Source organism: Choristoneura fumiferana, chromosome 18, assembly GCF_025370935.1.
Source record: "Choristoneura fumiferana chromosome 18, NRCan_CFum_1, whole genome shotgun sequence".
Lineage (NCBI taxonomy): Eukaryota > Metazoa > Arthropoda > Insecta > Lepidoptera > Tortricidae > Choristoneura > Choristoneura fumiferana.
This window is the reverse complement of record NC_133489.1, coordinates 16,772,268-16,833,688: the sequence shown is the minus strand read 5'-3', so window position 1 is coordinate 16,833,688 and position 61,421 is coordinate 16,772,268. Positions and strand designations below refer to the sequence as shown.

The window sequence follows — 61,421 nt, the reverse complement described above, 5'->3', positions numbered from 1 at the left end:
ATAAAACGACACGTCAAGACGCTTATCTATCTGCTTTCTAATGCTAAAAAAAACTAAGTATAGACAATATGGTCTCAGAGGCCGTATCGTCTAACGCGTGGGAGTTCGCGATCGCATTTACTATCTCTTTCTACCCTCGCCCTAAACTACGTGACAGAACAAAGTGGTGAAAACGATTGCCATTTCGAGTCTGTTGGACAAGTCCTCAGGATTTGAAAAAACACAGAAAGTTTTTTTTTAATTCAAAAGAGCGTTTATACCTGCTGAGCTGGCAACGTTGCATTTTTGTTAGTTTTTCTCGATTATTCCATAAAAATGAATGAAATTTTAAAATGTGGTCTGATTAAACTCTTCTTAATATATAAGTTAATGTGTCTACTCCAATAACTATTCGTGATGGACTTTGATATTCTTTAAAAAACGAAGAATGTTTATTAACGGTTTTAAAAGAAAATAAAAAGTCTATCAAGAATAATTATTGGAGAGACACATTAACTAATATATTAAGAAGAGTTATCAGACCACATTTTTAATTTTCATTAAATTTATGGAATTATCGAGAAAACTAACAAAATGCAACATTGCCAGCTCAGTAGGTATAAACGCTCTTAAGACTACTTTAAAATTAACTCACCTTTAAGTGCTTTGCCCAATTTACTAGTACTTCAATTAGATATCCACTATAATACTTCATTACAATTCCAGTGAAACAATAATGTCCGAGTTCGCATCAGCATTCCTGTGTAACCCATACCAGAGCCTGTGGAAATGTATGTGATTCCGCGCTGGCTAACGAAAGCAGCGGGAGTTCCATACCTGGCGCTTTCTGCAATGCTTGCATGACCAGAGTCTATTCACTAGCAAAAAGCTGATCAACGACTCATGGTTACTACATTCTGTTCTTTCACTAGAACCTCATGGGTTCGGTAAGTACATACAACAAAATAAAATCCTGTACGATGACGTCGTTTCGTGGTTCTCGTCCGTTCTATGCTCTCAAGTCCCAAGTAATAAAGGATTCTTTCGCGACTGACCAAGTAGCCACGTGGTTCGAGGTCGATTTGGCTTCCTATTACCATAAGGTTGCCACTTCAAGCACAAAGCATGTATAGTAGTCACAAAATTACGTTGCTTGCGATTCTCAATTCGTGTGTATGTTTTTTTTTTATGTTTGTTACGCGATAACTCCGCCAATTGTGGGCCGAATTTCAAAATTATTTTTTTGTTCCAAATGACATACTTCCGAGGTGTGGTCCCATAGTCACCAAGTCAGGATCTGATGATGGGATCTTAGAGAAATTGAGGGCAACTCTCAAATTTTTAAAGCACCTATAGCGATTTTGGCATCTTGTGTTAACAAGTCACTTTTTACATTCTGAAAGTATCATTTGGTGAACTGAACCTGATGAAGAAAGACCGTATATATAAAATAATATAACTATGCCGTGTCTAGGCTTAATGGAATTGCTGTGAGATGCACTTTGGCTACAAATCACTAAAAACCATGAAAAAAAAACTTTAACAGAAAATGAAATCAACTACAAAAATCTGAAAATAATTTTCTACTAGCTTGAAGTCGGTGCCTCAGCACGAGCCAGCAGGAGTGATTGAAGCCCAATATACTATAGTAGGTATGTATATAGGTGAGGTAGAAGACTTTAGGTCCCCTCCTACTGGCTCGTGCTGCTGAGGCACCAACTTTAAACTAATAGATTTTTTTTTCAAGGTTTTTGAAGTAGGTTTCTTTTTTTGTTAAATTTTTTTTCTTTTAATCATTTGTAAGTCCGGTGAATATTGTGCTTTGAATATCTCATAAAAATTTTTCTTAGAGCTGTTTCCCGGATTTTTCGCCTGCGTTCCTTGAGAACTTTGTACTTTTCCAGGATATAAAAAAGCTAATTTAGCTTTAAGTGTCAATGAAGTAATTTTTAGAACCAATTTAGTAGTTCCAGAAATTACCCACTTACTATTATAATGTAGATCTAACGTGTCTGTGCGCGTATTAACTTTTTTTTATCTTTTACAGCTAACGAAATTCGTAACATAAACAACTCGAGACTGCCAAACAACCCAATCGTCCTAGACTACCTTAAAATAATTGCTAAGCTCACTGTCAATGTCTGTAATAAGCAAATCACTTACGAATACGAGGACTCACTCTACAGTCAGGAGACCGCGGCCGACAAGGATGACGATAGTGACAGCGAGAGCGAACCTAATCCCACTCAGTGCGAGAACAGATGATCCTTACGCGTTGTATAGAAATATTGAATGAGCCAGACAGATGTGTCATGACCACATGCTCGCAGATCACGGAGAATGACTTGAGTGAAGACTTCCTAGATTGTTTGTCGAGGATCTGCCATAATTTGTTGCTTAGTCATAGGATGGCTTTGCATAAATACAGGTAATGCCAACAACTCACTAACATTGACAGAGAAGCTATATCCTTAAAAGCCGGTTGGAGTAGTTGGAAAATAGTCTTGTTTATCTTTCTTATTATTACGTAGTGGGCGTATTGAAAACTGCATCATACTTAATCTTACGCTCTACATTCACGCTAGTCGATTATGTTCACAAATTATGGCATACCCTTCTAAATTTTATACAACATCCTGTAATCACGTGGACGTGCCTTCACGAGAGTAGATCTGTAGTCTGTTAATTCTTTTTCAGGTTGTTGTACACGCTGGCATTCAAGCCTATATTCCTGCGAGGCCTCTGGCGCTGGCTTAGCCACATGAGCCACGAGTCTTCGTTCGGGGGCTCCGCCACGCCGCTCCTCTCCGCGCTGTCCCTGGTATGGGCGCCGACTCACCGTGATCGGTGTCCATAGACTACTAGCGCCGCTGGCAGTCTTCTGTGCATTGTTCTCACTGCTAATCGGGACTTTGCACGACACGGAGTTCTGTAGAGACTTGAGTGACAATGATAAAATGAGCCACGAGATGATCCTCAATAATGGTTCGTGTTGTTTTATTGTTGTGCTTATATCAAGCAGGATTACTTACCGAGTAGAATGATCTTGAATGTAACTAAAATTCGGTTCTCCTTGATGCTTGTATTTAGATCCAACGTAACGCAAGCTTGACAAAGACAATCAATAGACGTATATTCTATGAATTGTAGACTAGAAATACCTACTTTTAATAACCTTTCGATATAATGAAAATAATCGTTAATCATTAAATAATGTTATTTGTTAAATTTGTGGTGAAATAACAGGGCTTCCTCTCGACTTCTCCCAAATTATTTACATTAATTCCTCAATTAATATTTCAGATATTAGCGTATCCAGTGTGCAATCTGGAGGCGGCGGTCGGATACACGCAATTCGAGTTCTCCGAGCTAGGCGGGTATGTCGCACCCTGCGGCAAGTCTGCTTGGGTTTAGTGGAATTGGCATAACCGGAGTCGCGGCCAACGCCGACGACGCAGTACAAAGACGCCGTCGCGCGGCGGGCAGATAGAACTCGGGGAGGGAAGAATCAGACGCCCGCGTGGTCACATCTTTTCAAGGTATCAAATCAGCCCACATCCCACTGCTGGGTAAAGGCCTCTTCATTTTCACGCCACTTTGCCCGGTCCTGTGCTAGTCTCATCCACAAGCTAAGTTTAGTTTTATTACTGAGCAGTTTGGATATTGTTGAGCGGAACACTAACGTGTCAACTTTTCATTAGACTTGAGGCTCGAGCTATAGACGCCTATTTTTGTAAATGTTATTCATGCTAGTTTAAAGCAGCGTTTCCACCAGAGATGTGCTGTGCGAGGATGTGTAAATGGAGTGTTTCTTTTGGTTAATGAAAAACACATCCCTCGCAACACATCCTCGCACATTATTGGTGGAAACGCTACTTTAAGGCGAAAGGTGGAGACTAAATTTCGGCTCACACAGTTTTGCAAAAGCTTGTAGATATCCAGGCGAATTTTAATTCAAGTGTCTTGCTATTGTGCGACTATACATGCAAGATAAAAAAGCACACAAGAGAAAAATGTGTGTCTGGTTCCATTAATTTTAGGCATCTTGTCTTCGAAAAGACGAAAGGGGTCATCTATAGAGGGGCGGGGACGGGACTAAAAATGGCCAAAATTTATGTGACATACTTTACGGATGGCCCCCAGTGTTCGATGCACATTCTGTTACTGTTACGGCTGTTAGTTATCTATGTATTTTTAGGACGCGATTATGTATTCGTGTCGCAGGTTTGCACGCACCTGTTGCGCGCGCTGTACGTGCGCGACTCGCGGCTGGGGTTCTGCGGCGGCGGCGACGACTGGCCGGTGCGCGGCGCCGTGCCGGAGGGGCCGCCGCCGTGCTGGTCGTGGCCGGCACGCACGTGCGGCCCAACCCGCGCCAGCTGCGTCGGCCGCCGCACCTCGCCGCCGCCTTGCAGCGCGCCGCGGGTGAGTCACACTGGTTGCCCAGCGGCAGGCCGGCATATAGTTTTTACAGATCTGTTCACTCACGAAGGCACGCCCTCCACAGCAACAGCAATGTGCACTAGTAAACCTCGTACTTACAGGTTGTCTTAGTCTCAGTGTGCGTGACTGACGGTACGCTTGCGACTGAGGACAAGTTCGAGCCATGCACACATTGACTTACTTGTACAGACACGTTTAAGGCGCGCTTATAGAGGAATTTTCGGTATTTGAGGGGGTGAAGCAGACGACGCGGCGGAGGCGAATGCGGGGCGTCCAGCGCAACGCACCGCGCGTCTGTCACGCAGCCCGTTGACGGCCTTATTCTGTTCGTATCCGTATTCTGGTTAATGTGAGTTCCGGATTTTTCGTTAAAATTATAATTACACAATTTTCGGTTTAATTAAGTAATTCTTCGTTTAATGTAAATAGTCTTGGTAATAAAGAAATAATTTATGCCTCTTCACGCCCACAGTTTAATTTGTAATGTAGGTAATGGATAGACATTAAGACTGAATAGGTAGACAGACGAAATAAAAATACATAGGTAAATCAATACAAATAAAAAAAAACAATTTTATTTTAATCTGAAAATCTAGATTACAAGCTAGGCAAATCTATACATATAATAAAACAGTAAAGAAAAAGTTGTCTGTTCACTTTTAACAAATCAAATCAAATCGTTTATTCAGTAAATAGGCCGCAATGGGCACTTTTACACGTCATTTTTTAAACTACTAGCGCTTTCGGTAAGACCATCATTGCCAGGAAAAATGCGCAGCAAGAAACTTGGCAGAGAGTCACTTTTTCAAAATGTAATACTTTAAAACTACAGTATACAACCCTTACCCAAACCATACAGTCAAAAAAATGAATGTAGGAACCATGTTCTTAGTACCCATAACACAAGCTTTGCTAAGCTTACTTTGGGACTAGGTCAATAGGTGTGAAATTTCCCGTGATATTTATTTTATTTTATTTTATTTATTTTATGTTCTAAGAAACATGTGCGAGCTGTAGCCAAAGATAAAAAATATGTCTTAGCGCACAGAACAACTTTGACAGATATAAAGATTATGAGTATGCGTAAAGTAGTTATTGCATCAATACAAAAATACAAGTCAAAACACCAGAAACCAGAAGCAATAAGAGGTTGCATGAAAAACATTTTTTGCAACTCACACGTAGCTGTTTTCCACGACTTGGCCTCACTAATTCGCGGAGGAGCAAGACAGATATTCCATTTTTTTTTTTTTTTTTTCAATTTAGGTTAGGTTTTAGAAACGAAGTTAAAAACTCCGAAGTTCAGAACTACATCAGAACTGCGTAAGAACTGCACTCCGATTGCCTAAAATGGCAGTCCTCTGACAGTCGGGTGCAGTGCTGATGCAGTTGCACTAACTGCGCAATAACTCCCATTTTGCAGCCGGATTCCAGTTGGAGTGCATGTTTTTGACAATAATTTACTAGTGCAACCAAATGCGACCATCTTATTTTATTAAAATAATTTATGTTAAATAACTTGGCTGAATGCAAGATATTAACCTTTGCCTGCAATTAAATGAGAAAATTGAAACTGTTGTGTCACTATCAGAAATGTCAGTGAATCTGCCAAAGGGATCAAGCAAGGCTACTACGAAACTTGAAACTCGAAGTTCGTGTCGTGCGGTCCCTCTGACACTTATACTATTTAATACGAGAGCGAGAGGGACGGTACGATACGAACTTCGAGTTTCGTAGTAGCCGCAAGGTTCGCCGCATGTTCGCCGTGAGTAGTATAGGTTATGCAACGTGCCTACAATTTGTACCTATGGCAGTCGCGGTAGAATCTGGACGAAGCCGTCCGCATCGTGAGCGCCAACCAGCTTGCGGTCGTAGTACGAATGTGAAATCCGCTCAGCAGGGCTACTACGAAACTCGAAGTTCGTGGGTTGCGGTCCCTCTGATACTTATACTATTTACAGTGGCGTAGCTACCAAGGGGCTAGGCGGCGCAGTGCCCCGGGGCCCTCAAGCTCAGGGGCCCTCGAAATTCTGCTTTATAGCTGATGATAAAGTTGCTTAGAAAGTATTTGTATATATAATGATTTTACTTCAAAAAACCTTACCAGTTTTGATAGCAGTGGCCCCATTTTTTTATTTGTCCCAGGGCCCTAGGTTACCTAGCTACGCCACTGACTATTTAGTACGAGAGCGAGAGGAACGCACGACACGAACTTCGAGTTTGGAGTTTCGTAGTAGCCCTGCTGACTCGGCCCGACTCCGGCCGGTCGATTAGTGTGTGGTAGGTACTTACCGTTTAGGTACTCTAATGCTTCTCATATGTGCTCTGAGTTCACTGATGCGTTTCCTCTTTCGCTTAACTTTTTTAATACTGCGATTACCCATATTATTTGCTCTCAAAAGTAGTACTAGCGCGTTAGAAAAATGTGCACAGGTCCGTCGTCGACTACGTACACGCGTGTACTGGCGACTGGGCAATACTTGGCCGCGCCGCGCGCTAGAACCGTTTTATTTTGCCAAAGACGAAATAAATTGGTATGATTGATGTACTCAACCTATTGAAAATCTATGAAGCATAAATCTAAATCTACTAAAAAACTATTTAATAAAGCAAATTTTGTGTTGATATTCATAATATTTTTCATAATATTTGGTTTAACGTGTAAATGAAGCTCTTTTTCAAAAAAATAATCTATCGAGGTTTTTGTCAGCAATCGTGTTTTTGATGAAGTCAAAAACTAGCTAATAGACTGAAAATACACATATAAAAAAATTGCAGTTGTAAGTATTGTGTAAGTATATTTTAAATATTTTCTAAATTGTAGTTTTCACTACGTACAGCGCCTTAAAACTACAATTTTAAAATATGGATTAAGGAGGGGCGCGCCTTCGTGAGCGAACAGATCGGTATTGCACGCGGAAGTTAAATGGGACAGGTATTGCTAAAAATTGTCGCCTTATGTGCCGGGTGTAATAATATGTACCTAAATATGTATGTATGTATGTAGAGTCTACATTATAGACTCTTTATTGCACATAAAAATAAAAAGAATACAGATACACAGAGAGAGGTACAAAACTATGAATGAAAATCGCATAAGCTTAAAACCTTAAAGTACAGCACAACAGAATCGTTGAGCCGCTTGACATTGTTCGTAATTTGGTCGTGTATTGCTAGTCGGGTTTATTAATGACAATATTTACTACAAGTAAACATTATTTAGCTAAATTATGAACGGTGGCAATAAGCTCGACAATCTCGTGTGGTGACCGTATTATCAAACCATTTGGTTCTTTGTCCACCGTAGAACGTTCTACCGGTATATGATTCATAATCATACATAATAAACACCCTTTTCCAGCTATGCGACTTCACTATGACTTTTTCTATGAATAGGTTCCACTCCACAGTGTGTCACGATTCATTTGGTGGTTTGATTGTACATTACAATCAAATATATTTTTTTTATAAAAGTAACTATTAAATGCGCTTCAGAATTTAACGGACTTTCTTAATTTATTTTATTAGTGTCGCAAAAGTCACTACCAAATTTTAAATATCATTCTATGTTTGTAAAGCAATTTCTCAGTGGATCAGTACTTACATGCAAACCTTTGTTCTATAGACGAAGGACCGCCGCTGACTATCAAGGAACTGCGGACAGTCACTATTTTAAGAGAAATCCCATTCGTTGTTCCGTTTTCAACGAGAATACTAATTTTTCAAGGACTCCTTGTTAGGTAAGTTGAACCTAGAGTAAAAGGATTTTGAAAAAAAAAAAGCTTTTTATGCTGACTGAACTTTTTGTTGACTGTACTTGCATTGTGATCCAACGACTTGACTGGAAGTGGATCAAAATTAACTTGCATGTGAAACAAACAAACCAGCAAACTAGGTGTAGATAAAAGTTTGTAATTTTTTTTTTAACAAAAAATGGAACCGGCTTCAGAAACCTTGAAAATAATATTCTACTAGTTTGAAGTTGGTGCCTCATCACGAGCCAGCAGGAGTGGAACTATAGTCGTCTACCTCACCTACACATGTATTTGGCTTTAATTTGTAGCCAAAGTGCATCTCACAACGATTCCATAGTTATATACACGGCATAGTTATATTATTTTATAACAGAGTACCGGTACCTACGGTCTTCTTCATCAGGTCCAGTTCACCAAATTATACTTTCTGAAAGTAAAGGACTTGGTGTTAAAAATGCCAAAATCGCTATAGGTGTACTTTAAAAATTCGAGGGTTGCCCTCGATTTCTCTAGGATTCCATCATCAGATCCTGACTTGGTGTTAATGGGACCACCTCGGAAGTAGGTCCCTTAGAACTAAAAAGAATTTTGAAATTCGGCACACAATTGGCGGAGTTATCGCGTATCAAACATACAAAAAAAAACATACACCCGAATTGAAAACCTCCTCCTTTTTTGAAGTCGGTTGAAAATAGTAATAATGGACAGGGTAAGTTTGCGCGTTTGTTTGTTTGTTTTCATCTCTAAGAACTACTGGATCGATTAAAAAAACTAATGCATGTCAAGTAATTTAAAGCAAGCAATTCTATCGCAGAATAACAGAATTTCTTTATTGTTTTCATGCGTTAGGAAATTTTATATGTTGTTATTTTTAGAGAAAAGCACGACCACTGGTATGAAATGTCAAACTTCAACGAGGGACCGTCAATAAACATCAGTGTCCGGCGGACGCATCTCTACGAAGACGCCTTCGACAAACTAAGCCCTGACAATGGTAAACCAAATCACACTGTGCCTAAGAGCGTGAGGGCGAGTCTGAAAGCGAAGCGAGCGCGCAATGAGTTAGCTGCGTGTAACATTCAGGAGACGCCATTATATCTGTTGTACACTCGCGGCGAAATCGTTGCGCGCTCGCTTCACTTTCAACTCGACTACGAATCGCCAGTGTGATAACGCTCTAATATTTACAACTTTGTTTTGTGCAACATACATATTGATTTACTTACTGCAATATGAAGGTACCATTTCATAGCTGACTGCAAGCAGCAATAGCAGGTGACATGTCTCAGCAACACTTCTATTTTCCATCTATTTATCTTCCGCAATTTGCGACACGTAATCTTCATAGAAATACATAAATAGAAATAATTTGTGTCACCGCGTCACTACTGGTGTCCACGTATTTCAATGAAATACCTTGCAGTACCATCGTTACATGTTCCATCTTTTTTTTAATATGCCTGTGTATGTTTTTATTATTCTTAGAGCCAGATTTAAAGCTGAAGCTACGAGTGCAATTAGTGAACCAAGCCGGCGCCGAAGAGGCGGGGGTGGACGGCGGCGGACTGTTTAGAGAATTCCTTTCAGAATTATTAAAGTGAGTAGACTTATAATAATAATTATTATTTGACAAGTTCACGCTAAGCAAAGGGTAGCCGTGAATACATATTTACGATTAAAATACAACTTTTTATATTTAAGTAGTAGGATATCTTCAAACGGTCCAGTTAGGTAGGTCCAACTTCGAGAAAGAGATCACTCGTCGAATCCGACTCGGCTGGGCAGCGTTCGGGAGGCTTCGCAGTGTCTTTTCATCCAAATTACCGCAGTGTTTGAAGTCAAAAGTCTGACCAGTGTGTGTTGCCAGTGATGACATACGGATCTGAGACGTGGGCGCTAACGATGGGCCTCATGAGGAAGCTCAAAGTCACTCATAGGGCTATGGAGTGGGCTATGTTCGGGGTTTCTCTGCGGGATAGAATCAGAAAAGATGATATCCACAGTAGAACTAAGGTTACCGACATAGCCCGAAGAATTGCGAAACTGAAGTGGCAGTGGGCGGGGCACATTGCTCGCAGGACTGATGGCCGATGGGGTCAAAAGGTTCTCGAATGGCGTCCGCGGACCGGGAGACGAGCTGTCGGTTGGCCTCCAACAAGATGGAGCGACAACCTGGTTAAGATCGCGGGATCGCGGTGGATGCGAAAAGCACAAGACTGGTCTGAGTGGAGAGCCTTGGGGGAGGCCTATGTCCAGCAGTGGACGTCTTTCGGCTGACATGATGATGATGATGATGAGGAGGATATCTTTACATATTGCCTTTGCGTATCGTTGTGGTTTCGTTATTCATTCATTACCGGGCACCAAGATCATTTTAATTATGCGTCTTATCCACATAATGACATAAACTACAGGTTAAACCTTTCACATCATTTTAATTTAAATTAAAGCATAATTTAGTTCGTACCTACTTATTTGCACTCGGGACTTCTCCTCATTGTAGAACTCTGTGTACCGTAGGAATTCCATAAATTCCATCATTATTCCTTTTTTTTTTTAATTAAAATCACAAGAGTTTGGGCGGGGCATTGATTAATCAGTTAGGACTTTTTACATGCATATAAATTTTGTAGATATCTAGTAAGTTTTTTTTAATAATGTCATTATTTGCTTTTCTTCAGATCGGCATTTGATCCCAACCGAGGGTTGTTCCGGTTAACGAAGGATAACATGCTGTACCCCAATCCCGGGGTACATTTATTGTACGACGACTTCCCTATGCATTACTACTTCGTTGGACGGATGCTAGGAAAGGTAAACTTTATTAATGGTTGCTTAGGCATTGTAATTGACCCAGTAACGCACGCCACTGTTAAATATCCGCCCGTCTGTCACAGCTTCTCTACCATAATACATAGGCACTTGTAAGTAATTTCAGAGTCTGTATTAAAATTAAATTAGATCCAAATCCAATATTTTCCAGCAATGTGATTTCAATAACCTGTCCAACTTTGAAAAGTTAAATTATGTAATTCAAATTTCATTTCAAAGGTAATTTCATAAACATTTCTCATTTCAGGCGCTATACGAGAACCTATTAGTGGAGCTACCTCTGGCGGAGTTCTTCCTGGGCAAGCTGTGTTCGTCGCGCGAGCCGGACGTGCACGCGCTGGCGTCGCTGGACCCGGCGCTGTACCGCGGGCTGCTGCTGCTGCGCGCGCACCGCCGCCAGGACGTGCCCGACCTGGGGCTGGACTTCACCATCGTCAGCGACGAGCTGGGCGAGCAGCGGGTGAGCTCGGGGTTGTTATGCCGCATTTACACACGACGGACACGGCGTACGAGTCGCGAGACGAGGCGCGAGGCGAGGCAAGAGTTTAAATCCCGCATTAGGATGGCGTGCTGTCTTCAGTGTTGGCATCAAGACTATTTTCGACGAACTGGGGGAGCAACGGGTATAGCGCGGGTTTTATAAGATAGCATGGTGCCTTCAGTGTTTCTAGCAAGACTATTGCAGAATGTCGTCTGCGACGAACTCGAGGAGCACCGGGTAAAGCTCGGGTTTGTTAGGATAGCGTTGTCTTCAGTGTTGCCAACAAGACTAATTGGAGAATTTCGTCAGCGACGAGCTGGGCGAGCAGCGGATAAGGTTTATAGTTAACTAGGATAGCGGCGCTGTCTTCTGTGTTATCAACAAGACTTCAAGAATGTTTTCAGCGACGAACAGGGGGAACAGAGGGAGCTCGGGTTTTATAAAATAGCGGCGCTGACTTTTGTGTCGCCAACAGAACTTGCAGAATGTGCCAACTTCTTTAAATATTATGTGAATATTTTGCCAATTGGTATAACATGCTACTTTTTTTTGCGATTATCATCTTGATTTATCTAATATGAATGTATCTATCATAACGCAGAATTGGGGTGACTTTTATAAGTCTTAGTGAAAATAAAGCGGCGCGAGCTAGAGGAAGGCACAGACAATAATGCACATTAAGAGCGGCCGTAAAACAGCGGTAAATACCGTCACTAGAACTTTGTCTATGTAAACAATTTGGCACGGGTTCCCAAAGAGCGGGTTACTCCGCTCGGCTCTCCAAGAAACCAGAGTTTACGAATGAGATGACCCACAATTTAATGATCTTAGTTATTTTTAAGAATTATTTCGTGATGTTTAAGTCATAAAGTTTTGCTTTTGTTGCAGATAGAAGAATTAAAACCAGGCGGTACCAACATTCCGGTGACGTCTGAAAATAGAATAGAATATATCCATCTAGTCGCAGATTATAAACTAAACAGGTATTCAATAATATTGATTCTTCTTTTTTGAAGCTTTTTACAAGCAAAGCTACTAGTTTGTAAATTTGACACGCGACAACCAGGCCTACCACCACCACCACCTAATTCGTTGAAGCGAGGAGAGGACACTTTACTTTCTTATAATTGTAACAGATCGTTCGTCTGAGAGTAAAAATAAGCTTGATCTAGACCAGACTTAATCTGTAAAATAATTAAGTACAAAAAATGCAGTAAAGATGAGGAAAGAAAGGAATGAATGCGAACACGAGCGCCCGCGTATCAGTCAATACAGCCTTTCGCGCACGGGCTTTCTCGCGCTGCTAGGCAGACTTGACACCCCACACTTCAATCTACTCGTGACCACGGCCACTGTAATGTTGCCGAAACGTCGTGGTAAATATTACTCGTGTGTGTTAGCGTGATAGGTCCTGTGCGTGGTATTTTGACTATAAGTGAAACTCACGAAAGTTTAAGACATTATAATACAGCCTTTGCTCAAAACTGACTGTTTTCTCCCATCACCAGGCAGATTAGGTCGCAGTGCAACGCATTCAAGCGCGGGCTGACGTCGGTGGTGAACGCGGAGTGGTTGCGGATGTTCTCGTGCCGCGAGCTGCAGCTGCTGGTGTCCGGCGCGGAGGTGCCCATAGACCTGGACGATCTGAGGACGCACACGCAGTATGCCGGTCAGTGTGTGACGCCGTGTGAACAAGGAGTCGCCGCGGATGTACTTGTGTTATTTTTTTTCTATTAGCCTAATTCATGTCTAGGCGTAATGATGATTTTATTTTGCATTTTGCTTACGTTAACTAGAGCTCTAAGCTGAATATATTTTGATACAGCTCGTGTCTTTAGCTTTGCTTGTCGTATTTTGTACTGTACTTTATGTTTATCTACTGCGAAATTTTTCTTATAATATTCTGATGATAAAACATTTACCATCTTTAAATGCCTATAAAACGAGCATCTATTTTTTTTTTCACCAGAACACGTCAAAGCTCTACAATATGAAAAGAAGGCTTACTTAAAATTTAAATAATAATAAAAAACTACAATTAAAACAAATGTAAAAAACTGGCGACACTTACTGAGATAATTTTACGTTTGGAATGTGTCTGCCTTCTAATATTATAAATGCGAAAGTTTGTAAGTACGTTGTTTGTTTATTTGTTTGTTACCTTATCACGTCTAAACCGCTAAACCGATTGAGATAAAATTCACGATGCAGATAGTTTGAATCTCGGGGAAGGACATAGGATAGTTTTTATCCCGGAATTCCGTAGTACCCGCGGGATAGCGATTGTATTAATTCGCGTTGTTGAGCGCGGCAGTCTCATGCTATGGTGTTGCAGGCGGGTTCTCGGCGACGCACCCGACGGTGCAGTGGTTCTGGAAGGTGGTGGAGAACTTCGACGACGCGCAGCGCCGCCAGCTGTTAAAGTTCGTTACTTCCTGCTCGCGCCCGCCTCTGCTCGGCTTCAAGGTACGCTTCAAGGGACATTTCTTTTAACTCTCATCTCAAATGTGTATGTCGTAATGAAAGGTTTTTTTTTTGTAAATAAAAGCGTTTCAAAAGTCTAAATGGGTGTGAAGAAAAATGCTGAAGTGCAGTGCGGCACTAAAAGAAAAGGAAAACTGCAAGATTAACGATGACGATTGCTATGGGTTGTTTCCAGTTACTAAATATCGCGCGATTTCGACAACCAAATCCTTCAATTTCATGAAATTCGATTATTTTGTCTGCCTTTATGTCGTAAAACAGATTTGTCGTAAACTCATTGCGTCGAACTAGTATTGAGCAGTTTTTTTCCTGTTCCGACATGCTTTTAACTTTAGTTTTAAGTGTTAATATTACTCGTTCATTTATTTCGGTTGTGACCGGAATATAATATTCACTTAGTGTGCTTGGACATGGCAAACACAATGCACTTCGTAGACAACGGTACGCTTGTGGACTAGTGTAGAATAAATTCAAGCAAAATAGAATGTAATCCTGGTGATATCTATTTCCCGTATTATGAAACTTCAAATGAGTTTGTGTTTTTACTAACGTAGCTAGATGTTTTTTGGACGTTGCCACTTTAAACGCCAATTTCGTTTAATTTTATTTTTATTTGATGTATCTACTGCCTATTACTTGTATGTATGTATGTAAATATTTTGTTGTACATAAAACACAAAAATAATACAAAAAGAAAACAACAAAACAAAAGAGTACAAAGGCGAACTTATCCCTAAAAGGGATCTTTTCAAGCTAACCTAAACAGGAAAGGAAAACTTAAAGATCTGCGAACAGTAAAAACACAGTCACAGTCAGTACTTGTATGTATGTATGTATGTAAACTCTTTATTTTACAAAAGAAAATAAACAAAACACAATTGACTTGTACTCGTATTGTGGCAAAAGTGTAATTTTGAAAGTGTGACCAAAGCGTGTGTGTTATGTGCAGGACTTGCAACCGCCGTTCTGCATCCAGTCGGCGGGCGCGGCGGACCGGCTCCCGTCGTCCTCCACCTGTATGAACCTGCTGAAGCTGCCGGAGTTCGCGTCCGAGCAGCAGCTCTCTGAAAAACTGCTCTACGCCATCCAGGCCGGCGCCGGCTTCGAGCTCAGCTAAGGTTGGACTGGGGGATGTATTGGGCGTTTTTCCATTAGCCGGCCCGGCACCGGCACGGTGGGGAAGCAAAAATGTATGAAAAATTATGACTCGCTTGTTCACTTACCGGCGCAGGCCCGGCGTGGAGCCCCGCCGGGGTAACAAGCTTCCCACTCGGTGTCGGCCCGGCAAAACTGCATGTTGTATATGAATTGTGTTGAAATCCGTGTCAGTACTGTACCACTCACCGGGCGTAAACAGGCATCGACGGCGGCGCAGTGGAAAAACGAAGCCCCGGCGCCGGTGTCGGTGCACGGCCATGCCGGTGCCGGGCCGGCTAATGGAAAAACAGCCATTGTCTAACGCTCTGACGCTTCTGATCGCATGCACCATCTCTTTCTACCCTTATTCTATAACGTGTGAGCGAAAGAAATGGTGAAAGCTATTGTGATTCCAAGTGCGTTAGACAACAAGGCCTCTGGCATATACTTGCCACGTATACAATTTGTGGATCTATATCGATCCCATAGAGCTTATGGGAACAGAAGCAATACCATGCCCTCGGTACCGCTCTGCTTTCAGAGCATGACATGAGTGCGTGTGAGCTAACTTTGGGGGCGGCAGACGTGAACTTGCCTTCGAAATCCAAAAGCTTAAAGGTTACTTTACCTGAAATGTATATTTCAGAACTAAATTATTGTTATTATTATTTTAAAATTTATGACGGTGGAAGCATTCTACACTTCCACTGAACGTAGATATAGTTTAGATATAGTTAGTATTTAGTATTGTAACTAAGGGACCCCATACATCCCTGTATTTTTATTACTATTATTTTTTCTTTTTTTTTCTTTAATTGTAGAATATAATTTTTAAGTATTTTATTTGTAATTACTTTATTATGAAAAAATGACTTCCTGCCAAGTTTCTTGCGGCGCATACTTCTTTGTAATGATGGTCTTTCCGAAAGCGCCGGTAGTTTAAAAAATGACGTGTAAAAGTGCCCATTTGCGGCCTATTTACTGAATAAATCATTTGAATTTTGAATTTGAATTTGAATTTGAATTTGAAAACATGTTAAAACTTGACTAGTCAAGTCATCAATTCATTGGCAATTTGAACATTGTGAGTTGGAAGATTGACATGACAATTTAATTTTTTCTTTTACAGGTTCCAGAACAAAATGTCGTATGCTTGAGAGTAACTTAATGAATTATTTCGAAAGATTCTTCAAGAATAGTACATCTAAATGTGATAATATTATATATCGAATGAAGTTCAGTGTCTTATTGTGCAAATAATAAAGTGTTACCCAAACTTAATTTCATCAAGTTTTCGTTTGTTTGTAAGATCTTATAAATTATACTGACGTATGTTGTAATTTAATTATGTTCCTATTATAATGACGCATTTTTTTGTTAATAAAGTTTCTAATCCGCTAGCCCATTAAAACTGGTTTTGAAAAATATATACATAGTTACCTTGGAAATAAAACTACATAAGCAGTTTATTCCGGTTTTTTTTCAGTCCAATTATTCGCGAATAAGTTTTTTTGCGAGTTAAAATTTGGCACATAACAAACTTTTTTATTAATAAAAGTTGCTCAAAATTGGGCCAGTTTTTTCTTCGTTCGTGTCGTCGTCGTAAAAACTAAGTACATTCCATCGACTTTTTAAACGTCAGAATTAAATTTTTAACCTTCGGGTGACCTGGCTGGGTAATCTGCATCTATGAAGTCATTTGCCAGGAAATATTAACGTCATATTTATCATCGTAGTCATTCTTCGTCTACTTTGATATAAAAAATAGTAAAATACCTTATAAATCTGTAATTTATTGTTTTCTATCTTTATCTTCAGTTTACTTCTAACCTTGCTGTGTTGTGAAAAACTTTCTACCTATCCAGATCTTTGGAATAGTTGCTGTAGTAGTTTTATTTCGATGAGTAATCTTAGAAAAACCATTTATTATAAATTGACATCATCTTTACTTTTAATTTTGTATAAATACTCCTTCGTGTAAATAACAAAAAAAATAGGAAGCGTCTATCTCAATAGCTAGTCTGGATTGAAACTTTTTATTTGAGTGTAAAGAAAACAATGGATGTTCTTTTGAAATACCGCATGCAATTGTAAATAGGTAGGTAAATAGTTTAATGGATGGGTTTAAATGAATAGCGAATTAACCGTATCGGTCGGTACCTGTATAATATTATATCCGAGACAATTTGTGTCAAATTTGCGTTTTAATTTTAGATTATATATTTTAGTACGTATTTAATAAAGTTGTCGTACTCCTACATCTATGTTTGTCTCTCGACTTTGAATCTCCTGTTTTACAAGACCATGTACAGCTAAGCCAAAATCTGAATCCTTCATAATAGTTCCCTAGTTTTATGTATCTTTTGCTGAAGGTGCATTATAGTTTTCAGATACAATTAGTGTCAAACATGAATATAAGGGCTTTTGCCAGTTGTTCGCAACCATTTGATCACACTACGAACTACCTACTCATTGGTTAGTAACCCTATTATGATTACTATTACATTTATAGATACATAATATTTTTGCGATTCAATTTATTTCGTAAAACAATGAAATAGGTAGGTGGATTGTTCGAAATCACTTTTTAAATGAGCAGCTGAGTGGCTACTGGGATTTTCTCCCAGTTGTTCGCAGTGCAGACAAGTTGGAAAAGTTCTAGACGGTCGCATCTATTGACAAATCTGTGAAATTCTGGGACTTTTTCCCACATATCCGCATGGCAAACAAAGGGATACGGACATAGCTCAAATACATGTACAGTCGAACAAATTGAATCATGACCCAGGATGGAACCTTTTAATAATCAATTTCACTATGATTTCCTTGACAAACGTGCCATTAGTAGCACAAAGGTTCCACCAAAGAGGAAGGAGATACATACAATAGTGGTATAATATCTTTGGGTTCCACCCTGGGTCGTGATTCAATTTGTTCGACTGTAATAAGTACGTGAGCGGGAAAGGAGCTCAAATATTTTATGCATTGAATCAACCGTTGCTTTGCGGAGGTACATATCAATGAACTCTAAACAATTAAATATTCTGCTCTCCGGCAACCATATGATAGCTGGGTCTATGTAACTAGTGTGTGTTCATGCAGCTCCTCTTGCTTGTGAGCTTGAAATAATATAATTTGATATAATGTGTACCCATGTTAGTGCCATATAATGTTTATTAAGATAGTTTAGACTTATCCAATCTCATTTATTATATTTCCATATTTAATAATAAATTATAACCCGAGGCCGTACGTCTTACTAATGCGCTGATGTTCGCTATCGCCTGAAAAATGAAAATGAAAAAGTTTATTGGTTTAAATAATACCTACATACCGCTCTTCCACAAGGTATAATGGATATAAACCAATTATAAAATTACAGTTATCGCAATGTTAGATTAGCGTACAGAGGATCCAATAAACGCAAGTATGTATGTGTATGTAAATGTGTGATCGCATGCACCATCTCTTTTTATTCTACCCTCGTTTTATACCGTCTGACAGAAAGTAATGCTAAAAATGACTGTGATTCCAGTGTGTTAGACTATAAGGCCTTAGGTTTTTATATTTAACAAATACTGACGAATTTGTAGGACTATTGGGAATACACTGTTTTTAAGAATCATGAACAAATTATAAACAGCGATTCTTCCACGCACGTCTTAGTCGCAAGCTGAGCGAGTGTAAAGATAATCGAGATAACAAACGGCCGTCTCTACTAGCACGGGTGACGTGCGAGATCGTATCACGACCACCGGCAAGCCGCACTCCACATGTATCTAGTCCTTTCATCCTTGCTTTATAAACCCAAAATCACGGAAAATCTTCAGTCTTTTCTAGAAGGAGGTTTTTTAGGGTTCCGTAGTCAAAATGTTGAAAACGGAACCCTTTTAGTTTCGGCACGTCTATCCGTTTGCCTGTCCGCGGCTTAGCTCAGAGTACCTACTAGAAAACTGGATTTAGCATGGGTTTACATAATAATCACGCCGACAAAATGGTTGAATAAAATTAAAAAGTAAATTAGGGTAGGCTAGGCTACCTTTTTTTATTTAAAAACCGAAAAACTGGCATGTGATCACCTGCTGTTAAGTAATTACCGCCGCCCCTAGACACATTCGCCATTGCAACTACTGGTGCGTTGCCGGCCTTAAGATCTCCGCTTTTGTAGGGTAGGCTACGTAAGTACTCGTACCTCCCGTTACACGTAAAGTAGGGGTTTTTTTCGTCTCCCATGGTATGATGTGTCATTGGGTAGAGTTTTCAGCGCCAAGGAAAAGAATTGAATTATTCAACAGGTCTCCCAAGGCGGATTCACGTAGCATTTCGTGAACGCAATTTTGGAAGTTTGTCGCATACACCGTTGCCACCATCACGATTGAACTGCGTTAGCACGTTTACAAGAGCGTGACCGACCTCCGTGACGCGCTTGTCAATAGGGAATATTACTGCAATTTTCTGCCGTCCGAGTGCAGCACTAGCACAAACCGTAAACAGTTTTTTGAGTATTTAAATGCCTTTAGGATGCCATAATATCATATTATTTCAATTAAGTTTTTGGAAATATAATAGATCTATCGTTACTTTCGATGTAAGTAAATATCATGTTATTTTGTTACTATTATATGTCATGATTTCTTACGGAAAAGTGGCTCCATCAATTTTTTGATGAGAGTGTCGAGGTTGACAGAGACACGGTGGGTAGGTGGACGACTTGTTTCAAAATCAGCCAGTTTTCGGTCATGATTTCTTTAGGAACTAATAGTCTTTGGTCATGATCCGTCATGGCGACAAAATATAAAGAGAATTGACGTTGTCCTGACGGTTTGCTCTAGTGTCGCCCCCTGCACAGAGCTTTGCGTAATATTCCCTATTGTCGGGTTGTCATACCGTTACATATTTTTATCACCTCTGCTGCTATGGTACAATACAATAGCTCTTTATTGAACACCAACACATAGTAAGCAGTACAGAAAACATACCTACCTACCTACACCTACCTATACCTACCTACCTACTTATACTGTGGCCGCCTGTCTGTATAAATGTTATACGTAGGGTCAGCATCAGAAGTAGCTGCATATTTTTGTACTTATGTAGTCGTTTTTAATTACGTACTTAGCTTCCAAAATTCTTACAAAATTGACAAATGTTGCGACGGACGGAGTAAAAAACCCGGCCAAGAGCGTGTCGGACATGCCCGAAATAGGGTTCCGTAGCCATTACGAAAAAAAAAGTAATATTTTTCTAAAGATTTCGTATTTTATACGGAATCTTCCATAGTTTAGGTATATTTTATACCTTAGGCTGCTATTTACTCTTAAACTACTAATAATTCTCAAGCAAACTTAACCGTTATAGTTTCCCTGGAAAGTTTGATATACTTCCTACCATCCTGAATTTTTCCACCTACCGGTTTAGACTTTACAATTGGGACGCTCGATTTTATTGAAAATTTGCACTTTAAAGTTGAATATTTCGCAAAAAAAAACTGAATTAAAAAATCGTTTTAGCAACCCCCATGTTTTTAAAAACCTACCCAACGATACCCCACCCTATAGAGTTGGATGAGGAAAAAAAATCACCCCCACTTTACGTCTATGGGAGGTACCTTAAAAAAATGTTTTTTTTTGTTTTTTATTGTACCATTTTGTCGGCATAGATTACATATATATCCGTGCAAAATTACAGCTTTCTAGCATTGATAGTCCCTGAGCAAAGTCGCGGACGGACAGACAGACATGGCGAAACTATAAGGGTTCCGTTTTTGCCATTTTGGCTCCGGAACCCTAAAAAGTGGTCTGACTGTAGTACATACTACTTTAATTTTATCTTTTGATCAGTGAGGAATTTACGATAGAGTTATCGAGGGATCAATCTAATGGGATTAGTAAGGAATAGGTCAGCCGCTGTGGCCCGTTACGTTCGATACATATTGGGGAATGGATAAAATTTTCGAAAACGCTTGAATTTTTTTATCGATAGGAATAACCTTTCTAATTAACAGAAAAATATATCAGATATTTAAGTAGCATCAATTAATTTTAAATTAAAAACCGGCCAAGAGCGTGTCGGACACGCCTAAAATAGGGTTCCGTAGCCATAAAGAAAAAAAATAGTAATACTTTTCTAAGGATTTTGTATTTTATACGGAATCTTCCAAGTTTAGGTATATTTTATACCTTAGGCTGCTATTTACTCATAAACTACTAATAATTCTCAAGCAATCTTACCCGTTATAGTTTTCCTTGAAAGTTTGATATACTTACTACCATCCTGATTTTTTTCAAATTTTTCCAGCCACTGGTTTAGATTTTAGAGGGGGGGGACGGTCGATTTTATTGAAAATTTGCACTTTGAAGTTGAATATTTCGCAAACAAATCACTGAATTGAAAAATCGTTTTAGCAACCCCCATGTTTTAAAATACCTATCCAACGATACCCCACACTATAGGGTTGGATGAGAAAAAAAAATCATCCCCACTTTACGTTTATGGGAGGTACCCTAAAAAAAAATTATTTTTGAATTTTTAATTGTACCATTTTGTCGGCATAGTTAACTTATATATCCGTACAAAATTACAGCTTTCTAGCATTGAAAGTCCCTGAGCAAAGCTGCGGACGGACAGACAGACAGACATGGCGAAACTATAAGGGTTCCGTTTTTGCCATTTTGGCTCCGGAACCCTAAAAATGAAAGAGTTTTCATATTCCCACGCGGGCCCAGTGCCGATTGGGAACTTTACACACACCGTTGAATTGCTTCGCAGGTTTGTGCAGGTTTACTCACGATGTTTTCCTTCTCCGTAAAGCTCGTGGTTAATTTCAAATGTAATTCCGCACATGAATTTCGAAAAACTCAGAGGTGCGAGCCGGGGTTTGAACCCACGATCCTCTGCTTGAGAGGCCATAGGTCAAACCATTCGGCCACCACGGCTTTTTATAAATATAAGAGTATAATGCTTATTTATTTAAGCAGGCACCTTTTTGACGTGTAATTTATTTGCCGCCACAGTAAAAAAATACTTAACGTTTAGGTCTTCATTAGTCGCAAATTGTGAATAAGACTTGAATATATAGGTACATCTACTTAGATACTACAGAAGATGGGGGAATTTATATTATAATTATTTACCTATTTGCACGAATAAAAGAAAAATCAGATACAATACAGGCAGTGTAAATGCCTTTACGTATTCTCTGCCAGTCAACAGTCAAATGTAAAATAGTGAAGCATTAAAAATACCTACTAAAATGGCAGGCAATCAGTCAATCTGCGGCTCCACGAATACGAACTCGGCAGGACTGACTCATAAAAAGTGTTCGTTATGTAATCAAACTCTTAACGGCAGGCCGTATAATCTGAAAGACGCGCATTTATTTCGGTTTCGATTCTGTACGGCCGGCCCTATTTATAAACGGATGCAGGCCCAGCCGCGGCCGCAGCCCATCGTCGCTCGTCTAGCGCTGCAGTAATGAACGCGATCATTCATGAAGATTGAAGAGGCGATACGGATTCAATTAAAGATTTATTGCCAATACACACGTTAACGAGCCTCGAGCCTGCCTCATTTACCTCCTCATACAATGTTTAATAAATTGTACGTCTAATGCGTAACCGTGAACTTGAGGCTCAGGTGATCAATAACCGGCATTAATATTGGCTTAGGTGCATTCGTCGGTTGGGCCGTGGCGGCCAGTTGCCGGCATTATAGCCTTTCGACAGTTGCAATCAATCAGAGCTGATGAATGCGGTTCGCGAGACGGCCGAGCGTGCATCGCCCGCGCGGGCGCTGGTGGCGGTAGCCCGGCAACGTTTATGCGCTTTTAATGTGCAGGCTTACCTACATGTAAGTATAGCAACAAGGCCTGGTGCTACGCTTAATGCCACTAATGCATAAATAATCATCGCAAAACTCTCAAAAGTAAAAAAATAAGGTACTTAACGTATTGTACCTAATGTTCTGCTGGTTTCATGCATTCAGGTGAAACAGTAACTATGCTCTTGGACGCTAAAGACGAAAAAATTACGTCTTTTATTGAACTAGTGGTACGTCCATAGAAGCTAGAAAGACACAAAACATGCTGTCTGCGTCTTCTAGAATCGGGTTGCAACACGGTTGCAACATATCTTGAACTTTTGTGGAGGTTAAATGTTGCGTACCCAGACCAATCTGTCAATGTGTCTGTGCTATAAGAAGAGACCGTGCTACTCCGTGCTATGAGAATAAGAACGAGGTCTTTCCGTGATCGTGACGCATGCAACTTTTTTTTTTTAAACGACTGGATGGCAAACGAGCAAGTGGGTCTCCTGATGGTAAGAGATCACCACCGCCCATAAACATCTGCAACACCAGGGGTATTGCAGATACGTTGCCAACCTAGAGGCCTAAGATGGGATACCTCAAGTGCCAGTAATTTCAGCGACTGCATCAAAATATCAGTAGCTCATTAAAGGTAATCACGGTCTACGTCCCGTAACAATTATTTAATTTTATATTATATGTATTAAATCCATATCTCTTCTTTAGTGGCCTTTGGTCTACGATTGAAAGCGTCTGTAACAACGTCAAGATGAAGGATGGCTGACAATCTGAGTCACCGGCCACCGCGCTCGCTCGACTCAATGGCAATGGAAGATTAAACGACGGCTCGTCCGACCGTAATGTGAATCAAATGACCGCTCCATATTACTATTAATAATGTTAATGCCGTAGTATACACGTTTAAAAATAACACGTCTGTATTTTGCTTACTACTAACATCACACAGCAAGGCCATAAAAAATATCGCGCCTAACCAATTAACTTCAAGTCATTAATATTCACGGCATATCTTATTTATGTGTAGTGGAAAATCTATAGCTATTGTCTTGTCAATCAGTAGCAGGACTGGCGTAGTTTCGTTAAGTTTCTGGACATCATGGCTGCACTCGGATTAACCCCGCGTCGCTCGCTTTAGCAGGCGGCGCACGCGCCGGCACGCGCGTCCGTGCCGATTGTCGTGCCAATTCGGCTGCTCATTTCATTTGCAACATTGTTCCTAAATTGCAACGACATTACATGGAAAGTTACCCACGGTGCGAGACGATCGACGGCTGAATAAAAATGTGTTGGGCACATCGGGCTTCTTATTCTTTTAGGTACGTTCGTTGCAGGTTTTGCTCGTAAAGCTTAATGTTTGTAAAATGCTGATAATTATTTATAAAGAACGCCTACTTACTAACTAAGTATACCTACCTTTCTGTAGGTATAGGGTTTCAGCCAACACGGTCGTGGTTTAGTGTACTGCAAAATAAATCGCAATCTATTGCAGCTTGCATGGCCCTGCGTTAGAATGGGTGGGGCAGTAAACTGCAATCAAGCGTCGTGCGTCTGTAACCTAGTAAAATACCCCGCAGCCTATCTACCTACTATTGTTGGAGAAGGTAAGTATACCTACAAAATTTTAATTATGGAGGTTAGATACTATTCAAGAGAGTAGGTACGGTACGACATTATACGTCCTTACGGCAACTCTACGACACTCTATGTCTTTAATTATCGGCTTCTTGTGGACATAAAGCATCCATTATCTTTGCACCCGCATGCTGGTTAGAACGGGACATACTTTGCTTTATGTCGTCGACGAAAAGTAAGGTGCCCACAGACGCCAGGCGTCAGGCATTATCTCACGAGAAGACTTCACCACGAAAAATAATATCAGCAAAAAATCGAATAATTAACAAGTTTGAATGTTGCTTTTGTGAAGATGATGTGCGTTGAATTAAGGCGTCAAGTACCGTCTATAATTTGCTTGACAACATAACAATTGGCGACGTCGGTGGTCGCGCCGCGAACATTGTTGGAACAGTCCCACTTCTCGGAAGGTTACTGACGGCCTCCGAGGCTCGCCGCCGTAAAGCCTTAGTCTAGGAGCTCGTAAAACCACTCTACTGCCTGTAATTACAGGAATCTGTTAGGTCAGCCCACGTATGAAGAAGGAAATGACCGCTGTAATCATTAGGTTTTACTTCTTGGAAATATTGCCGTTAAAACGTTTTCAATGTACGTGAACTATCATTACGATGCGCGAACAGTTATTGTTGATCTGCAAGTTGAAAAATGTTCCGTTTAGAAAACGTAAATTACTGTTTGCGTTGATACGTTCAGCGCATGAATCGTCTGATCTCATTAACTCAACGTAACTTTAGGCATCATGTGCAGTCACTTTAAATCGTTAGTTTAATTACTTATTACTAATTTTGAGCATGGCCCCAATATTGGTTTTATTTGATCGTTTAAGTTTATGGAAGAGAAGTAAGTAATTGAATTCTTCGGCATTCGACTTATCTCATTTAAATACAAATTTCGACCTAGAAATGAATACCTGTGTTTAATACCGTGTGTGGGTGGAAGGAATTAAGCGGATAAGCATAAACTGTTAACCTGCCTCGAAGAGTTCTCAAATTTTTGTTTCACATATTGATTTAATTAAAATGGTAATTAATCGAACTAAACGTGTTCGGATGGAACTGCTGTGTTATATTAGAGAAATTTAATGATGAATTTCTTCAGTCATGTCATTCGCCGTGCTTCGTCGCACCATTAACCAAACGGTTTGTCAAAGGAACCGAGTGGTCGCGTCGAGAGGAGCGGCGAAACGAGCGCCAGGCGAGAGTTGGTGCTGAGCCCGGGGTCAGCGCAGCCGGCTGACGTTGATCGTGCCGCGAGGCGACGTATCTAGACGCACGGCTGCACTAGATCCCCAGCGACAGGCGACGCGAGATAAAACCGTACTCGCTATCTATTTCAATTCCATCGGAGCGGGTGATATCGTACAAATCTCGGCCTTATTCTGTCTGCCGACGCAAGCGACCCACGACAGACCACCCAAGACGGTATACACCACCACTCCTAAATATAAAGCGGCTGTCTATCTGTTTATTATTTGTTGCATGGAACGGTTTAACAAAATCCTACATGTATAATGAAATCGAACCTGATATTTTTTATTAAAGCCGCTATAACACTAAACTTTATAAAGGTATCCGCGTTAAATGTGATTAAGGTTTCATAGTACAATGAGCAATAAAAATTATGTTGTCGTAAATTAGTACGAGGCGTTTATAATTCGAAAGGCACTTCATTCTTTTATGCGGTCGCGTTGCACGAAAGAACTTAATTTAGCTTGATATATTAAAATGAGATAAGTACCTACGTAGGTATAGCTTTGGTTATCCGCGTCTTCTTATAAATCTTGTGTTTGTAAACGACGTGAAGATGATGATAATAAAGTGAGTATGTTTTTATTTGCCGCGCGAGTGAGGGCGACCCTCATATTTCACGATGTCTGGTCAAAGCGAATTGCTGGTCGCGGTCACCTCGCTCTAACCGCCGGAATCCAATGAACGCCGACCGAATAAAAAACATAATATTCGGTAATATACTAATGTTTCATCGATTTATTGCGTGCCGTAAATATTTTAAATCCTTGACATCTATATTAATAAAGATATAATGATCATAAATGATACATCCACACACCAAGCTTTACACATATACATGTTTTGCAAAAATACGAAACTACTAGTTACTAAAAACAATGTCTTAAATTCTAGAAATATGTTTTTAGGGTTCCGTAGTCAACTAGGAACCCTTATAGTTTCGCTATGTCTGCCCGTCTGTTTGTCTGTCTATCCGCGGCTATGCTCAGAGACCGTTAGTACTGGAAAGCTGTAATTTGGCATGAATATTTTAGTATTCAAATACCAAATTGTACGCTAAAATATTATATATTAGGTTAGAGATGCATCAAGGCTCCGAGTGCCTAAACAAAAGAAGAACAGGAGCTTCATTGGCGGAGCTCCATTGAGTCTGCTCCATTTTATCTAATAGTTTTCAAACATTTTAAAAAAATACTTTATTTTTAATGAAATCAAAGTTGACCATTTTCCCTACATTAATGTAGGATATAATTATCTCCGATCCGAAGCTACTAAGATGGCAGCCGCAAAGTATCTACTTACGTATTGTGAATCAAGCACGGACAGACAGTGGCTTATTAAGTATTACAACTTAACGCAGCTGCAAACGATTTATTATTCTATTTGTGGTTCCCGCCACCTAGCTACAAATGCAGCGCAAAATTTAGGTGACGACTCTAGCAACTTTTCATTTCGAATAATACGTTCACAATAGTGTCCCAACACGAACACAGCGACAGTTAATGCAAGCGGAGACATTATCTGGACATAGCTTTTAAGTGACACTTAAAATGAAAGCCTGGAAATAAATAATGCGAGTTCAGAGCCATAGACAACGCGTTAACTACGACCTACAACGACACAGGCCTTGACATAAACGCTGAAAAAAAAGCATGTTCATGAAGTATTTATGGAAACATAACTACTTACCGCAAAACTGCGTACCTGCTAGATTCACAGGTAAATCGGAATTCATGAAAAGTTTAGGTAATCTATGGATATTGGCTTTATTTATTACTAGAGTGTGATTTGTACTGAAATGCATGAAATTTGACAGAAGCTGAATTTATTATTTATTATACATTAAGGTCCGTATCCGAAGAATACCAAAGGAACCAGTCTGTCCTGTCTGTCTGTAATCTGTTAGTCGTCAAATTTTCACAGTATAAGCGTTTTGTTAATACAAAGGCACACAAAATGCCACAAAAAATTATACACAGAAGGATTTCCATATAGGTAGTTAGCTAAACAAGGGCGCATCGTTGTTTGGAGCTCGTTGAGCAAATAAATACTGAATGTTTGTTTAAAAAGATTGAAAAACCAAGAAATGAGAAGCCACCAAAGTAAATTTTTTTCGCAAAATTTTGGTTGCAAATGTAAAGAATTTTTGACCTACGATCTTGAAATTTGGCGATAATGTTTATTATTAAGAATTTTTACCTACCCACAAATACTAATATATTGATAAACTATACTGAGTAAGTTCATTTTATTTCAGATATTCGTACGATGTAGAGTCAATTATTATATTATGAACCCATTTTAATAAGACCACACTGTTAATGCGCCTTAGATACAGACAGAAGATCTACTTAGACTCTACATCGTAGATGGACGAATTGGAAAAGCCTAAAGATATTTATGATGTAAAGGACTAAGACCCTTATGGTTTGGTGTTGAGAATAGTTCTTAGCACTGCAGGCATCTGTACTAGTACCTACTCCCTATTTAATTTTACGAGTATTCTCGTCTCAAATGACTCAAGATTTCATCTCAAAATTTTAAGTAAAAGTAGACAATCTGCAGTCCTAAATTTATATAGAATAACGCAGCTTGTTCCTAACGCGTTGCTTCCATACATCTTCGTGGGTGGCATCTCGATCTTGTTATTTCCCAAAGAAACAAAAAAACACTAAAGGAAATTAGTCCTCTCTAAAACACGGTCCGGACATGTGTTACTTTTTTCGCTATAAACATATCTCAAGAAAAGATTTATGATTTGTTTCTTTCTTTTCAGACATAAACCTGTGGTCAACTAAACGTGTGGGATTAATTAAAATAGTAGATTGTTAAAATTCTAATTATCTCCGCGTTGAAGGCCCACTACAGACTTGTTTTTATTGCTCTCGGTTTGTTTGATTTTGTAATCCTTTTTCGGTGCATTTGCCTTAGGATTTTGTGGGATTTTTATGGAGTGATAAGAAGTGTATGTGGAGTGAAACCGGGTGCGCCTGCGCAGGTAGAGCGTAGCACAGGTAGCGCAAACAGCTACTGTGCGAGATCCTGAGTACACAGCTCACTCAGACAACAATACGCGGCCACGGTTAGGTGCACAACGATACTGGGACCGAACACTGCCCAGGTACTTGAGTTCCCGAATAAAATAAATACTTTGTTAGGGTTGCATCGTTCTTTTAATCTTGCTTGATTTTTTACGTACAACTTACAAATAAATAATAACATCCAACTTACCTGGAATGCTGGAAATATTGTTCTCACTGAACGACCGTTATAAAATGACATGCACTGGCACAAAGGCCATAGAGGTATAGTTGGTAACAAGTTGGTAACCCACAATGTGATTATTAATATATTATGTAAAACCTGCGTTTCATTGAACCAAATAAAGTAACATTAACTACAATAAGTGTACCTAGTATGTAATAGGAAGCAGTCACCATAGGACGACTTCATCACCATCATCATCATTATCTTCGTAATTGAAACAGCAATATAAATAAAGCCCGACTCACAAGCAGGCCCACGGCGTGGACGCAGCACAGCAATGCGAAACGGCAGTTCCGACAGTTGTTTACCGGGTAACAAGAGCCCGCTAACCGTCTGCGCACACGCAGCCGACACTTGTGCTAACAGTTTTTTCAGCCGACCAAGAGCTACTTCTCGTTACCGATGACTGGTAACAAGAAAAACGTGCGAATTTGCATTGCCATCACTCTTTTTATGCGCCCGTCTTTTTATTGTATCTGTTATTAATATTGGTCATTTTACTGTACCTACTCAACTGATTTATTAGATAAGCACTGACAACAGTAAAAATACTTTTTAAAACAGATCCGGTAAGAAAGAGGTTTATTTTCAAAAATAAATAAAAATACGGGATTCCTGATCTTAGTCCTTCATTAATTCGTGGGCAAAAAATGTTTTGCGTTTTTTCCATCACGAAAATATTGCAGAGGACTTCTCAACAAAAACGTGCACCTTACGTTCGAATATCTTTTGCTTCCCACGATTTAGACCAGGACGTCCGTGTTGATTCAACAAACGCGCTAGTAAGCAGAATCTCCGGTTCGCCTTAAGTGAGGCAGTAAATTGTCTCATGCTTAAGTTGCAGTTGCAATATTTTTAGCCGTCGTGTATCGTTACCACTACATTAAATATTTTGAAACAAAAATGTTGATCCTTCGAACGCCGTAAATTTCAAAGAGTTATACCTGCTGTGGAGGGGGGGGAGGTAAATAGCGTTGGAATATCGCGTAAGTATAAATAAGTACGCTTAGATTGAAAAATCTAATTTAGCTATTTATTTATTTATCTATGGCCTTTATGGAATCAGTTTATTATGGATTCCGATTTCATCTAGAACTCCGTGGTGTCGTGGTATATTTATTTTTATCTCATTTTTAGACTAAATGACTAGTTTCTAAATATATCTAATTAAATTGACAGTGTGCACACGATTCAAGACTACCTTTTTGTATTTTTTTAGTTTAGAATTTTGGACTATTCAAAAGGTAGGTAACTACAATACAATAACTCTTTACATTGCACCCCAACACATAGTAAGCAGTACAGTAAACACAGGTATACACACAGAGATTTTACACGAGTGTTGACGGGTGCTGTAGAGCGTTTTGTACGAGTGTTGGACTGTTGGTACATACGAGTAACAACGAGGTTTGAATCATGAACTTTTTTTTAATTTTGTCCATTTAAGGGTAACACGGTAAATATTTGGATTGCTGTGATCCGGTTCTCACGGCGTAGCATTCAGGCACCGGGACGGATTAATGTAAATAGGCGAGCCGTCCACCGGCAGCGTGGCCGGCCAGGAAGCACGCCCATCACTGCGCCGGGGCCGGCAGCGTCGTGCCCACGGTCACACGGTACGGCAACAAGGTACGGCGATATACTTGTTTAAAGAAACAAAGGATTTTTTGACATTATTCATGCAAATTTGTGGAACCATAGATTTTTTGTTGAGAGAAGTCTCTTTATTGATTAATTATAATAATATTTTTAAGACGCATATAGTTCCCCCTTCTGCATACACTCAGACAAGGACACCGCTTCCAGAGCGCGCACTATTTTCCCCCTTATCTTCACACTTTGAGAAAATGTCATTAGATTTAAATGAAAAACTATTCTGAATATCAAAGCATAATATCTGCACTTAAAAATTGAAACAAAACTAGAATAGGGATGCACCAAAAAGAATAGGATATTTTAAGATACCATTTTCATCGATTTTGAATTTGGATGAGTTTTAATTTTTTATATTTTTTACAAAATGCGCTGGATGACGTCATAGTGAGACAGCCAAGTTTCATTGCCTGGAAAAAATCAGGTCGTACATAGCCACATAACATATATTCTGTGGCATTACAATGTGACAATAATACAAGCACGACTTAGGGTCCTAAATGAACCACGACAAATAGTTTTATTTATTTCTCTTCTTTTAGCTTCGATTATTCCTATGTGTGTTTAATGGTGTGATAGTAAATAGATATTTTTTATTAAAATCTGATATTTAAATTCTTTTATATTTACTTGTAACGTAGTAATTTAATAATTTAATTTGTAAAAATACATTGGAAATACTCGTATGCATTTCGGACTTTACGATAAATGACAACTGTTTAAATCCGGGTACGCATCATGTATTAAAGTTCTGTCTTTGTCTGTCTTTGCTACTATAAGCAGGACAGCAACGTTTCAAACTGACAATTTGCTTTAGAGTGTAGACCTGCTTTAAAACTGCCTTTGTGACGGGACACTGCAGGGGTCAAATGAAGGTCATTACTTAAATTTTGTTTATTTAATTCAATTTATCATATTTTTGGAATCTGAAATCTGAAAACGCCTCACAAAGCCAGCAAACGTTTTTCGATTTATTATACGTTGTCAAAAATTGGGACATCTCAATTGATTGGACCATTAATAGGTACCCAAGTAGTAAGCTAAGAAAAAACGGTACCATTATACTTTAACATTGCTAATAGAATTAATTAAAGAAAAAAATATATAAGTATATCAGTATCAGTGGTATGAACTGTAATGCTGTACATTTTCATTCATTTCCCTTGCGTCCGTCAGCTTCATATTAACTCTTACTAAGCAGTGAGTGGCGTGACCCGGTCGCGGTCGTGTGTCGCCAATTCGCCACCACCGGTCACACTCGCCAATATCAGAATGCTATCTTCTGCTAAAGTATTTATTGCAAAACTGATGTTACTAATGGAAACAGTACAACGAGATAAAAATGAAGATTGAAGAGTGAATTATCGATGTCGCGCTCGCGGCGAAGTTTGTTCAGCCGCTGACTCCACCTTGACGAAACGAGAAAAAATCCAAAAAAGCATCTGGGAACGACACGACATCCTGCCCTTTCATTAATAAACTTTCAGTTTTTCTGTAGAGGCGGTGTGGTCACAATTATCCATTAATGATTGATTATTCCATGTTTACTTTCGATTTCTACCGAGTCACTGTTTGGCTTGATTTACCTTATCATGCGACAGCCGCCGGCGAGTCTCGGCCCGGCTGCCGTCATATGCCAGCCGAGGCAAATTTATTTTGTAATAACTAATTCGCCTCGCTTCTCCAGTCTATTCGCGTAAATAATCAATTAAACGTGTTCGTAGTTGATATAATCCAAATGTAACTATAAAGGATACCCCGTTCACATTTTAGACATGTAGCATAACTCACGTAGAAACTGGAAACTTGCTTGCAATTTACACCGTTCAGATTGCTCAGTATCTAAACGACCCACTTAAGAAACGTTTTCCGTCATTACAGTTTATGGTAATGATTGGACAGCGAATGGCACTTGAAATATAAACATATCCCTTTTGTACTAAACGAGTGGGCAGCCAGTGGCTTTAGTCCAGAAGTATTTACAACCTATTGTGTGAAGTGCGTCGCTATCTTCTGTCCTACTAATTGAGTCATCCTACACCGAGAATGGCATTGTTTTCGCAAAGCTCCGATAGCCATATAAGTAAGCCACCGGCAGCCACTTGGGTGGTCCATAGTGTCTCATTATGATTTTAATGTTTGTTACAATGTAGTATTTTGTGGGCTCAAATCTTGACAAAAGACTTACAAAGGAAAAAAGTATTGGCTATTAAGTTTTAAGTGTAGAGGCATTTAAAGTGAATTTTTAAGACTCATAACATTATATGCCAAGAAAGTGGTCAGAAGAAGGTTAATATTAGAGTAGGCTACATAATCGTAACGAGTTTTCTACGAATGTCTTCAAATGGATTTCCATTTTTAGGGTTCCTTACCTTAGAAGGAAAAAAGGAACCCTTATAGGATCACTTTGTCTTCCGTCTGTCATCTTGGACTCTATTTATTTTTCAAAAACGTGTGGAAATTAATAGTAAAGAATTATTTAGGGTTAGTCGTTTTTTAAAGTAAAAAAAGTGCATTTATTTATTAAGTTTCTAACAGAACTTATGAGGTGTCCCTTGTTTTACCGACAATCTTAACATCGAAAACGTTTCATAGAAAATTTTGTTCTAATATTGTTGTTTGGTGGAATTTTGTTTCGTGACCAGATCATTCAAATTTTTATTATTTCATAGATAAACTGTTGTTAGGAATATTATTTGGCAGATGATTCGTTTTGCAACAATTTGAAAATGACAGAATTACAAAACAATAATGTTCTTTTCTTCGCAGTTTTATTACAACACATTGTAAAATAATCGATAACACGTAGTCGAGGAAACTGAGCCGTGTACTAGGGGTGAACCTTTTCATATTTTTAGATAGATGTTAGAACTGCTACCAGAAAAGTAGGTTAGGTTAGGTTAGAACTGCGACTCTTGCAGATTCAAACTGTTATCAGAAAAGTAGGTTAGGTTAGGTTAGAACTGCGACCCTTGCAGAATCAAACTGTTACCAGAAAAGTAGGTTAGGTTAGGTTAGAACTGTGACCCTCGCACGTAACGTAATGACAATTCCACGAATTGAATTGTCGATGAAATGAAAATACTCGAAACGTTGACTTTGAAATAAAATTCGATTATTTAAGTGTCTGTAATTTGATGATAAACCGAACTTATGCTTTAAAATAAATCTTTCGATAGTGTGCTTTCACCAATTTACAGACAAAAACCGTAGGTACTGTCCGTTGACATAAACTTTTATGAAATTCGGTTAAAAAAGGAGAAATTTGAAAATTAATGATCAAAAAAATTATATATTTGTTTTTATAGAAAAGCAATGAAGTTCTAAATCAATTTATATTGGCTTTTGAAATTATACAGAATCCGTGGTGTGCAAGTCAGGCTCGCACTTGTACAATTTTTATATAATGTTATGAAAATTGTTTTGAAGATCTTGCTGATCTTGTTTACTATATCGTAATACCCGTAATGAAATCAACAATACTCCAACAACGGGACAGCGCTCAAACATTTTTAACTTTCACTTCAGAACGACTATAACCAGTTCTTTTGTATCTTTCTAAAGCAGCATACATTTGCGCTATGTTCACACGAGTCTTAGAAAAATGTTAATTGATATATATGTGCAGACAGGATGCATGACGAAAGGCGTATCTATCGCGGCGCAGACGCAGTCAGGGGTGCCCGAAGGCCGTATAAATTGATTACGGTGACGGCCACCCACGACGCGGCTTATGCAACCCCAGCGTGCAAGTGCTAATTTGATACTTAAAGCCTTTAAACGAGCAAGGAATGGAGACAGAAGGAGACGCGGCCGCCGGGCAAATGCTTCCGCGTTTAACAAGGCACAATAGTGCTCAGAGAATTCATAGTGTATTATCATGGTGTTTCTATCCATTGTTCCTAAGTGACTTCCAATATACTTAATCACAGATTTTCATTAGCTTGACATGATTTGCTACTATGTACGACCAAACTTATTCTATATTTCTATATAAATAAAATATATCGAAAGTAACGGATGAACATTATTTAGGTTTTCAGCAGTATGGTGTTAAGATACCTTTGAAATGTACCTAATGCCAATTTTTGCAGACATTTTAAAAAAGTAATTTCAAAACCGGCCAAGAGCGTGTCGGACACGCCCGAAATAGAGTTCCGTAGCCATTACGAAAAATATAAGTAATATTTTTCCAAGGATTTCGTATTTTATACGGCATCTTCCAAGATTATATATTTTAATACCTTAGGCTACTATACTCTTAAACTACTAAGAATTCTCAAGAAAACTTAGTCGTTATAGTTTTCCTTGAGAGTTTGATATACTTACTACCATCCTGATTTTTTTTAGGACGGGATCGGGTACTTCACTCACTCCATTGAATAGCTTCGCAGGTTTGTGCAGGTTTACCTGTGAGTATGTGTATTGGAGTAAAGTTGCAGAAGCGGACGATAATTTGCACGACTTCAGTGACTATCATGCTGGGGACATTGTAATCATATATTGAAGAGCGTATTTCAACTTTTACATGTAGTGACAGCAAATATGCTGTAATAAATAATGTAATATCGAGTTATAAAACATTTGATTTCAATAATAACCATACCGCACATTTTTTTCTAAAAAGTGTCCTACTGTGATCGCACCCATTATGAGTTCCATTTGAGCATGACGGTAATGGGACTTTTGGGACAATAATATGATAAAAATATTAGTGCCACTTGTCCCATGGGACTACTGGGAGTAAATCGTCTCAGTTGTCCCATCAATGGGACAACTCAATGGGCCTAGTGGGATAGACGGAATTTTTTCCACCCACCGGTTTAGATTTTAGAGGGGGGGGGGGACGCTTGATTTTAATGAAATATGCACTTTAAAGTTGAATATTTCGCAAACAAATCACTGAATCGAAAAATCTTACCATTTTGTCGGCATAGTTTACATATATATCCACGCAAAATTACAGCTTTCTAGCATTGATAGTCCTTGACTAAAGCCGCGGACGGACGGACAGACAGACAGACAGACAGACATGGCGAAACTATAAGGGTTCAGTTTTTGCGATTTTGGCTCCGGAACCCTAAAAATGATTGTTTTAAGTACCTAATTAATGTCATATTCTCGTCATAATCATATCATTAGGCTCTTTCATATCTTTGATTGACATATAGTGATGTAGGTTTGTTTTCAAAAAAATCCTAGACGAGGGTTGCTATCCAGAAATCAATCAGCACACACTGGACAAGCCACTCAATAAAAAGCAAAAACGTCACTAAACTTTCGTCTGAATATGGGAAGCCTTGCTTCTAGGATCACCGCTGAACCACCCACCTTCGACCAACATAACCGCGACCATGGTTTATACGCGCACACGTACAAACCAAGTGCATCGATACATTGGTCGTAAATTAATGGCTGCCCGGGCGCACGTACGTCAGTATCCTTTCCTGCTATTAGACTCCTTAATTGCTCTGAGATTGGTCATGTACAATCTTCTATGGTAAAGCGGTCAAACTTAATTGTTTTTATGTGCGTCCATTTTTTGAGCTCTGAATTATTAGTTTTGTAATAGATGTGCAGGTGGTCTATCATTAGTGAGGTTTGGTTTGTCTATGGCATCTTAATAGGCTGTAATCACTAATTAATCGTTTTAAGAACCTACTATGTGTGCGCTCTATTAAAGATTGCGCTTACACCGCCGTAATTATTTATTCATAACATTAAAAAGTGGCCAATATTATTAAAAAAAAACTTGCAAAAAAATCCTTAATATTATAAACATTGAGGATTTTATTAAAATCCATATAAAGTAGCAGCCCCTGCAGGTGGGTCCACCGAGTGCAATTCTTGCGAATAAAATGCTTGACGAAAGCAGTAATAAGGGCAAAGGCACGAAGTCAAACACCAGTATAAATACCTGTATTTACGTTTTTCACAACCCACTGGGAGGCTACTGTATAATAAAACATGCTGTTTTAAACAATGGACGCATAAAAAGTCAAAATTCGCAGTAATGACCACCGCGGAGGCCTGACAGTGGCGGAGGATGATGTAGTGATTTGATCACGTATACTGAAAGGAAACATTAAACTTTTAAGAGCTTGCGTTTCTGGTGAGTGTTTAAGATTATTTTGAAGTCGGAGTGGAGTTATTACTGCAAAAGCTGACAGTAGCGATACGCGTAAATCCAAGTCTAAAAGGACCTGCGGCTGGCAGTTACGGCACAGTTTGTACGTACTGGTAGAAAATTAATATTCAATGGACTAAAATCTTACATCAAGTTATTATTTTTTAATTAAAAAGGATATTTTCCAGAAGATTATGGATTCTTACCCGGGCTCGCACGTTAGTCTCTCGGAATTTATGTGCGAAATTAGATTTGAAATTTATCATGAGCTCTGCGGAGAAGGAAAACGTCGTGAGGAAACCTGCATAGACTAGCGAAGAAATTCAATGATGCGTTATGAATGAAGTTTCCAATCCGCACTGGGCCCGCGTGGGAACTACGGCCCACTCCATTCTCATATACTTATAGGTCTGAGATGATGGATGTTTTCCAAAAATAATTAATATTTACGTAAATAAGCAAGTTATATGTACCTACCAAAAGAAAACACAGACAAGACCGAAATCGAACACGGTTTTTTTTACGTATAAATAAACCTAATGACCTAAAATTAAGTTTCCATAACTTATGAAACCAACTGCGAACTGCGTCATAGTGTAAGTGCACCAGTGAATGAACTCTTAAGCAAATTTTCGACTGTGAAAATTATTTTAGACAGTTGGGCACAGTTTATTTCAAATATTACTTTTTTATAGCAAAACCAACTACTCTAGTTGGCTAATATCACCATTATTCGACAGTATTACAGCGCAATTTGAAGATATATAGCACTATAAGGGAAAAAATGGAAATAAATCACCAGTGAATGAACGCAAAATTCTAGTGAATGAACAAATGGAACCAATGAATGAACAACTTTAAATATGATGTTTTGTTATATTATAAACATACAAAAGCGAAGTTATATTAACATAACTACAATCAATATACTTATTTGGTCGATTCCATGTCCTAAAATTATTAAAGTTGAAAAATAAGTTATTGTTCATTCACTATATAGATCTTGGAAACTAATAAATGAACAAGCTATAAGTGACATAGATCATTCACTGGAAAAGTTGAACCAGTTAATGAACCTATATTTTACGTTTGTTCGAATACTAGGTAGCCTTTCCGTAGATAATATATTTGGATCATTGTCACCGAAAACGAAATCTTAATATGACTTATGGAACAAAAGACATTGCACAAATAGAAAATCCTGCAGTCCCAGTGAATAAACACCCCCGTTCATTCACTGGATTTAGGCTATTTTGGATTCCAGTAATAAAACTGGATTAAAAAGGTAGTGCCTATTGTTTGTAAACAAATTACATTGAACTTGATAAGTATGAATAGCACTAACAGGTCTTTACAGCTTAAAAAACCATACCCAATGAATGATAGATGGCGGGAACAAATGCAGTAACACATTAGAAGTATAGTAGCTTTCCTTCTTCCTTACTGCTGCTCCATAGAAAAAAATTACAACATACGTACGTCCACTTTACATCGTCGCCATTTCAAAACCGTTGCTTAGGAGTCGAAGCAAATTTACCAGAACCAAACAAACAAAGGAGCTAATCGAAAATAAAATACGAGGCGTGGTAAAAACATACAACATTCTTATTATTTCAAAAAAATTGTTTTGTTTCTTTTCACTGGAATGCTTACCCTATACTATAATTCTAGGTATATAAATAAAAGCTAGGATCAGAAGAATAGGCAATAGATTTTAAAACCTGTAATTTCTTATACCTTTTGACTTTTGTTTTATTTCTAGTTTCCACACAGTCTAATTACTTTTAATTAGCCAAATCAACAGAGCCAAATTTGGCTGTGTTAGTCAGTTTAGCTACTTCTTATGTGGTTACCCTCTTACTAGGTATACCGTAAGATAGTCGTAGAGACAATGTAGATAATTTTGAACTCATCAACCGCTTATAGTCTGCACTATTTGAACTGAGCTTGGATCAGGGCCAATATTGTAGGGTATCGTTAAAAAGGTATTTGAAAATGAATAAGGGTTTGCAAAAAACATTTCTGGATAAAGTAAATATTATAATATCAAGTGAAAATTCAAAAAAATATGTCCCCCCACCCCTCTAACTTTTGAACCGCCCGTCTAAAAAATATGAAAAAAATTACGGAACTTAAGCTTAAAGAAAACTTTGTAGGAAAATTATTTTTCAACTCAGCAGCTCAAACAGGCAAGTTTTATTAAAAATCATCGAGCAAAATCGCATTTTGCTCACTCCGTAAGACAAAGTAACTTTTTAATTTTTTTTTTCATTTTAGACAGTGCTGGGTCTATGAACTTTACTTTGATCTGGCACTTTATTGTTCAACCTTTTTAATGACCCAAAGATGAGGATTAAAAAATATGACAGAAATATGAGAAATATGACATATTTTAAAAGTAAGTAGTTTTAAGTTCAAATTACAATGCATGTTATGAGTATGAGATTTGTATCGTACCTACTGGACACATTTTTCGTTCCGAATTCAAAACCTCTATACTTGCCGGAGACTTTTTGATCATTGTCTGGCCTTCTTAATTTTTTGGTGACTTTTTAAAGATGTAATGGCGACAGTACGTATTATTTTTGAGTAAACTTTACTCACTCAGTAAAGGTTTTAAATGTGATTATTATATTTGTTTCTTAATAATCGGATTTTTATATATTTTTATATTGTTTGTTTTGTAAATATGTGATTTTATTCTACCCTATGTTCTCACTGCTGAGGTGAAAAGTTGTATGTGTCACACGAGACCAAAGTTTTTTTGCATCTCGTGTGTTTGAATCCCACACTGCTCTCAGGATTCTAACACAGAATCACTCGCTACGCTCGTGATCGTGATTCAATTATAGAATCCTTCGCTTGCTCGGGATTCAAATTCAACACTCGCACCAAAAAACAACTTTGCTCTCTTGTTGCACAAATAACTATTCAACTTAATCAGTTGAGCAGTTTTTAAGTTTTTCTAAAAAAATATTTCTAAGTCCAAGTTAAGTTCAGGCAAGGTCGGGAACTACGGAACCCTACACTGAGCATTGCCCGACATGCTCTTGATTGCCGGTTTTTTAAAGTTCCAATTAGTCAAAATAAAAATTCCTTGGTTTTGCTTGTATTCACAACAAGGCCATACAAAAGAAATAAGCACCTACGTCGTAGAATAAATAGATAACTACAGAGGTGGTACTTATGCGCTAAATTTATCAACACTTTTGGTCAGACATCAAGCAAGGTGCATCACAGTCATGCACAACAAGTGATAAGATGGTGGGTGTTGTTATTTATTATGATTGTAATTAAGGATATTTATTAGTGCCTAGGCTACGAGTTTAGCTTCATGTTTGGATTAACGGTCAATAAAAGCTGCTCGATTCCTGGTCATAAAGTAATGACTGCTTTAAGTAATCGGATTAGAAAATGACCGTCGTTGGTAAGCCAGTGAGTGGGACCAGGCTGGCTGAACCTCCGCGCGGCGTGGGCCGGTGCGCGCGCACCGAGCGCGTGTCACTTGCCGCGACTCCTGCAATAATCTCCTCGAGCGATTGCTCTATCCGGTGACGGAGTAAAGTATCGTTAGTTGATTATTGTGTTTATTTGCGCGTGCCGTGGTTGTGTTTGTGCGGCGGGGCTGTGTGCGTGCGTGCGAGCAGTAGTGGCCCACCCAGCGCGCGGCCACACGCGTCGCCCACCCACGTGGCAGGGGCGCCGCATTCGCGGCCCGCGGCCTCTCCACCACTATCGCAATCGGGCCTCGTGGCGAACTAGCTACCGCCCGCCGCTGTCTGCGCCGTTGCCACCCGCTCCTCCATATGACGCCGTGATTGACATCTCCGACAACCGATCTGATTATATGATAGAATACCTTAAAAAAAACACATCTACATACTTATGTAAAATCTAAAGAAGAGACAAAAAAATCTGTTTGTTAAAAAAAAATCGAAAAAGTATTTCAAGTGGATTTGAGTCGATAGATTAAATTTCGAACAATTTTATTTTATTCTGTCTAGCTGTTTTACTAAAATTTTGGAAAGTATTGAACGGATGTTCATATTATACTTAGTATTATTGCAGGCAGATTTATTCTAGCTGGAACAACATATGTATTATGTGTCATCGAAATCTGATGTTGAAAAGAAAAAAAAAATACATTAAAAGATGATTTTAAAAACCAACTTAAACGAGTAGACGTTTTAAAATTCAAGCTAATGAAGTCGTTGCCACAACCTAGTCTGCAAGTTACTTCAGGAAATAATCAAATCAGAAGGAATAAGTCCAGGCCTTATAATACCTATATTTTCGATTTTATTCCTTAAAATACTAATTACTTATAAAACCCGGCAAACCTGTAAATTTATAAAATAATGTCAATATACTCTTAATTAAACCAATGAAACAACTTACCTACATAAACTTCGCTAGTGCACTTACTTAGTTGCATAGTGGTATCGGAAACGCGACGTGACAGGTGATTCATGTGGCTCCAGAAGTTTTGTAATCACAGCCAAGAGCTCATGTGTGGCCACGATAAAATGGATAATCGCATATTTGAATGGATTAATGTGTGGGCAAAAGGTCAGGAAGACAACGGTGTCGTAGGCCACGGAACTCCTCGGCACATTATTCATGTTTAAATGTTAATGGCTCTCGATAACTATGCGGTCAAACTGAGTGCTTCAAACGAAGCAGCGAAGGAAGCATAAATGTAGATGTGTTTTAAATTTGTGTAAATGAAATCTTAACTTATGTACTCGTTTTATTTCAGCACAATTGAGCGTTAAAACAAACAGCTAGCGATTATACACGACTCGCAATTATCTGTAAGTAATGTGTATGATTATTTAGTTAAGAGTAAAAGTATCTGAAAAGAAAGGGAATTAATGATGCTACTCTTTAATATATTGTAGAGCTAGAATAAGGATTTTGTGGTTTGCCTATTAAGAATACTCCAAACACAGAACAGCTGTCAACTATGTGAAACCACTTTGCGGAGTAACTTCGAGTTCTAAATAAAACTACGATGAAATGGTAGAGCTTTTTTACATTCACAATCTTATCTTTAGCTATTTCATATAGATCGCCTTGCCTCGATAATAATAATTTTTATAATAACAAATAAGGTAAGTAAATGAACACACAAAAAAAAAATTACGGCCATAATCATTTTGAATCGTTAACCGTATCAAAAATTTAAAGTTGCTCAACGTGCTATGGAAAGGGCTATGCTCGGAGTTTCTCTGAAAGATAGAATTCGTAACGAAGTGATCCGACAGAGAACCAAAGTTATCGACATAGCCCACCGCATTAGCACGCTCAAGTGGCAATGGGCCGGCCATATAACCCGAAGAACCGATAACCGTTGGGGTAGACGAGTTCTTGAGTAGAGACCACGGATCGGCAAACGTAGCGTAGGACGTCCTCAGACTCGGTGGAGCGATGATCTTCGCAGGGCGGCTGGCAAGAGCTGGATGAGAGTAGCCGAGGATCGTGCTCAGTGGCGTGCCATGGGAGAGGCCTATGTCCAGCAGTGGACGAACATAGGCTGATGATGATGATGATGATGATCCAAAATTAGTAGGTATTAAAGTAAAAAATTGAATTAAAATCATAAAGATTTGTTTAAGTGTATATACTACCACACCACGGCCTACCATATAAAAATATGGTTAATTAACTACATTAGCTCTACGAAAAAAATATTTTATAAATTGTCTCACGTCTGCAAAACGCAAGACCAAGGGAAGTTCATGTAATAAAAATACTATTAAAACAGTGACAGAAATTTTTAAATACATAAATAACACGACAGTGATGATCGCATTATATGCACATTTTACTGCCTTTTCGTGACTGTCGAATCGCAATTGCATTTTAAGTGACCAGTCAGTAAGTTTATTATTTGAGTTACGTTACTTACGAGTGAAAATGGTAAAATCAACGGTATAATTTTACCTTTTTACTTGAAAAACTGCTACTTCTACTGTCCTGGTAAGCCATCGCGTGATGGGTGACTGAAAGTCGTGCGAGATCTACTTATTTTACGTTAAAAAATAGAGTTCAGCAGACGTTTAAGTTTCAAAAAAACTAAAACATAAAAATTAGAATTTATTAATCCTATAGATGAAAGCAAACCGCAGTTGCGAAACACCTGGCGAGAGGCAGCGCGTGCGCGCGTCGCTGCCGAATTTTGCAGGCTGCGCCCGCGCCGCCCTGCCTCGCTTTGATCGAGGGCATGAATGGCAAGACGACCTCTGATCACTGCGGCACTCTCTTACTTGCTAATAATGATGATCAAAAGTCAATTTTGAGAATTTTTGTTTGCATTCTTTATTCCGAACATCAATGCTGTTGAATTCAAGTTAAAAGTTTAAATAACCCTCGTACCTACCAATTGAATTGACTTTAATTTGTTATTTAAGTTCATTATTTCGGCCCACATAGGCCTTTTTTGTGACGTAGGCAATCTGCATGGACACTGACAAATTATAAAAGAACCTGCGCTGTTTCCATGAAAGGAAAGCTAATAAACGTATCATCTCGTTCTATTAGTATACTTCGCGGTTAAAAATACTTGTCAAACAATGTCAAATTCAGATAAGTATATTTTATCCCAGAATAATTAATTCCTTAGCTTTCCGAGAACGAACTCTCATTATCTGGAACGATCTTGGCGGGTCGTAAACCACCTACAAATTCTGAATCACTCGAATGTTACCATAACTCTTTGGACATTAATTAGAACAGTCTATTCCGTCTTGACGTAAAATGTCTTTTTTAAAGTATTCGCAATTCGTCGTAAATAAAACTAGGCAGTTAATGTTACGATGCAGTTTAATTTAAACAGGTTGTGAAGGGTAGTGTCCCTTTGGATTGAGATGTTGTAATAGAGCTTAATAACCCAATGTGTTGTGAGGCCGCGACTTAACGCCGGCGGGCAGAGGGGCGCGCCAAAATTTGCATATTTTTCGTAAATCATAATGTCGGAATTATTGTTTGTTATATTTTTTCCGACTGAAACCGTATTTTTTTTCTGAAACTGTGAGTTAGGTTAGGTTTTTTTTGTAACCATTCTGAACAATTATTGGATACAGCGAAATGAGAGTTATGATAAACGTAACATTCATTCTGACACACATTACATTCTGACTTTCATCAATTATTATGCGAGCCGATATATGGACCCAGGACAGAGGAGCGGCGAGTGTGTTCTCTGTTCATTGCGCGGCCGAGACGCTCGCCGAAGAGTGGTTACCTAGCAGCAAACGCATTGGACAGAGAAAACACTCGCCGTGTCGCTGCTCGTGCTGCTGCCCGCGGTAGCGTCCAATTTGCAGCTAAAGCAAGGGATCGTTAGGTACGGGTTAGCATCTCTGATTTTTTTGGTGTCTTTGTGGGAAATTATACCTGAAATTTACCGTGAGGTAAATCAGAAGGCTAGGCCTCGGAATTAGAGTGCTGAGGCTGTAGGTTCCAGTGGAGTAGAGCTGAGTTGTGTCTATGCTGTTTGTCTGCGCATAGCGTCTCATTGAAAAGAAAAATTATTACGATATCTACCTGGCACAATAAAAAATAAAATGTAATGTCATCCTCATTAACTACTTATATATAGAAAAAATGATTTTTTAATTTTCCTTTTTACCTACATGTGTTGTGGAGTTTTACTTCTTGCCAAATCTCTATCAACGGAGAGTAGGAAATTGTAGGCATTAATTTACAATTCTTGTACTTATATAAAAACTACACTTTCCAAAAGTATATTTCGATCGCGTCAACTAAGAAATCTCATTTTATTTACTGTTTCCAAAGACAAAGCATTTAATTATAATTTAACTCGACACCTTCTATTTCTGAAAAAAAATGGTGATGACAAACTGACGCTACACGAGTAACGGACAATGAAGATATCCTGAAAGGGTTCCGTGACAATAATAATAATAAGCCTTAAAAATAAATAAGCTATGTTCTTTTTAGGGTTAAGTAGCCAAAATGGCAAAAACGGAACGGTCTGTCTGTCTGTCGGTCCGCGGCTTTGCTCAGGGACTATCAATGCTAGAAAGCTGTAATTTTGCACGAATACGAGTATATATGTAAACTATGCCAACAAAATGGTACAATAAAAAATAAAAAATATTTTTTTAGAGTACCTCCCATAGACGTAAATTGGGGGTGTTTTTTTTTCTCATCCAACCTTGTAGTGTGGGGTAGGTATCGTTGGATAGGTCTTGTAAAACCATTAGCGGGGGTTGCTAAATCGATTTTTCGATTCAGTGATTTGTTTGCAAAATATTCAACTTTAAATTGCAAATTTTCATTAAAATCGAGCGTCCCTCCCCCCTCTGAAATCTAAACCAGTGGGTGGAATTTTTTTAAAAAATTCAGGTTGGTAGCAGGTATACCAAAATTACAAGAAAATTTTTAACGGTTAAATTTTCTTGAGAATTATTAGTAGTTTAAGAGTAAATAGCAGCCTAAGGTATAAAATATACCTAAACTTGGAATATTCCGTATAAAATACGAAATCCTTAGAAAAATATTACTTAATTTTTTCGTAATGACTACGGAACCCTATTTCGGGCGCGGACGTTGGCCAGTTTTTTGTTGCGGTTGTTGTAGTATGTATTTTCGTGATACATTATGCACTGAGGGTCTACTCCGAAATTCGAAAATCGAAGTTCGTATCGTACCAGCCCTTTCACTCTCGTATTAAATAGTATAAATCTCAGAGGGACGGAACCACACGACCTTCGATTTTCGAATTTCGTAGTAGCCTCGCTGTTTACGTATAGTTTGCATGTCACTTCCAAGTACTATATCCGTAACGCACAAAACTAAGACATAACATGTTCTTTCCTCGCCTTCGACATCACCTAGTCCGTGTCGAATAGCCCAGGTTCGTCGCGCTTTCATCTCGCCGCAGCTACCGAGAAGCGGGGCGGCGTGCCCAATCACTGCGCCATCAATCTACCGCCCAGCCCTATAGAGACATTAGCACAGAATTTAGACGTGCGATTACTGTGGAACGCGTTTCCGGCGATTTTTAAAACCTTTTCTGCCCTTTTTGTGCTCTTCTCGGAAGTCCACTTTCGTAATGTTATTTTCTTACAGGACAATGTTCTTAGTCAGCCGCCTGCGCAACGTTTATCGCAATTTACGCACCCAATTAAGGTTAACTTCCGTGTGTTTGTCTTTCTAATATTTTGTGAATTTGACAAAAATAAATGACAACCACAGATTGCCGGAAACAATTTGAACACTATTGACCGATATCTACAAAAAACTTCGCTCCGTATCTTACCTGACCAGAGTTATTCTGAGCGATATAATTTTGGAAGCATTTATACGCTAGAGAGCAACGGGTTTTAAACTCCGCCCACATTATGCAGTCCTATAATGCTTGCATGAGACGAGGCGAGCTTTAAAATTAAGTCATTAAGTGGAACGACAACTATTATTTAATTAATGCGTGGTCGGAACAAAACAATGGTTCGATTGTTCCGACGAGCTCTGTCAGCCGCGTTCCCGCCGCGCCCAATGGGCCTGCCGCTGCTGCTCCGCGGACAAAAATATTAACTATTAACATTGACATTTTTATTTTTTCTTCATCTCATCCCAGCCTATATACGTTCCACAGTGGCGCTCTCAGAAAGAGAGAGCTTAGGTCGTAGTTCTCATATGGGCTCAGTGGGGATTGGGCACTTCATACACACCATTGAATGGCTTCGCAGGTTTGTAAAGCTAGTAGTGAATTAGAAATGCAATTTTGAACATGAATTTCGATAAACTCAGAAATGAAAGCCCTGATTTGAACCCTCGATTTTGAACACACTAGGCCATCACGACTGCATTTTTATTTTTACTTCAAAGCGGTTTTTACAATTGTCCTTTTAATAAATTTACTGATATATAAGTAAATTCTGCAGGAAATGTAGTTTATTAGTCAATACTGGACGCGTAAATGTCAACGAGTTGTTGTCAAGACTTAAATCGGCAGGTATAATTTTAATTCCTATAATTTGTCTATAATCGCTCTCGGTTACACATGATGGACGCACGGCATGCGTATCGAAGGCGAGCCATTACCGAGCCAGCGGAAATTATTTCCCTCCAACAAACAAATTAATGCCCATCCTCTGCGACAGCTTAATTAAAATTATTTTGTGATGATTTTGATCGGAGCGCGGGACGGGGAGCGCTACGGGCGAGGACACGTCTCTACGCCGCCGGCCGCTGCCTTGCTCGGCTTTTTGTGCCGAGGACCACCCAACACGCTCGCTATATTATTTTTATTGTACAATAAACAAATTTATTGCTCCATATGGTTGTTTATGTTTTTATTTATAAGAGCTTTTGTTACAACTAAGAGATTTTAGGTTACGTCGCCGGGTGGGTAGAACGGGTGCTTTTATGCAGTGGGAACGCAGGTGCCGATGAGCGTCTTTATCTCATTTCTTAACGTCTTTAGTTGCTTATTTAGCTGTCATTTAAACTACTAAATCGAATAAATCAATATAAACTAATATTATAAATGCAAAAGTAGCACCTCTGTACAGTTACACTTGAAACTATCGATAATGTCTTTACTAAAAAAAATATTTACTATGTGGTAAAGACATTGAAACCCTGGCATGTATGTGCCTACATAACGACAGTTAAGAACCAATACCGTCCTTGTACCATCTTTTAGCATGATAGTTAGGTGTTATTGATTCTTAACCGTCGATAAGATAGTTTGTATCTCGGAAAATTGCATAGTTCCCACGAGATAGCGATAAACGAATTCGTGGCAGACAATGTCGCGGGCAAATAGTGTAAAATAAAAAAAATACTTTGCATCATGCATTATTTTATCATCAAAACCATTTTATTAGGGCTACGTACTGCAAAAGGAAAAACTGAAGCTTTGTGGATGTCTCGTCGTGTGTCTGTCTGTTTGATTTACATATATTACGAGTATAACAGTCAATTTGCTCAGAATCTACTTAAACTATTTAAATTGAAAGGGATCTATAAGAAAATGAACGGAAAATAAAAATACTTAAATTTTTTACTAGAGGTATTGTGACGTACCTACATTGCTAACTGTACTGAACTGTAAACTGTAAGTCCCAAGTATATGCTAATATTAAGCAGGAGAACAGGAGTGAGAATCGTGAAAGTTTATTGTGATTGTAATTTAAAATATTGTTATACATATAATATGAAGCCTTGAGTTTCGAAAAAAATATGATTATTATATTATTATTAAAACAGTGTTTTTATGAATATATGTAGGTATGGATATGAGTGGCAATATATCTTATATTTATTTTTTTGAGCGAAAGTACTACTTATGTAGGCATAGTAAAAATTATGTATATTTTGATTTCATACAAAAATGTATGAAGAAAAAACCAACGTGGTATATTTTGCCGAATAAAAAAGATGGTTTAGAAACCATTGAATCAATCAAACTCCTCAAAGAAATTGATCTAGATAAAAACTCAGTTTTTATGTTGTAGCGTGTAGGTTCTAAAAAAACCTTTTGTTTTCTGCTTGCCACTGACTGACGTCTGGCACTGGAAGCCTAGTGGTTAGAGAACCTGACTACCGGGTTCGATACCTGGTCGGGGCAGTTAACATCATGTATGAAAAATACTAATGTCTGTTATCGAATCTTAAATGTTCATTATATATTTAAGTGGCTATGCTAGACTATTAATAAAGGGGAATTAATCAGAGGCCTAGTTCCCAGAACAGAACACTCGCCGACTGTTGGATTGAAAAATGTGCAAAAATTCATACCTAGTAGGTAGTCTACATAAGAAATTAAAAAGTTAAAGATACCTATGTATATCTACGCGTGTCTGTAATAAAGTCTTTATAATGTTGTTAGAATATTTTCTAAATCATACGCTGTATATACCAGTACTTGCAGCATCCGGTTCCCTACGTGACAGGTCCCAGAGATAGGCATTGATTAAAATAATTAACTATTAACGCATGTTACAGGCGCATCATCAGACATTAACTATTAATTAAGTACATAACAAAAAACAATTTCTGTATCATTAATGGTAAATAGATACCTACGGCTTGCATTATGGATACGGTAGGGTCGCCATGCGCTACAAAGTTTTTAAGGAATAATTGGCTCATCCGAGCCGGGGTCTTTCATTACATATAACTTAGTGTATTGGGGGAAAAAGCAGGCCAAAAATCAGACTTGCGTTCTGAGGGTTCCACATGAAGTTTAAAGCCTACAGGAAACGTTTAAATAAAACGTTCGATGAAGTGAAATTACTCCAAGAGAAAATATCAGTAAGTATTGAATATTCGATATATCGTTTTCGATTAAATGAAATTCGATAATTAGTTTGTCGAAATTTCAAGGGGCATCCAAATAAAACACATTCTAGTTGAATTTTAAAATAAGAGAATTTCGAATTATTTCAGTTTAATTTTGAAGGTGCTATAAGTTATCGTGCGGGCTGCACATGGCAAGCATAAACTCCGAATTGCGTACGCGACTGTCACATGCGTAAACTTTAACGATCAACGCTACACTTTCGTACCACCGGTACTTAGATCATCTCCAGTGCTTTAAAATTCTCTAAGCAGTGATCTTGATAGTGACCTCTTTCGCGCCCTTGGCGTGGCGACCCTACCGCGTGGGGTAAAGTGGCAGATGTAGTGAATTATGAGGACATTATGCGTGTTCAGGGCTCGAGACAGCCGCATAGAGACGTCAGACCACCCACGGAGGTGACGTAGCTACTAGCATGCAGCTAGCATTATACGATCACAACTCCAACCCATTGATACCACAGTTAAAGGCCGGTCGTATACTTGGAATCAACTGCGCTTGTTGTTGCCCCTATTCAGTTCGTATAGACGCACTGAAAACAAATTGATAGCAGCGATTTGCATAGTTTATGAAACATAAACGTCATACATGAAGCAAGTAAGAGGCTCTAATTAGGATAATGCGTAAATGAGCCCACGATCTCGTAGAGGCGTAGGTACTAAACATTTTGTTTGCAATCGTTGCATTGTATTGGGTACTCGTTTCTAACGTGTATCGATTACTTACTAGGTATTGAGTACGCTTATTTATTTCATGACAGAGTTTTCAAAGAAAGCTATGTCAGTTAACTGGTGAAACAAAAACATATTTATTTATTATTTTTATGTTAAGATCATTTAGGTACTTGTACGTTAATTGCGTAGTGTAAAAAACAAGTTTATTTAAACAATGCTCTAAACGGATAGTTACAGTGGACGGTAAATATTGTAATAACAGCAATTACATCGATCACGAGAGCTATTGTATTTCCTTCTTCGAAGTCGGACTAATTCCAGTTCGTAGCGCGGGCGCAGTGACGGGTGGATTGGCAGCTGGACTAGTTGTTGTTGCACACTTACATTATTACGTTGGCCAGATAGACAATTTGTTTAATTCTGTTTATCGTAAGTCTAAGTCAGCAATTTGTCCAATTAGGCGGGCGCTCGCGGCGGCGGCCACCCACGACGCCAGCTATTAGAGATAAATTGTAAATAATTTGGTAACGTTTATTTTGGCTCGCAGCCCGAACTGATTGCAGCTCACACGTACGCGGCTACGCTATGAGTATTAAACCTAACTCTTCTCTCTTTCTGTCAATGATTGAGTAAGTAGGTACATGTGCACTGAAATAACTATAGCTAAGTTAGGTATTGAAATAATGCCAAATCCTAAATGAGAAAGTAGGTAGGTACGCGCCACACTTGCAGCAGACTGCAGCAGGGAAACAGGGTCACATTTAAATTTAAAAGTTGGTACTTCGTTAAGTATTTCGGTTCATCTGTTACGTTGTTAGCATAGACTTGGATCAATTAAAAAAATATAACTAGCGCAGTGCATTTTTGTCTGTATTTTTCTAACCCTTCGGGTGTCGGGCGACTGGCTCCCGGCTTCCCGTGAAGTGTCAAAAGTCCGGCTCCCGGATCTATCACAAAACACCGTTTGGTGTCATGGCCGCCCGCAAATTAATAAAGAAAAAATTCAGTCGAACTTCGGTTCGATAACCTGCCTCTAGTGAATTTTACATACGAGTATTTAAATTTGATTGTTGAAAAAAACTTTAATGATTAAAAATACTCACTTAATGTTTCTCAATGTTTGGTTTGTGAAAACTGAAACAAAAACTTTTTAATGTAATTTACGAATTGTAATCCAGATGTTTTTTAAAAAAAGAATATTTACCAACCTATTAAGTCTATTTAATTTTTGATGCATATTTTACTGATAGGATAGACATGTTTCTATTCATTTCAGTTCAAATGGTACAAGTAAGTACTTTTTTACTATTGCCGAATGTTCGGAATTTAAACCGAATTTTGGTCGAACGCCGAAGTTCGGCTCAAGCTGCCGAAATTCAATTAAACCGAATGTAAAACGAATTTCGGCCCATCCCTAGTACTTAATAACACTTTAAAAGAATGATTTAAAAATATGTACTTGATACAAACTGGTAGAGCTTAGAGTTTTATTTATGTAACAAGTCAGATACAACGCGATATTCCAGTAATTTAGGATTGTAATTAATATAGTATTAAATAGCTCTCCATAGTTGTGACTATCCTTGTTATCAAGATGTCGCGAAGGTGTGAAACATGGCGAAACCAAAGAGCGAGCAATTAAAATGCTTGAGCGAATTGATTTACGCGTCGGCGACCGGCGCCGGCGCCCGCGCAGCGAAACATACATTTTATTGTTTTTGCCATTCATACAGCTTGTAAACACATTTTATGAGTCTTCGGACGGATTCGTCTAAATACTTGAATACTACGCTCTCGCCCGTGGGGGTTGGAATGCGCAAAGAGAAAGCCCTCGTGCATACAAAGTATAATGAGGAAAAATCAATGAAGTCATATTTTTTAACAACACTGTCTATGCGATATCTTAAATACATTTATTTGGACAAGGAAAGACGATAATTATTTCAGAAACGAATCAAACAATATCCAAATTTAAATTCAGCTGCTATGCTCCCATCACGCATTAAAGTATAATGAAACGATGTAGGTACTTAAATTAAAGTTTTACAAAACAAGTAGCACTTACTGGTGTGATTAATTCTAATAAAAATTTATCTAAACTTGCCTATTGTATATTTGCCTACTAACATGGCATTTCGCTTTCATTAGAAGTTATATGTATTTTTTTTTCACAAATGAAAACTGAACTAAAACTATCTTTCACGATTCCATGCTGTATTATTATTTCTATAACTTTACAATTCACTAACAACAGGTTACAGATAAAATATTGTCGAAATTTTGATTTGGGTCAGAAAAAAAACGAATAAGTACCTACTTATTTTATAAAGTAACAATTACTTAACTTTTTAACAGACGCTACGTAGCTCTACCTCCAAGCTTATAAGTCGATGCGTTCCACAATTTCATCCTAGTTGGCCCATGGTGTATTACCATATAAATATAGTCAATCAAACAAAGAACCGTATACTTTGTTAATTCGCTGTAGGTCCCGCGCCGTACACGCAGATCCAGCCTCTTTCCGTATGCGTCTCGCGGCGCGCGCTCTTTACGAGCGCAATAAAACCGCGCGGCGACAGCGCGTCAGCTGCGCCGACGCAGCACCTCATGTCAATGAGTTACTCCGGCTGCCGACGCTGATGTTACTGGAAGCGTTTAGTATTTTGTTACGTTAAAGATTTGCGTAAAAGTATTAAGAAGTTGCTATAGTAACATAATGAAATTATGACCGTCATTTCATAGCACTTTCGGGTGTTTTGTTTAATTTTAAAATTATATGTTATGTTCTCTAAATAGTTATGTACATATAGCTTTTGTTTTTTTTTAAATTTGTAATGTACCTTCTATAATGCTGTAATTTTTCATCAATAAATAAGTGTTTTTTTTTTGCTGCAAGTAAAATAGTCATATCCATATAGGCAAGTACTTACTTCACAAATTATGTTGATAGTGCTTGTTGTAAACGATGTGTAGTCAAAATAATGAGTATGTCAATTTTATATCAAATTGCACATCTAAAACAGATAGATGACTAGAAACAAAGATATTAATGAACATGGGTGCTGTTTGCACGGAGATGACTTACTATATGTATGTAATGTAGGTAACTAAAATTTAATTATTAGTTCTGTGCTATTAACGCTTTAATACAAACTGAAAACCACGACCAAATACGCTCCAATACAAACAACGATATCCAGGACGAACTTTAAAAAGTAATGTAAGTATTTAGAATATCTGTTTAGCTACCCTTATTACTGTGGTTATACCCTACCAGGGTACATACATTATTATTATAAAGAGCTAGAGTAAGATTTCATATTTGTTTATGTTATTTGCCCAGTAAATAAATAAAATAAACAAGTTCCGAACGCTTTTATGTCGTAGTTTTTCCAAATCTTTTTAGGCATGTCATTAAATTTGAATTGCTTTAGCTGTTCCAAATAAAGGTTGATTTAATTCTTTGGAAGCGGTCACTGGCTAAATTCTGGCGGGCACACATACATGTCACTATAAATTCGTCAACGTCTCCATGATCGAATTTTAGATGCGAAGCGGTGATAACATACGTCGTTTATTTTAAGTAAGTATCTAGTATGCTAACCTTGTTAATTAATGTTTTTAAGCGAACACAGACAACACGTACATTTTGCTATTACATTTATTTACACGTATTGAATGTAACTTTTTATGAATTAGTTAATTATCTTTTTTTATTTCAAATAAATTGTATTGTGTCGTTTTTAGGGTTTCGGAGCCAAAATAGCAAAAACGGAACCCTTATAGTTTCGCCATGTCTGTCTGTCTGTCTATCCGTCCGCGGCTTTGCTCTGGGACTATCAATGCTATATAGAAAGCTGTAATTTTGCACAAATATGTATGTAAAGTATGCCGACAAAATGGTAAGTACAATAAAAAAATTCAAAAAAAAATCATAGACGTAAAGTGGGGTGTTTTTTTTTTCCATCCAACCTTGTAGTGTGGGGTATCGTTGAATAGGTCTTTCAAAATCATTACGGGGTTGCTAAGACGATTTTTCGATTCATTGATTTTTTAGCGAAATATTCAACTATAAAGTGCAAATTTTCATGAAAATCGAGCGTCCCCCCCCCCCCCCCTTTAAAATCTAAACCGGCAGCCTAAGGTATAAAATATACCTAAACTTGGTATAAAATACGAAATCTTTAGAAAAATATAACTTAATTTTTTCGTAATGGCTACGGAACCCTATTTTGGGCGTGTCCAACACGCTCTTGGCCTGTTTTTTATAGTTAAACTGTGAAATTTTATGAAATAAATAAATACATGTAGTACGAGTATCTAAGTAATATTATACCATGAAATTAAACAGAATGGCTGTTTGCCATTACATAATATAGTAGTACCTACATAAATATGTATAGGTATGCACCTAAATATTTAGGTGAAAAAAAGTGTAAATCAGTTTAAAAATACATTGATAATAACAAACAGAGATACTATCTATCATACGAAAAATAAAAGGAAACGGAAAAGACATTTTGATCGTATAAGAGACGAGTATAAGTAAAGAACTCTTAATAATTGTAGACTGCGAAAGATGTACGGTCAAGGACTTTAATTCGGGAGCCTCCATTGAACCTTTTCAAAGGAAAAGTCATTACGATTTAATTAATGCGATGTCACTATGACTTTTACTGGAAATGGTTCCATCGTGGCTCATGAATTCAAGTATTTGACCGCTGGAGCCCTAAGGCATCAACGAATACAAGGCCTCGTCGGAACATAAAAGTAAAAGTTATGGACACCAAAAATTCGTTATTTTCATGTAAGCGAACGTATCGGACTTTCTGCGTCTTCTTGAGATTAAGGACTCTACTCTACATAGGGCCGCCCCGTGTGCCCTTTTGGAAAAAATGGTGTTGGCCTTTACATAACATTTCATTCCTTTACAGTTGAAGGTTTCATACAACGATACCTAAATAATTATGCAATTGAGACAATGCAACTCTATGTTGGAAAAGCTAAAAATGTAGAGTCTATTTTCATGTAAAGACCTCAATATAGATACCCCCTGGTCCCTGGTAGCCCTTTGTTTTAACTGCCAATTGGCTCAAGTTTGGAGTACTTATATAGGCATTAGATTTATTCTTGTTTTCTTTTTTTTGGATAGACATGGCACTTTGTCAAAATCATGTTAAAATGATTTTTAACATGGTTTGTTTTGACAAAATGCCATCTCTATCCATCGTTTATTTTAGCTCTTGAGGAGAATTTAGTATTTACTTAAAAAAACATCCTGGTTTCAAATCACTAGTAAATATTTCATCCTCCGCCAAAGAATCAATGCTGGGTACCGTTCTTTCTTCGAACCAACTGTGCAATAAAAACCTATAAGTACAAACTTAATCAGAAACGTCTATTCAAGGGATTTTATTCATAAAACCTTTTTAGGGGCTATGTAATTGAAAGGCTAACTTTATAGACAGCCCAAGCGTCCTGCGTACCTCACGCGAGATTCTCAGAAAGGAGATGACGTACTGAGGCACCCCGGCACCCTGCTGCGTTTTGGCCAAAGTGTCAAAATGTTCAAGCTAAACCGGCCCATTGAAACCAAAGTCTCAATATTACCTGTCTAACAAAATTGATTCTTACTCAGCCTTTTTTATTGCTATTTTCTTCAACGTACAGTACAATATCACGAGATTGATCTATCTACGCGTTGCATTCAATTTTCAGAGCGAAATAGTTTCAATAGGAACACTTGCGTCCCATCAGCAGAGTTCTTGGAAGGGTGCGCGTGAAATCGAGATGTCGTCAGGTGTGGCTCGAGATCTTAATCTGATTATTCGAACTCAATTTAGGGCACCCTTAGTTGAGTTTATTGATGTCATCAGTAAAACTTTGACTCTATGTTTACTTCAGTTTGACTGACGATTTTAGAGAATAGGTGGAGATGTTTTACATTTAGAAAGGCTAAAATATCTGTTGGAAATATAGGATCATAAGCATGATTGGCTTCTTTTATAGTGTCTCAAACGACTTAAGTGACATTGATTGATAGAGTATCTGTCAAATCTTATTTTATTAATTTGGCACATCGCTTCCGCTTCTCTTCCCTTATGGACGCTGCTCGCTACCGTACGTGTGCTTTAGACTGTTTTGATAAACCTATTTTCATCTCTAGTATATAAGTAATATTCATTGTGTACTATATGCTGAGACATAATACAGCGGTGAATATAAACGTTTGCAGTTTAATGTCAATCCAATCAAGAAATCCTGTTGGCAATAACTTCCATTCATCTACTGCACTGATCCAGGCTCTAACAATACCCGTATGCATTACGCCACGCATAAAAAGCCTACCTACTCAAGTCAATGATAAAGTATTTAGGCAATGGTCATTGTTTCAAGCTATATAATGTGTCAATATTTAAATTCGTTCACGATAAAATCAACCTTTATCTGGAATACGTTTTAATTGTTTCGGAGAATGTATTCAGCGCGCGTGTTGCCAAAACAGTTGTGAATTCAGACGGTGTAGCGCGGTACTTTGCCTCTGCGTCGAGTGATTCGTCAAACTGACTTGTGGGTTCATAACGTACGCAATACACGTCGAGGAAAAAGTTCAATTGATATTTCATTTGATCATGTATCCTAGCAAAACCGACGACCATTTACGTACTTAGAGTCGTGATTGTAATTAGAATATTAATTAAAATAGATCGTAAAAGAGTCTGCCCAGCGTTGATCTAGATTTATAAGGCAACGAAACAAAGTTACTTAAATGAAGTATGTTTAGTAGAATGTCACGAACATTTATTACTTCACGTTATTTTTTTATTATCAGTAAGGTCTGGCCGCAAATAAAATGTCAACGTTTTACAAAAGAAAAAGACGAGTAACTTTTTTATTCCCGTCATTATGCGGGGTAATTAATTGCTCCATCCTAGTGAAACAGTCAATTATTGTATTATTTAATCAAATTGTGTGTATGTTGTGTGTGTGTTCTCAGAGTCTCATTAAATATCTACATACAAAATTTCATCTTTATCGGTCCAATGGTTTGAGAGTGAAGAGAAAATAAACAGACAGACGGGACGGATAGAGTTACTTTCGCATCTATAATATTAATATTAGTATGGATGGAAAGCTACAGTTCAGCAGTCCACAGGTAGGTATTTAGTGTAGCGCAATTTTAAATTCCAGATGTGTTTAGCAATAGCAACAGTCTCGTCGCCGTTGGCGGGTCGTGTTAGGATCTCGCCTGTTGATGTTAGGCTAGTTCCCCAGATTTGTAGGTTTTGGTGGCGGCTGGTAAAGATGATGGACGGCGGCACACACAAGCTTGCCCGCTATATAAATTCATTAGTTAAATCGCTGCCGGCGGCGTTTTATGTCGGTGACTTCAAAGGGCCGCCGCGCCCTGCCGCCGGGGGCGCTCGCCCGACTTTTTACTCAGAAAACTCTGTAAACAAAATGATATGGTGTCCGAATGTTTGATCCGCCTTTATTATCTGTATACAGAGGGCCGTGTGGCCAGCGTACGCCCTCTCTTTGTGATAACTGTGTACTTGTAAGTACATTTGTTAAGCCGATTTATATTTATCACTTGAACCCCGATAATCCTTTGAGTAATACCCCGTCCACACCTGCGCGTGATGTTTTTAATTAAGAAAAACAAAAGCATATTAAATGTTGTTTTTTAAATGCTATTTTAATTGCCTAGTATTTATGTCACCTGATTATTGGATTACGTAAATACTCAATCAATACTAGATACAGATGCATGTTACGTATTTTTTCCGAACGGAACGGCACCTATTGTGTTGAGTTTCCGAACGCATTTTTCACTTGACAGGGATTCGGTTCACAGTTCACAGCTTGACGGCTTAACTACTTAGTTGAATTTATGATTAGAAACTCTTCATAGAAAGTCTTTATTTTGTTCGTATCTCATAGTGATTAATAATGAGTTTAAAATCAGTGGCAAAAAGGTAATGCAAATTGTGTGTTTAAAAGCTAATAATTAAATTACTAAGTCCTTATAAGTAGTTGCATGCTTGCATGTCATGCTATAGCATGTTCAATTGGATTACAAAAGCTTCTATGATTTTGCTTGGCAATTTGCCAAATAAGATTTATTAAAATGGAATAGGTATGGGTAGATTCATTCACGATGACGCGTGCCGTGGTTCTTATTACAATGTCATTAATGGCTAATTTTGACAAAATCACGCGTCTTCGTGGATGGCACTAGGTATATATTGTTTACGTTTTACATATAATGTAGGCATAATAAAAAAATAACGTCATACGAACGATGCATGTCAACATTACTATGATTTAGAATAGATAATTATTATGCTCATAGTAATGATATTAAATATTAATCTTTTAAAATCATTTGTTCGTAGGTCTTAGCCTAAATAATCTTCTGTAATATTTAGCTGCTTGACTGATTATCAAGTACCTAGGTATCTTGTAATTTAAAATCACAGACGCATATAAAAATCGTTTAATAAGATTATTTTTTTCTATGTATACGTATGTAATTAATTTCTTCAGCTAATTGCAGCAATTTCCAAAATAACAGTCAAATGATCTGTCGGCACAACGCATTGTTTAATTTTCATCCACCCTCTATTCCTCTCTTATGTCTTCCACCCCGTCACTGTGCGAGCGAGACAAAATTACGTGTGTGGTCCCCAAGCGAGCAGGTTCGGCCGCTTCCGCCGCCGTTCGATCGTTTTCGTATCCCAGAACGGCAACATAACCGACCGAATCATGATGGCGGCTCAACAAATACTCAGTGTTGGTCGAGTCGCGCTAGTGCGTACACGTGAATGCGGCGTGCGTTACTTTTGTAACGAAACTCGGTGCCGTTCCATGTTTCGAACCGTACAGTGCTAAAGAGAAGTGCAGAATTACTGTGTGAAAGTGTGTGGTTATGTGGCGGCGAGTGATATGACAGCGTGCGCCGCCAGACGGACTCCGGCCGTCTTCATGAGGATACTGGTGACAAGCCTGGCCCCGAGATCATGGTGGCTCCCGATTCCGAGGCTCCTTCGAATCCTCGGATAGTGCCAGCTACGCGCGAGAGTACCTCCGCTGCCGAGGCGCGCCACAGCGCCGACCTGTATATTCGCACCAGCTGGGTGGATGCAGCACTAGCTCTCTCAGAACTCGAAAAGGTAGATCGTCCAAAACACCAATATCAACAATACACCGCGCCAAGTCTCTAATGTCATGCTCTTATAGCACGTGTGATTGTTTTTCTGCGAATGTCAATAGCGTTAAGGAACGCGGCAGCGGAGTGTGGCGCCGTCTAGTGGTTATTTCGTTTACCATTACGGCCGCGCATTATTTAAACATCCCTATTAACCGTATATACAAATATCTAACTAGGTTCTTTCGCATCAAATAATGCGGAAAATACACACCTACTTAAAAACTTAGGTATTGCAACTAATCGTTGATGTCATTAGCTAAGTATTTTACTGTTGTTCTTTCCCCAAAGTGATAACTTATCAAAATGCCTAAATGATGAGCAAACTTTATCCTAAATGGGTAAATAAGTACATCGTTTTTTAACGTAACTATTAATAGACATTACTTTAACAACCTTTTCATTAACATCTTCTGTGTTCTATGCAATATTGGATTATCTACATTTTTGGCCCTTCGAACCGGATGCACGATCTAAAATTTCGCGTTCAAAATTGTATTAGAGAAAGGTATATGCTTAATAATGAGCACCAATTGTCCCGACACGGGTTACCTACGGGATCGCGGCAGTTCGGGGAAGGTAGCGCTTCCTAGAAGGCTGTAAACGCCGCCCTGCGGTGGTCCGGAGTTCGCCCCCAGCATTCGAAGAAGCCTTTTGCCAAAGTTTTCGATGCCTTTTGCAAACCCGTCTCCATTTGGACACTGCCACCGGCTACTTCGTTAGCTTCAAATCGTTTTAACTTGTTATAGTTTTGTATTATGATTGAAAAACAAAACAAATATTGATAAATGTATCAACACTTTATAGATCTTATGTATGCAAAACTCTTACTATGTAATTGTGTAATTAAATTCAGCAAAGACACTACTCCCTTCCACTTAAAATCGCGACCTAAGTTTCTTTTTTAATAAATAATAATCAAAATATAACGAAAGTTGGATTTACGCTATAACGAGCATAAAAAATATGTGATCTAAAACAGCCATTCACAAAGTATGTTCGGGTCCCAGTAGGTAAATTACTAAACATAATCAAAATAAATAATGCATTCTGTAAGGTTCTTACTTCACTCGAGTAATATGATTTTATTAGTATAAAAATAACACTTTTTTTTACTTATTTAGGGTTCGGTCGGGCTGATAATTATGTAGTTTTCTAATAAGGCTCCGTCGTCAAAAAAACTTTCAAAACCGCTGGTGTTAAATATTGTTTCTTTAATTTTGTGATTGTTGATTTAATTCGCTCAAATTTATTGACCAGTCTCCGTCACCACAAACTTATTATGAACAAACCTCTCAACTTAAAAATATAACCCTAAAAAACAAATAACCGAAGAAAAAGTTCACTTTAAGACCCACGTGAACCGAAACAGCTGTAATTCGTGGTGAGCTATGATGTAGGTGGAAGTTGTTCGATCGTATGCAAGATGAAGCAATTAAGGCGCAGCGGGGCAGGGGGCGGGGCGGCGCCGCACGCGCAGCGCTACGGGCGCGGGCGGCGCCGATAGAGACATCAACGCGGCGCATGCCATACTTACTCTACTAGAAGAGAAACCCGGCCTAATGATCGCTGCTATTACGAGGAAATTGTTACCGTTAGAGTAATTTCTTAATAGATCAATAACATCATGGAAATGCACATAACAATATAGACGATACACATAAAAAACAATATATTTCTTGAACTACAACTTTCTACCTCGTTCCTCCACTACCAGTTATAAAAAATGTAAAAAACATTGGGGTTTCCTTGATATGGATATCCGGTAAGTAACGCCTGAATCGAACAAATAATGCCAAAAAAACATAGTGACTTTAATACTTTATATTTATTTCAACAATGATTTTTTACATAAAAATAAAAAAACACATAAAATGACTTTAATTACAAATGTGTGTACTTTCAAATCATTTTACCACAATGTCACAATGCGCTCTCGAAATCAGAAGTAATGGACCCTTCACAGAAAATAAATCAAAAAGAATGCTGTGCAAGATTCTACAAAGTTTAAAGTCTTGCCCGGTCGGACCGCACAGAGCTTGCGTCGTGGAATTGAGACATCTTGTGGTTTCCGATCGCGCATCCTTTTCTCTCTTAGTGAAGAAGTAGTTGCTTTTCTTTCCTTACGGGTTATTCCCCGTCTCTTTCCCACTTGGTTTTCCCACAGATCTTTTGTCTTTGTCCAAACATTGAGCACTTCATGGCGACGGTCAGCAGCTGCGCCCGAGACCCTTTTAAGATTGTACGAGATTCAGAGAAACAGTCGACTCTGCTGATGGTTTCTGGAAGTTGCTAAAATAAGTAACAGGTAGGCATGCGTGAAGACAGTGTTTTTTGT

General features: G+C 38.4%; 2 protein-coding genes and 1 long non-coding RNA gene across 3 annotated transcripts in view; all 3 read left to right on the top strand.

Moving 5' to 3' along the window:
• Nucleotides 1-830: 830 nt before the first annotated feature.
• Nucleotides 831-17,369, top strand: LOC141437569 (ubiquitin-protein ligase E3C-like). Its single transcript, XM_074101001.1, is given in 16 exon segments — nt 831-926; nt 2,027-2,407; nt 2,677-2,824; nt 2,826-2,964; nt 3,283-3,387; nt 4,303-4,404; nt 8,048-8,162; nt 9,053-9,171; nt 9,663-9,774; nt 10,859-10,991; nt 11,257-11,469; nt 12,379-12,473; nt 12,999-13,159; nt 13,826-13,956; nt 14,924-15,092; nt 16,241-17,369. Coding segments are annotated over 14 exon segments (1,908 nt in total). The 5' UTR covers nt 831-926; nt 2,027-2,240; the 3' UTR covers nt 15,092; nt 16,241-17,369.
• An 8,897-nt stretch (nt 17,370-26,266) lies between these two features.
• On the top strand, nt 26,267-35,214 carry LOC141438287 (uncharacterized). Its single transcript, XR_012452471.1, has 4 exons — nt 26,267-26,384; nt 28,591-28,935; nt 30,529-30,710; nt 35,085-35,214. It is a non-coding gene; the product is annotated as an uncharacterized lncRNA (long non-coding RNA).
• Nucleotides 35,215-58,639: 23,425 nt separating this feature from the next.
• Nucleotides 58,640-61,421, top strand: part of ptc (protein patched) — a 41,755-nt gene continuing 38,973 nt past the window's right edge. The window contains exon 1 of the mRNA XM_074102059.1: nt 58,640-59,048. Within this exon, the coding sequence (XP_073958160.1) occupies nt 58,896-59,048 (153 nt within the window). The 5' untranslated portion in view covers nt 58,640-58,895. The remainder of the gene's footprint in view (nt 59,049-61,421) is intronic.